At 58.9% G+C, this 65,181-nt stretch overlaps 1 protein-coding gene across 19 annotated transcripts; it reads left to right on the top strand.

Annotated features, from left to right (window-relative positions):
• The first annotated feature begins 14,452 nt into the window (after positions 1-14,452).
• Positions 14,453-42,126, top strand: TPCN2 (two pore segment channel 2). 19 transcript variants are annotated; one of them, XM_078057667.1, is made up of 26 exons: positions 14,461-14,632; positions 18,452-18,516; positions 19,237-19,313; positions 19,688-19,865; positions 21,474-21,590; positions 25,268-25,374; positions 25,902-25,974; positions 27,172-27,271; positions 28,255-28,320; positions 29,308-29,372; positions 29,835-29,935; positions 30,554-30,635; positions 30,858-30,944; positions 31,756-31,875; positions 32,025-32,084; positions 33,742-33,870; positions 34,649-34,698; positions 36,041-36,140; positions 36,814-36,867; positions 37,834-37,905; positions 39,209-39,282; positions 39,777-39,858; positions 39,948-40,030; positions 40,464-40,545; positions 40,894-40,988; positions 41,528-42,126. In XM_078057667.1, the coding sequence occupies exons 1-26, from the start codon at positions 14,521-14,523 to the stop codon at positions 41,604-41,606; spliced, it is 2,310 nt and encodes a 769-aa protein (XP_077913793.1). In that variant the 5' UTR covers positions 14,461-14,520; the 3' UTR covers positions 41,607-42,126. The 19 variants fall into 19 exon arrangements, 17 of the variants coding, with proteins under 17 accessions (XP_077913795.1, XP_077913798.1, XP_077913803.1 ...); XM_078057666.1 differs by having other exon boundaries at positions 27,169-27,271; XM_078057668.1 differs by lacking the exon at positions 40,894-40,988 and having other exon boundaries at positions 14,458-14,632; positions 27,169-27,271.
• Positions 42,127-65,181: the final 23,055 nt, after the last annotated feature.

Genomic DNA, 65,181 nt, shown 5'->3' with positions numbered 1-65,181 from the left:
GTAGACCCATATCTCTGGCCATCTTTCCTTCCAAGTAAAATGAAAAGCCAGGGGTGCTGTTGGAAATTCTGTCCTTAGCCACTTCAGGACCACCTCCGGCCACCTCCCTGGAGCTACAGAGCTGCAGCTGTCTACTTTCTTTTGGGTCACTCGGCCCCAGCCATGGAGAAGCTGGTACTGCAGCCTGGATGAACCGCAGAGTCTTCTCTTGCTCCGGACCCCACTCAGACCTGGGAGAGCACATGGCATGAGATGCATGTTGCATCCCAAATCTAAAGAGGCCCCTTAGGCATTGTGCTGTTTGCTTCGTAGTAGGAGTGGTCTGGCGTAGCAATTGGTACTTCCTCTTGGAGGGGACATCGCAACGTGCCCCAGACAACTGTAGCGCTAGCCATGTCACTGAGATCATAGGCCCCTGCATTTTGTGGGATTCACTTCCCACCTTCTGATATGCACGTGTCTCACCAAGATTTCTAGAGTATTTATGCCTCTTGCTCATCAGGTCCGAGCTACACAGTGTCATCACTACCGTGAATCAGTGTGTTGTCCTGTGGAACAGCGAGGTCCCCAAGTCCCAGAGCACTAGGTTATGATGCAGGGCTGGAGATTTGATGGGCCTAAGGGAAGATGGGGCAGGGGCACTGTTGTCACTGTCCAGTGAAAAAGAACTTCCCATTTGCCTGTGTTTTATAAATAATGAGTATAGGGGAAAAATGATTTGTTGAGTGTTGGGAGCCATGTTGATTTGCTCTGGTAGACAGCCCCACACCTGGAAGAGCATGTGGAACTGAACTCACCACCGACTGAGTTTATAATATTCCTTTTGGTTTTCTATTTTGGGAGAGAGAGAGAGAGAGAGGCAGTTCTGGGGGGTTCTACTCGGCCATCTCTGCTACCATCGCCCTCCCCCAGCCAGCCAGGGAACCTCCACCTGCTAAGACTGTCTATCCTACCCTGCTTTCCAGAATAAGGGGGATGACTGCAGGGGGACTTGGAGGGCCCACGGAGCTTGGTGTGAGATGGATCAGTCTCAAAACCCCGTTAACTGCTTGACATTCATAAGGAGGACCACAGGGGAGATGTGAGCTTCCCAGAATTCACATCAGCTCAGACCCAGGGTCCTATGCTCCCGTCTCCACGCATCTGGATCCTTCCTTTTCTCCATTATAACCACCCAAGTAAATGGTCTCTTTGGAGGAAGGCAAGGAGGAGATCTGTACTTGAAACATTTTGGGTAGACGAGTAGGGTCCTTCCTCAAGGGGCTCTGGGTAAAATCTGGGGACTGGAAGAGGGGCCAGGACTCTCTATTGTGGTGATTCGGGCTAGGTCTATTGATCAGATCTAGAGGGTTTTTGCTTATTCCAACTGAGGAGGTTCTCGGTGGGCTGCTCATCTGTTTGTGAATCATGTTAAATTATAGTTGTTCAGGTACAAAATGGTTGAATATCATCAATTTTATGTGATTAAACCAAACATTTTGGTCTCAGGTACTTCACGATCAAGTAGCCATTGTCAAAGATCACCATGGGTCAAGCTCTTCTGGTTATTACTGTTCCTATTATGGTAACTATGCCCTCCTTGGCTCCCTGGCCTTGGGCCACGTGGGGGCTCTATCATCTCTGTTGATTTCAGGAAGTCCGCGTCGATGGTAGCATCTCCCATGGTCTTTCCTGGCAAGCCCCAACATCACATTTCTCCCACCTTGGTCCAACACCCTTGGGGTAGGGGCCCTTCCCATACATATTCCCGAAGTTTCTGCCAATGGGAACTGAAAACACTCCTCAATTCTTCATTGTGTATAGTATGTCTTCCTGGGTCAGATTTTGTTTCCATGCTCCCAGATTGTGCTGGAGTTTGAGTGTAGGTGCAGATCTAGAAGCAGGAGGAAGAGGTGGGCTCCTGAGGACGTATCTAGCTCAGGAGTGACCCTTATAGTTCCTTCAAGCTAATGCCCTTCGAGAGGGGACAAGGGCTGCTTCGACCAGCAAGAGAGGTTCCGTGGAATTTGGAGGTTCAACGTCTTCAGCTGTACTGGAGTCTTTTTAAATGGAATTCATTCCAGTGTTCAGGGTTCCCCTCTTCCTCAATCGATGCATTAATGTAATTGAGAAGGGCCACGTGGCCACAAGTTGAAATGGTCATGTCACGTATAGTTCAACCACCCCACAAGGTCAACGTTTGGGTTTGGATTTTCAGAAATTTCAACTCTGTGGCTATAAGAGATGTGGGCTTTTTTCAGGCAGTCATGGAAGTTTTCTGGTACTTTAACTTGGCCATGCACTGAATAGTTAAAGCCTTGAGCTCATTTTTTCCCCCTCTTAATTTTCCTGTGCCGTTAGAAGAGGCCCACCAACTCCATAGCATGTTCACTCTGCTGGGCGTGATTGTCACTGTCAAGGAAAAGCATGTGTCACTTGACCCTTTATGGTACATGCTGGAAGCCTGGTTTGGGCAAAGCACACCGTGAACGCCCCTGTTCATCACTGTCTTGAGAAATCACAGATCCCGTCCTCCCTCTAAATTCCCACCAAGCAGGATGTGTAGAAGAATGTATTATTCGGCCTTCAAGGTCAGGGGCTCCGGGGCTGGCCAATCCAGAGCATCTCCCTTGTAACGAAGAACATCGGGTGGCATGCCTTGATCTCAGAGCGCTGGCCACGCAAGGAGGGAGTGGCCACAGAGGGTTGCTTCAGTATAAAAGCTCGCTGCACGCAGGTTCCCGCAGAGGATGCTGCTGTGGATGATCTGTCCAGTCGGCCGTTCCCGGACGCCCTGTCCATAAGTCCCTCCAATAAACCTATGTCTCGATTGCTGTCTGCAGGCCTTTTCTTCAGTCTTGCTGGGTTATCACCCACCCTTGGCTTAAAGTCTGCTGGGTGCGGCTGCACAGCCTCCACGGGACTCATGGTGATTATTTAGGTAACCGTTTCGGCCCCCATGCGTGCGTGAACACCAGCGTCCCAGTCCCTGCTGGCAATAAGGTGCCTTTAAATGTAATCAGGCCAGAGACCACATTGCAGATTCTCATCTCCAGACCTCATTCCTGTTACAGAAAATGGTATCCATCTGAGCGTGATCAAGAAAACAGAGCCTCTCCAGGTATTCCAGAAATACAGGCCTTTAATATAGAAACCGGGGCTTCTCTGTTGGGGTAAAGGTCTGGAAATCCCAGAGGATCAGGGAAACAGTCACTGTTCACTTTGACCTGGAGCACCAGAGCGGAGGGGACACACAGGTCAGGGAGCGGTCCAGAGGCAACCACCTTTGGCCACCATGGGCGGGAGGTAGGAGCCCGGGAGCGGTGTTCAGATCACTGCTCATGCCTACCCAGGGCCAAATGGAAGCTCCCAGAGACATCCGTGAAGCTGTTGTATCTGGTTGGCACATTGTCTAGAGAATTCTGCTTTACAGATACCTTACATATCTTTTGAAAATTCCTCTTATTGGTAAACTCTTACCAGGAACCGTTCAGAGAAGGGGATTCTGGGACATGCTGTTCTCAGCTTTAGAAGGAGGGGCAGTGGCCCGTGGTGGGCATCAGACAACCCGTGTGTCAGCCAGGGCTGCCATGACCAAACCCCACAGGCTGGGGGGCTCGAACACATGGTTCCGGAGGCTGGGGAGTCCAAGAGCAAGGTTGACAGTGCTTGGGTTCTGGTGAGAGGTTTTCTCCTGGCCTTTGGACTGCTGCCTTCTTGCTGTGCCCTCACGCAGCTGACGGAGAGCCACCAAGCTCTCCAGCGTCTCTCTTAGAAGGGCACTGATCCCTTCACGGGGGCCCCACCCACACGACCCCATGTAACCCTCACCACCCCCAAAGGCCCATCTCCAAATACCACGTGGTGGGGGTTAAGGTTTCAACATGGGAATTTGGGGGGGGCACAAAAATTCAGTCCACCACACTAGCACACCCTCTATGTCTCTTTTTTTATTTTAGTGCATAGTTTTGGTATTTAGGACCTTCGTTTTTGTGGTTGCATTCATGACCTTATATAACATCCGCAGTCCCTCATGTTTTTGGCCTTGGTCAATTGGTTTTCTACTCTGGGTGGCGTGCTCTTCTATTATGTTATTAAAATTTTATTTAATTTCTTGAATTATAATTTTTGAGACTTGTTCTGTTCTTTGCTTTATTTTCCTTGTGGCATTCCTCTTACGCATCTCTTGGATCTTCTTTGCCCATTTTCCTCGTCTGTAATTTTGTCTCAAGGTTTCATTTTGATTCGTAAAGTTTCCTGCTTTCCTTAAAGCCTCATTTGCGCTACTTCTTGGCTCTTCTTGGTTCCTTTCTGGTTCAGCTCTCATTTCTTAGATTCCTCTCTTGTTTTAAATCTTTTCGGTTCTGCCACCTCCTTTCAAATTTTCCTTTTTTTCCACTTGCTTCACTTCCGCATCTCTTCTAATTCTTGCTCAGGCTATCTGGTCACAATATTTCTTACTATCTAAAATAACAGATATTATCCAGCCATAAAAAAAAAAAAGAAGAAGAAGGGAATCCTGCCAGTTACAACAGTGTGGATGGACCTGAGGGACATCATGCTGAGTGATATCAGTCAGACTGAGAGAGACAAATATGGTGTGATCTCACCTACTTGCAGCATCTAAGAAAAACAAAGTCACAGAAACAGAACAGATTGGTGTTTGCCAGAGGTGGGGGGAAGGAGAGTGGGGGACATGGCGGAAGGGGGTTTAAAGTACAGACTTCCAGTGAAAAGATAAAATAAGCTCTGGGAATGTAAAACGTTTGAAATGTCAAATGTACAGCTTTCATCCGTTTGGAGAGCACGTCTTTGCGACTTGTCTTCCCGGGCTGTGGAGGGTTGTCGCTGTTCCTCATCCTTTCTTTTGTACAGTGTCTTTCTGTGTGTGTGTGTGTGTTTTAAAGATTTTATTTACTTATTTGAGAGAGAGGGTGAGAGAGAGAGAGAGAGAGCACAGTAGGAGAGGGAGAAGCAGGCTCCCCTCTGAACAGGGAGCCCGACACGGGGCTCGATCTCAGGACCCCGAGATCATGACCTGAGCCGAAGGCAGATGCTTCACCGACTGAGCCACCCAGGTGCCCCTGTGTGAGTTTTGACTACAGTTCTTTTCTGCTGCTCAAGTTTCTCCCAGGGAGATGAGTTTTTATGAATATTCAGAAGGAGAGGTGGGCTATAAACTGTCCCTCTTTTATCTGGACCTCTGTTTCACTCTCCCTCTGTCCCTGTCCATCGGAGGCTTTCCCTGGCAGTGTCTTCTTGGTGTGGGGCTTTGTCCTGGAAGGAGGTTTCACTTCGTTAGCCCCCGGGTTCATGGGGCCCAGACTGCTCTAGCCCCAGGCGCCTGCTCCTACCTCCTTGCGCTCACTGCAAATAGAAGCCTGCGTGTCCCCCTCTAGTTATTAACTCCTGCTTTGCTGCCATCCAGTGGGGCCACCAAGCTCGCCGGTGAGCATCCGTCAGGGACCCGGAGGCGCCCCACTTCTCAGGCCTGGCAGGCCCGGCTGACCCCCGACCCTGTCCTCTCCTGCCGTGGCTGGTGGCACATGGGGTTGCGGCCCTTGGCGGTCCATCCCCACCCGCTCGCACGCTCTGGGTGCCTATCCTCCTAGGTTCACTGTGGCTGTTATCCGTGAGTTTTGAGTTTTGCTATCCTCGCTCTGTCCATTTTTAATGGGGAATTTTAGGAGATCAAAAAACTATAGCATCACCATTCCTTCTCCCCCAAACTGCCTTCAGGCCCCACTGATTAAGCAGCAGCAGAAACATCTGCTCTGAAGTCCAACGGTTGATGACAGCTTGCAGCCAACCATTCTTCAGTACAAACAAGCAGCACCAAAGAACGGAGCACGAAATGCTTGGGGATCTGGGTCTTTCTAGGCCGCTATTGCCAGACTGCGGAGACCCTGGGAAGAGAGCAACAAAGAGGGCCACCATGTACTGTTGCTGGTTTGTGCACTGCTCCCCTGTTTGATGCAGCATGAGTGTCTCCAGGGTGGCACAAGCAACCAGCTCTGAGCCACTGCCTGGGTCCCGCTGCCAGGATGTTGCTGGCTTTCTGAGGGGCTTGCATGGTCCATTGGTCACCTGAGATGGGTGGGGGCTTCTCCTCCACCCCACAAAGCAAATCTTGACCATGAGCCTCCAGGCCCCTAGCCTGGCTTAGATTCTTGCAGGTCAAGGCAGGACCAGCCCTCTCCAGCCTGGATGACTGCAAGTGCCTCCTTGGCCTTGAGTCCAAGGACCTCCCCTTCCAGACCCCAAGCATTGGGTTTCCTGGTTCTGGTCTCTGTCCCTTGGTCCTGGGACCAGCTGAGGAGCCCTGGGAAGCTCGTCTGGCAGCTGTTTTCCGGGTGGTTGAGGGGTCTGCCTCCACGCCTGCCCCGCTGGCTCTTGCTCATCCACTCTTCCCTTCCCTGCAGCCTTGAGAAGGTCCTCCTGCGGAGCTCCCTTTCTGTGTTGTGGCGCCCCCAAACTTCTCTCTCCCTCCTAGGATTCATCATCTGAGGGCAGGGATGCAAATGGCCACACCGGAGCAGGGAGTCCCACCCACAGCCCTCTTAAGGCACAGGAGTGAGGACACGTTTGTTCCAGGTAGCCCCCAGCACTAGTCCCAAGTGATTCCCAGGAGGCATCTGGTCTCCGGGGGGGGGTCTCCCCCCTGCTCCCTCTAATCCACCACCCCAGGCCACCACCCTTCAAAACCCCATCGTGTCTCTCTCCCCTGCCTAGATCCTCCAGCAGCCAGCCTTGCTTTCAGAGTGAGATCTGTACCCCTCAGTATGGAGGCCTGGCCATGTGGGTCTGCTGCTACCCCCTCACTTTGCCTCAGCCCTCTCCCCTCAAGGTCACTGTCCTTAGTCCGCTGTCACTCCCCCTATGTGCCACGCCTCCTCCTGCCCCACTCTGTGGCCAACTCCTCCTCATCCTTCAGACTGCAACGAAAATGTCACCTCCTCCCAGAAGCCCTCCCTGATCACCTCATCTAAAGATGGCCCCACTATGTGTGTGCTCTTTAGAATGGAGATATAATTCACCTACCATAAAATTTACCCTTTTATTTCTTTCTTTTAAGAGAGAGAGAGAGAGCGAGAGTAGGGGGAGGGTTGCAGAGGGAGAGAGAGGGAGAGAGAGAATCTCAAGTGCGGGGTTTGATCTCATGATCCTGAAACCATGACCAGAGCTGAAACCAAGAGTCGGACGCTTAACTGATTGAGCCACCCAGGCGCCCCTAAAATTTACCCTTTTAAGGCGTACAGTTCAGCACTTTTTAGTATATTCACGTGGTTGTGCAGACGCCAGAGCTGTGTGGTTCCAGAACGCTTCCATCACCCCAGAAGAAACCTGGGGCCCATCAGCAGCCAGTGCCCACTCTCCCTCCCCCAGGCCCTGACTCCCCTAACTGCCTCTGTCTCTGTGCACTTACCTGTTCTGGACATTTCACGCAAGTGAATCTGCCTTCTTCCACTGAGCAGACGCGCACCTCACCCCTTTTCATGGCTGAATACCATCCCATTGCACTGCACGCCCCATTTGGTTCATCCATCCTTCGCCCCTTTGTGCAGAATGCCCTGAGTGCTCCTGGTATCCCCGAGTGCTCCCCTCATTTCCCATTTCCTTGATGGGACACCACCTCCGAGAGGGGCCTGGACTGTGTGCTCCTGGCTGCGCCCCGGTGCCGGCACACGGGGGTGCTCGGCGAGCAGGGGTGTGCGCGCCGGTCACAGCGGCTGCCGCCGGCACCCGGCGCTCGCTCACTGTGCCAGGCTGGTGGAGCCTTCTGTGCCGGGAGGACCGCGCCCTCCCAGCGGCCCCAGCCAATGGCCACTGTTGCGGGGCAGTTGGGGGGACACCGGCTTCCTCGCCCCTCGAGGTCCCCACTGGGACTGAGCCCGTTCCTTCTGTGGCTTCCTCCCCTTCCCTGACCTGCTTCTCCGCTCCCCATCCAAACAAACTACTCCAACCCCGTGTCAGGGTCTGCACCCCGGGCTCCCAGCCTAGGAAGACAGGCCTGTGCTTGGGCCTGACCTGCCAAGGCCCCAGAGTCCGCCCCAGCCGCCCGCCTCTCCAGGCCTTCGCCCAGGGCTCCCCACCGGCCTTCTCCCCAGAGCTGCACCGCAACCCTGCGGGCCTCCGGGCCTCCAGCCCCGCGCTCTCCCGCCCCTGCCCTGCTGACCCGCCCCCTCCGCCCCTCCCTTGGCTGCCACCCCAGGCAGCTCAGTTCCCAACACGACGAATGATCTGGGTCTCCCCGGATTCTTGTTGCTGTGTCACGTGTGAGAGAACTGAAAATAGCAAGTGCAGCCTGGCCTGGGAAGTATTTGGTTTTTCCAGGGGGGCTTGTCCCAGGGCGCTGCCGCGGGGTTAGCTCACCAGCGCCCCTGCAGGCGGCCCCAGGCTCAGCGGTGGCCGCTGTGTCCCCCGCCCACCGTGTGACCGCGGACGGAGCACGTGGCCTCTCTGAGCCTCAGTTTCCCCAAGCACACCAGTGAGATAGTTGCCGCTCTGTTCTCAGCAGTAGTTTCGAGACTGAAGTGTGACAGGGGATTTGGGGATCACCCCGTGACCTCAAACGCTGTTGTTTCTCACAGACGTGTTGTATGAGGAAGTGGGGGGAAGAGCGGAACAGGGACTGAGGCCCTGTCGTGTGTCCTTTCTCCCTGAGCACCTGGGATCTGCACTGTCGTTAACGCCACGTTGTGGCCGCGGAAACCGAGGCCCAGGGAGGCGCCAGGGCGCCCGAGCTCACCAGGGACACTGGCTCAGACCCGAGGAAGCCAGCGAGCACCTTCTGTGCTACCGGGTGGTGCTCGAGCCGGTCCTGCGTGCAGTCGGTGCTCGGTGGGAGGGATGGGTGAAGGGACGGATGGATAAAACCACAAAGCCTCCTTTAGAAAGGCGGACGTGGGCGCATGCTCACTGCCCGTGCAGCTAACGCAGAACCCAGCCCCATGGTGGGCGGTGGGCCTGAGGTCCCCAGGAAAGCAAGGACTAGGACCCAGAAGCATCTAGAGCAGGCCCAGGGAGCCTGACCTGTGACGGTGGGTGTCTCCAGGCTGCAGGCACATTTGGGCCCCTCTTGGGATCTCCCGTACGCCCCACACCCCTGCAGCCTCACCAGGAAGTTCCCATTAATCCCCCTGTGAAGTCGGGAGCCAAATACAGAGGTGGTTGGCGCCTTGCCCAAAGTCACAGAGCCCCCCCCCCCCCCCCCCGTACGTGTTTGGGAACTGAGGGGGCATTTCTGAAATTCAAACCAAGTTTCAAGCCACCCCTGGGTGGGTATCTTGGGAGAAAAACCTCCCTGTTGATGGTGAAGCCTCCAACAGTGGCCCTGGTGTGACATGAAGCCATCCTCAGGCTGAGCCCGAGTCAGTGTCCCCACCAAGAGGGCGCCTTTCTCCACTGCAGCTTCCGGGGGACAGTGGCAAGAAAGCAACATTGGAAACACAGCTGCGTGGTGGTGGGTGGGCTCTTCATTTCTGTGCGAGGAGGGGGAGGTGGGAGAGAGGAGGCCCCTGTCCCCTGGTGAATCTCAGGTTTGTTTTCTTGCCTGGAGTCGGGCCAAGCCCTCCCCTTCTCATCTACTCCGCACACTGCCAGCTCTGACTTTGCCCCGGTGCCTCGTCTGGGTTGGCCTCGTTTTGCAATCCCAGCCGTGCCAGGGCCCAGCCTGGCCCTGCCCTGGCCCGATGTGCTGTGGCCTGCCCGCCTGGGGCGCCTTCCACTCCCTCCTGGGGGTCCTGTGCTAGGGGACTGAGTCGATGGCCGGCCAGGGCTGTGTTCAGACTTGGTGCTGCTAGCCCACTGGGCGACGTGACCTTGGGAGGAATGCCCCTGAGCCCCCCCAACTCGCCTAGCCTCTTCCCTTGTCTGCCGGCGGGGAGAGTGACAGCCGTCCTGGCTCACAGGACGGACGTGAGAACAGATAACTGTGGTGTGGGAGATGACCTTATGGGCACAGGAATTAACATTAAAACAAAGCCTTGTCACCTATTGTGGCAGGTGATGTCAATCATCCTTAATTTTAGAGAGAGAGCGCGAGAGTGAGGGGAGGGGCTGAGGGAGAGGGAGAGAATCCCCAAGCCGGCTCTGCGCTGAGCCAGAGCCCAATGTGGGGCTTGCTCCCGGGACCCCAAGACCACAACCCGAGCCGAAATCAAGAACCGGTTGCCTAACTGACTGAGTCACCCAGGTGCCCTGGCGGGCATCCGTCTAAGATGACCCCCACAGGGCCCCTCCCCTTGAAGGTGGGCTGAACTTGGTGACTCACCTCTCACCAATGGGACACAGCAAGAGTGAAGGGATTGGGTTAGACAGGATATGACTTCTACCTTGTTAGTCCTCTCTCTCTCTCTCTGGCTTTTCTCTCTTGACCGCTCTGATGAAGCCGGCTGCCCTGTCGTGAGTGCCCTAGGGAGAGGCCCACATGGTGGGGGAATGGAGGCCCTCGGTCCAACAGCCCGCGAGGAACTGAATCCAGCCAACAGCTGCTGAGTGAGCCTTGAGCCTCGAGATGGCTGCGGCCTTGGCGGACCCCTGGACTGCAGCCTGCGAGAGACTTGGAGCCAGATGCCCCCAGCCAACCTGCATTCAGATTCCAGTCTAAGAAAAACTGAGATAACAGATGTTCTTTTTTTTTTTAAGATTTTATTTATTTATTTGAGAGAGAGAGAGAGAGTACAAGGAGAGGAGGGGCAGAGGCAGAGGGAGAAGCAGACTCCCCGCTGAGCAGGGAGTCCGATGCTGGCCTCGATCCCAGGACCCCGAGATCATGACCTGAGCCGAAGGCAGACACTCAACCAACTGAGCCACCCAGGTGCCCCAACTGATGTCCTTTTAAGCCATGAGGTTTTGGGGTTATTTGTTACGGAGCAGTAGATAACCAATACACATACTTATTTTAATGTGTCTTAGAAAAAAACATAAGTAGCACATCGTTTGGATTTGCAGACATTTATTGATTGATTGCAGTGAAACTCGGGGAAATGAGTTCATTTAAATCAACTGTAAGAGAACTGTAAATAAATAAAAGAATAAAAATAATAGATAAATAAAAGAATGAATGGAGGGGGATGGAGAATGACCAAAGTTTGATAAGAATTAAGATATTGATGAGACAGGGCGCCTGGGTGGCTCAGATGGTTAAGCTTCTGTCTTTGGCTCAGGTCATGATCTCAGGGTCCTGGGATCGAGTCCCGCATCGGGCTCCCCGCTCAGTGGGGAGCCTGCTTCTCCCTCTGCCTCTCTCTCTCTCTAAATAAAATAAAATAAAATAAAATAAAATAATGATGATATTAAAAAAAGATATTGATGGGACAGTAATTTCGAAGCCACGGCAGGTGTATTCAATATTAGAAATAATTAAGGTTAAATTGGGGGCAGCCGTCTACGGGGGTGTGGGCAGGATTCCTCTGGTTCCCTGGCTCCTCCTTGAACCACAGCCTGAATGTGTGCAGTCCGCATCAGGGGAGGGGCAGCTTTGTGTCCTGATTCCTGCAGCCCCATGCCCAGTGGGCATCTGGGAACCGCGCTTCTAGGGCAGCGTCTGACTGTGGCAGTTACCTCCCTTCTTTGGCCTGAGGAAGGGGGACAGCAGAGGTTGGGGTACAAGAGGAAGGAGAGAGGAAGACAGGGGTAGAGGGTATCAAATGAGGTCAAGGTCACGCCTTGGCTCCCCTGCAGAATTGCCTCCCAGTCTGGGGCACCAGAAAGACCCGTGGACCAAGCAGGTAGGAGGACTGACTTCTTCCAGGCTCAGCTGCACACAGGGGGAGAGCTCGGCAGAGGACTTCTCCCCTCTGGCCTGGGAAGTGCTGTCACCGTGACCTCTTTCCCAGTCCTGTCTCCTCCACTGGACCAGATGGACAAGGAGCTCTGAGGGTGGGCTGGTGGGTGGGGCCGAGCACTCAGACTGTTCCCGCAGGAAGGGCACCCTGCTCCCCGAGCGCCTCCCATCCGCCTGGCTCTTGACAGGTGTCACCTTGCTTAAACCCTCTTAACAACCATGTGAGGCTGGTGTAATTTTCTTCCCACTTTACAGATGGGGAAACCAAGACAGAGAGGGGTGGGATGTGCCCAGGGTCTCAGAGCTGGGTCTGCCGGAGAGCAGACGCTTAACCGACTGAACCACCAAGGCACCCCCTCCCCACTTCATTTTAAATAATTAATTTAATTAATTTTCACCAAATGCTTTTACTGCCTTGCGTTCCACTTGAGCCTCCTTGAGTTTGTGCCCAAACCTAAAGGGAATTCTTTAATTGCAATAAAGATAAATCCTTGATGGATGGGCCAGTTTTTACAAAGTTCTCCATGCATCTATTGCTTTCTTTTTCCAGAATAAAAGTATCTTAATTTTTTCAGGTTGTAAAATGCATGCTTCTTGTTTAAAAAAAAAAAAAATCAAACCCATGAACAAATTCTATGATTTCTCTCTACTCTCCTGGGATAACCATATTCTTGCACTCCAGCCCTTTTAAATATTTGCCAACTGATTCACTCAATGATTGTTATTGTTATTTTAATTTGCATGTCTTTGTATTCTAATGAGGTGAAGCTTTGTTTCAAGCATTCTACATGGATAATTCCTCTTTTGTGAACTTCTGGTTCAAGTCCTTTGTTCCTTTCCCACCTAAGGAGAATTGAATCTTTTTCTTACAGACGGATTTTTAAGAGCTCTGTGGGAGGCAGAATTTTGGTTCCTGGTATCTTCATCTCCCACCATCACACCGGTGGTTAAGATAGGATAGCTGGCAAAAGGGATTTGCAGACGTAATTAAAGTTACTAATCAGCTGATCTTAAGATTATCCTGGGTTATCTGAGGCACCCAGTGTACTTATAGGAGCCCTTAAAAGGAAAGAGATGTAGCAGAGGGAAGAAGTTGGAGAGACTGGAAGCATCTTGCTGCATTTTGAAGCATCTCATTCGAAGCATGAGAGACTCAGTGCACTCTTGCCGGCTTTGATAATGGAAGGGGCCTTGAGGGAAGGAATGTGGTGGTCTCTAGGAGCTGAGAATGACCCCTGGTCGACATCCAGCAAGAAACAGGGACCGCAGTCCTAGCCAGCCCGGTGAGTGAGCCTGGCCCTGACACCTTGACTTTGGCCTTGTGAGGCTCCGATGATGCAGTTTTGGAATATAGGTGAGGTTCCGTGGGGTGGAGTCTGGAGCCGACGACCAAGAAAGAATTCTTGAGGCGTCTTTGGTGCAAAATGGTGGTTTATTAAAGCACGGGGACAGGACCTGTGGGCAGAAAGAGCTGCTGCCCTGTGGTCTTGAGGAGTGGCTGATTATATACTCAGGAGTTGGGGAGGTGAGGACAAAGGGGTTGTCCAGAAGGACTGTCATATGCTAAAGACTCTCAGGATACTGGAGGCCTGGTTATTGTCAAGCCAAGGTTGTTTTTCACTCTAATGAGGCACTAACATGAAGACAATTGGGAGTTTCCTGGAGGAATGTTACATTCCTCCTCTCACATGTCCTTGTCAATGGGCTTCAGGTTCAAAAGAAAATCAGTTTTATTTACATTTCCTTCTGCCTCAGCCTCCCTCAGTTTCATGTAGGGGAGGGTGATGTTAGGGCTTCAGGAAACTGAGTTACAGGTCTCTGGAAGTTAGGTTATTGATAAGAAAGCTTCTTCCTTGTAAATCACTAGGACATTTGTAAACTGAGGGAGACTCCTGTCCTGCAGGACTGTGATCTCCATCAGTTAACCATTGGTTTTTCCTTTAGGGTAGCCAGGAGTGCCTGAGGAATGTCACATATATCCCAAAGTGGGGGGGGGAGGGGGTTGTAGGGTCCAGCTTCGGCTTTGTCCTCCGCTCGCCTTCTGTTCCCTCATCACCAACACGAGGACCCAGCCCAGCTCCTGGACTTCTGACCTCCGGGACTAAGAGATGATAAATGGCAGAGGTTTTTGGTAAATTTGCGGAAATGTGTCACAGCAGCAATGGAAAACAGCTGTTTATGGGTTAATGTTGGAAACACTTCATGTATATGTTGTAAATATTTTTTTCAAGTGTGTCAGTTGTCTTTTTAAACCTTACTCTTAATTATATTCAATCTTACTAATTTCATTACCAGAGGGTAAACTCAAGTCCCGTTTTGGGGGGATGTCCTTTGGTCGTGACCCCTACGTACCCAACACTCACAAGCAAAACCCAGATTCCTGGGCCCTGCCCGGAGTTTCGGATTCAGCAGTTCGGGGAGGGCCCAGGAATCTGCCTTTCAAACCGGTGCCCAGGAGCTGCTGACACCGCTCTTCGGGAAGGTATTCCTCCCAGCCCTAAAGGGTCCCTAGAGCCCCGCCCTGCGGGTAGGAAGCTGAGCCCCACCCCCTGAGAAGCAGGGCCCTGGAAAGCCCCGCCTCCACGCGAACCCTCCATTCTTATTGGCTGGTAGCGAAGGGGCATACCCCAACGTCACAGTGCCGTCAGCTCCTCCTCCCGACCTCCAGGGGCGGGGACGCCACGCCTGCGCGGTAGAGCTCGCGCTCGGCGTCCTGCGCTCCTGGTAGGGTCCCGGCGGCGCGCGGCGGCTGCATGGCGGACCTCCGGCCGGAGTCGGAGCCGCTTTTGAGTGGGGCCCGGGGCGGCAGCGGCCGAGACTGCCCGGCGGACTCAGCCGCTTGCCGCAGCGTCCGCGGCGGCCCTGGTGAGCGGCGGCCCAGGGAGGGGAGCGGGCCGCGGGGGTGGTGCGTGCGGTCCTGCCGGCTCCGCGCCGTCCGCTGTCGCCGCTGCGGGCGCGTCCCACGGGCCGGGGTGTGAGCGGGCGCGGGGAGCGAGGGGAGCCGCCCTCCGGAGGGCGGGGGGCTGCACCCTGCGGAGGAGCGGGCGCCAGGGTCGGCCACGCTCTGCAGGGTCGCGCCCTGCCTCCGACCAGCCGCCCGAGAGGCGTCGCCTAGCCGGCCGCCCGCGCCCCCCAGTCCCGTGCAGCCCCCTCGATGGACCTCGGGTGGACCCAGGGCTCGCGGATCGCCTTGGTGGCCCCTAGGAGGCAGCACTTCCGTTTTCCTCCCGGTTATGATGGGGGAAACTGAGGCACAGAGAGGGGCGTTCCCCTACCCAAGGGCACACAGCCGGGAAGTGGCTGGGGTGGGGTTCGAGCCCAGCTGGGAGCAGACTTAGGAGTCCTTTCAGTCTACTCTCTCAGTCTCGGTGCTGGAGTCTCCCCAGAGGCTGGTCCCCCTTCAGTTTGGGGTTGGGCAGGCCTCCCCAGAGCAGGGCAGCTTCCTCCCTTTGCCCTCTGCAGCTCCCTCCTGCCCTTCCTGTTTACCAGCAGAGAAGTTGCTGATCCCGAGGAGGGCCGGAGGGTGGAGTCCATCTGTCTGCGGCAGACGGCAAGGGGGTTGGGTAGTGGGTTAGGGATGGAAGGGCTTCAGCCTCATTTTACAGAGGAGAAAACCGGGGCCCACAGAGTCTCCGGGACCTGTCCAGGATCAGCCCTGGGGTCTGGTGCGGCTGCGGCCAGTGTCATGCTGGGTGTTCCTTCCAGGAGCACTTTCGCTTTCTGGGCTTGCTTGCTTCCTCTGTCTGGGAGGTGCCCGTGGTGTGTGCCCATCCATGGACTATGGGGGTGGCGGGTTCCTGACAGGAGACGGGATAATTAGAGGCGGGGGCAGCCACCTGCCTGCGCATCTCAGAGGCTGTCCCCAGGAAAGTTCTCCATCCAGCCCATGCCAGACCCCATGGGTCCCTGGGGAAGGGACATAGGGCATGCAGACTTGGAGTCTGGAGGTGAGAGTGCCTTTCTGGTGCCGCCCCTTCTGGCTGTGTGACCTTGGCAGGTTGCCTGACCTTTCTGAGCTTTAATAAAAGGGAGGTAGTCAGAGGGGCTGCCTTGAGGGGTGTTGTGAGGATTCGGAGAGAATGCTGGGAATGCCCTCGGTGCAGGACCCGGCCAGTGGCAGAGCTGGTGCAGTTGGTGCTGAGGGCCGTTCTGGGCAGCGCACCGTGATTGTCACAGGTCCCGGTCCTGGCCGAGTGGACGGTGGGCACGTGAGACCTGCACGGTAAGGTAGGAGCCAGGGCCAGGCAGTGTGGATGGTGAGCAAGGGCTCCTTGTCCGGACGCCATGGCCTCCATGAGGGCTCCTGAGAATGTGAGGGGACACCCTGTGTTCTGAGTGTCCCTGGCTAGGCTGCTTGGCCCCGGGGGCGGTGGGGACTGAGAACGGCTGGTCTGCCCTCAAGCTCCTGTGGGGGCTCCCAGGTGGGGTCTCTGTGCACCGAGTTTGCGTGTCTTGCAGCCGGATCCTCCTACTGATGGGTGGGGCGACTGTGTTGCTGGGTGCCCTGCAGACCCTGCAGTCAGGTCCTTCTGACCCAGCCTCCCCTCATCGGCCACAGAGCGAGGGTAGCTGTGTCCTCTTCTTGTTCCTGGTTAGGGAGTCATCCTCTTTCTGGTTATGGAAAAGTCAGAGGACGCGGGAGCACCATACTATGGAAGGGGCTTCTAGAATAAAAGCAGCAGATAGCTACAGCATCCCATTCAGTCTGCACATCCGTCCCGTCGTGTATGACTGGTGAGGGGTACTGAGGTACAGAGGTGAAGGGGCCTGCCCAGGGTCATCAGGGAGCTGGTCGGGGCCCCAGGCGGGTCGTGCAGGGTGGGGCCTGGAACAGGAAGGAGAGGAGGCTGCTGTGGGACGCGGTGTTTGTGCCCCTGTTGTCCTCTGCTCTCTGCGGCAGACGTTCTACCCTGATGCTCCGACCTGGTGTGCCCGCTGATTGCCACCCGGGGTGGGGGACGACCACGTTGGGAGACAGTGCTCCTGTTAGGGCCAACAGCCTGGGTAAGGGCTTGGAGTCTTGGGAGAACTTGGCTCTGCCAAGTTCAGGATGAGCGGCGTGGAGGGCATAGGGAGGGGGAAGCAGCAGAACGGGTGGTGAGTGGGTGAGGTGGGCACCGTAGTGCCAGGTGGGGACAGTGTGGACTCTGTCCAGGAGCACTGGGGACTCGTGGGAAGCTGTGACATGCTCACAACCGAGGGTTTGTGACAAGGTGCCCCTGGCTGCTGGTGTCAGGGGGGCTGCAAAGCAGGTGGGGTGGCCTTCCTGAGGTTCGTGCCCCGAGGCCCAGGCCAGAGGTCTGATGTGTGCTGGGCGGTTCCCGGGGTGCCTGACACCCCTGGCCTGTGATGGCTTGCCTGGGCGTGAGCTGCACCCCGCATCTGGGCCTAGAACGAGCCCACAGGCTCTTCTTGTCTCAGAAGCTTGTATCCTTAGATCTCTCCAGGTGGCGATCTCATCTCTTACCCCGGGGTTGGGTAACATGGGGCCCCTTGTGGGCCCTCAGACCACCCTGCTCCGCAGCCTCCCCTCAGGGCTGTTCACTCACTCCATAAAGAAGCTTTGAGGACACTGTGCTGAGCCCTGCACGGTCCTGGGCTCTGTGGGTCCAGCAGGGAGTGGACCAGAGTGTTGTCTGATCACAGTTCCCAGGATGCCGTCAGGGGAAGCAGGCAGTCACCATCCTCACAGCCTCCCTGGGAGAACTTTTAGGGCTCCTCAGGGCGAGCATGGAGGTTGTACATGGGGGGAAGCTGAGGCCCAGATAGAGGTGGGCGCTTGCCCTGGGTGACACAGCAATGTGATGACAGAGCCAGGCTGGAGTCTTGCCTCCTACCTCTGTCCAGGGTCCCCCATGTCCCTGATTGGCCCCCGGGGCCCTGCGGCAGGAGCCCTGAGGACAGGGGCTGCTGCTTCCCTGGGGGCGGTGGGCACAGTAGACAGCCGCCCACCGCCCGCCCACACCGCCTCGGGCTTCCCTACCTCTGCTCTGGAGGCAGGCACGTAGCAGCGTTCTCTCCGTACGAGCTGAACTGCTGCTGGCATGAAAGGACCACAGCTGAAAGTAGAATCTTCAGCAGAGACAGCTGCCCCCTCGTTTCTAAGCCCTGGGCTGGGGGGTGCTGGGGGCTGCGTGCCGGTCTGCTTCCCGCCCGGGGCCCGGGCTGCCTGGGCTGCACCCTCTCGCATGGACCTCGGGCCGTGGGGTTCCTCTGTTGCTGAGAGCCACGTCTCCTCATGCCTTTCTTCTCCCTTTGGGTCAAGCAGTGGTCGGAACCCAAGGCTGCAGGGACTGACCTGGCATGCAGCTTAGGGCTCCTCCGTGGGCAGGGGGCGGGGGTGCTGGGATGAGGCTTCCAGCCGCCTGACGTGTCCTGAAGGCCCCGCATAGTCGGGAGGCCCACCAGGGGCCCCATCCGTCCTTCTGCGCCCTGACAGCCCCGGGTGCTGGTGTGTGAAGGCGGCAGGAGGGGGCCGCAGCTGCCCGCTTATGGAGCGCGCTCCCGGCACCGGGCCAGGCCTGGGGCGCTGTCCTGGGCGGACTTGCTGCGGGGCGAAAGGCATCTCATTGCAGAGCCTTGGAGAAGAATGCCTCCAGGTTCTTTCCTTGATCTCAGTGGTCCTGTAGCTGGTGAGTGTCATGTGATCCGCCTTGTCCCCCGACGTGCTCTCTCTGCCTGCAGGCGCTCGGTCCAGGCGGGATCTCTGCTTTGACCAGGCTGCTGTCTTCATCGAAGATGCGATCCAGGTGGGCAGCACCTACTCCCAGTGGCTGGGCCTGGGCTCCTCTTCACGTTTTGTGGGGGCTGGGTGATGGCTGCCCTGCTGGTCCCCTCCTTGCTGTCCTGGGGCCGGCGCCTCGGTGGCTGGCCCGTGTGGTCATCATAAAGTGATGATGGGGCCTGTGGGCACGGCTCGCCTGGAGTCCTCCCTAAAGCAGGTGGGTGCTGGGTGCTCTTCCCTTGAGTCCTAGAATCAGTGACTGGTTTCGTTGAGTTACCACCTACTGAGGGCCTGTCGTGTGCCTGCCTGTCCCAGGTCCTCTGAGAGATGCCCAAAGATGGTCAGACCGTCCCCTGCTGGAAAATGACACCCAGGCTCAATTCGGGAAATAGGATATGGAAGGGAGCAACGTGCCATATGGGGGGCTAGGCTGGGGGGCGGCCTGGAGAGTGAGAGTGGTGGGGGCCTTGTATAGCAGAGGGGGGAGCCTCACAGGCAGGCAGCGGGCACAGCTGTACGTTTGGAAGTGGGTGTCCATGCAGGGCCGTGGAGGCTTTGGGTGCCCCGCAGGGTCACGAGAGAGCCCTTTGTCCACGTGTGCCGTGGAAGTGGACTCTGGTCCACGGCCCGTCTCCCTGCCTGGGGCCTGTCGTGGGGTCAGTGGGTGCCCGGCCTGTGGCTGGCCATGCTGTGCGGCTCCGAGGGGACCCCCACTCACGCTCCCCTGTGTGGTGTTCACTTTCAGTACCGCTCCATTAACCACCGCATGGACGCCAGGTCGATGGGGCTTTACCGCTTGTATTACTCAAACACGAGCCAATGGTGAGAAGGCGCAGGCGTGCAGCGGGGGGTCCCTGCGGCCTGGCTGGGTGGGGGGAGGCCGGCCTCAGGGTCCAGGCAGGTTTCCCCTCCCCAAGGTGGAGAAGGAGCCGCTTTCCCCTCCTTCCTGGAAAGGAGCCCAGCCCGAGGAAAGAGGGGCTCTTCCGGTGAAGAGGTTCAGCCGTGGCCATCGAGCTTTGACCTGAGTACCGCTATCTGACCACTCGAGAGCGGGCACAAAGCAGGAGGCATGGCGTCCTTTTGAAACCATGGAGTCTGTCCTGCTGTCGTCCCAGGCATCCTGCCTGCAGATCTAGTTTTGGGCCCAGAGCCCTGCTGGTTCGTGCATTTTCATTAGTTTTTGTTCTTTTTTTCAGGATACTGAGCTTCACCATTTTCTTGATCCTGTTTTTGGCTTTTATCGAGACCCCTTCCTCGCTCACTAGCACCGCAGACGTCCGCTACCGCTCGGCCCCCTGGGACCCACCCTGTGGCCTGACCGAGAGCGTCGAGGTGCTCTGCCTGCTGGTCTTTGCGGCTGACGTCTCTGTGAAGGTCAGGTGGGCGCCGTCAGGTGCCCAAGCCCACGGGCCAGTGCTCTCCCGGCCTGTCTGCTGCTTTCCTGATTAATTTTTATTCTCCCGGAGCCAGCTGCCTTTTTCTCTGACTGTGCCCTCTGACCCTCCGAGCAGAGGCCTTGGTTGGTGAAGCTCTCTGCCCTCTTCAGACCAAACTGAGCCTCAGTTCGGCCCTGCCAGGTGCACAGCCTTGTGGGATCTCTGCGGCTGGCCGAGGGTCTGGCCGTGCCCCTGTGAGGAGAGACCCCAGTAGAATAAGGCAGGACCAGTGGTCTCTCTCACGGCCCAGCCTCCCACCCCCACGAGAAGAGGAACACAGGAGGAGGTGGGCGTGGGGCGGAAAGGGGCCTCTTGCCACGTGCTGTGTGTCCGACTCTAGATTCTGTCTGACCCGAGTCCTTCCAGAAGCTGGAGGTGGGCCCTGCCTTGCTCATTTGAGCTTCTGGGCCGTGTTGGAGGTTCAGAGCCTTAATGGCTTCCCAGTGAGACGCTGAGGGGCCGAGAGGCCGAGCCTGGCTGCGGGTCACGCATGGTTCCTTTTGTCAGACAGGAGTGATTCCAGCGTTGGGCCCTCGGGACACGGCTGGCCACAGTGCAGCGGGCTGTCCCCAGAGTCAGGGGTGCCTTTGCCCGGCCCCTGCTGGGCTGTCCTGACGCTGAGGGCCTGCTGGGCTGTCCTGACGCTGAGGGCCGTGGGCGAGGGCCCTGGGCAGCTTTGCATTGTTTCTTCTTCAGCCCAGGATACATTTAGGAGGTTTGGGGGTTTTTAAACTGGAACTGAAACTGATGAGAAGTTTTCATTAGTAGTTTTTGAATGGTTGGTGCATTTGGGAAGTCTCACAAGTTAGAGTGAGTGTACATTTTTATCTGCACGCAATGACCTCTGGATTCCCCTGCTGTCTGTGGGGCTCGTGACGACTGGCCAGTTGGCCACAGAGGAAGACCTTGGACCTGGTTGATTTTTTTTTTTTTTTTTTTAAGATTTTACTTATTTGAGAGAGAGCGCACACAAACGGGGAGGAGCAGAGAGAGAAGCAGACTCCCCGCTGAGCAGGAAGCTTGGTGCAGGGCTCGATCCCAGGACCCTCGGATCATGACCCGAGCCGAAGGCAGATGCTTAACTGACTGAGCCACCCAGGCGCCCCTCAGGCCTGGTTTATAGACGGTTCTGGGTGTGGGCCAGCCCTAACCAGAAGTGGAGCATGTGTGGTGTTAGAGCTTCAATTGGCAAAGCCTCTTTTCCAGAATGGCTTTTTCTAGAATGGTTCCTGGGCATAAGCTAAACTGGTGGTTGGGATGGGCAGGACGGCTCAGACCCTGTTACCGATGTGGAAGCAGGCCGGAGTGGTTAAGTGCTGAGCCCAAGGTCACTGGCTGTCCGAGGTCACCAGCAGGCTGGGTGGGGAGCTCAGCCTCTTGCTCCCCAAGTCACGGGGAGACCACACCGCTCGCCGAAGCGCTCTCTGCTCTGGCTGCCCCAGCCTCAGCCAGGCGTGTTGACGGCCTCGGGTTGGCTATGGGGCTGGTGCTGCTGCGGGGCTGCCCGCTCACCCGCTCGCTCCCTCACCCCCCGCCTCTCTTGCAGAGCTACCTGGTTGGGTGGGCCCAGTTCCGGATGAACCTCTGGCTGCTGGCCTACCTTGCGGTGCTGGTCGTGTCTCTCATGGACTGGATCGTGTCGCTGAGTCTGGTTTGCCAGGAGGTAGGTAGTGCGGCGGCTTGGAGGTGGGAGCAGGAAGCTCTGGGTGGCCTGCCCCCTGCCCCCTGCCCACCCTCCTAGCGTTTCAGTCAGCCATTGGCCATGGGGCCTTGTCCCATTTTGCAGAAGGAGTCAGTGAGGCCTGGGGAGGGCACGAGGACTCCTGATCCCTGCCTCGCCACTTTCCAGCTCAGCTCCTCGACCGGCTGGGTCCCCTGCCGCCCTAGGGCCTTGCCCTGGCCACATGGCCGAAGCTCTGGGTGGGCTGCAGTGGGAAAAGCCCGTGTCAGCCCAGTGTCCCGTCCTGCCCCCCACCCAGACGCACTGCCCTGTGACTAGATAGGACAGAAGCGGGGAAAGAAAGTTGGTCCATCAAGGCCAGTCAGGGACACAAACCCGTCGGGCACTTTAGCCAAGAGAATTCACATAGAAGCTTAAACAGGTGTTGAGTAACCGCCAAAGCAGAACGGGGGCAGGGTGGGGGCGGCGGGGCGGGAAGCTGCAGGAAGCTCAGGGGCAGGGGCCCCCAGAGCCGGCGCCCCACCCTCCGGGCCCTGGAGGGGTGCAGATCCCCTGGGCCCCTCCAGAGACTGCTTGGTTCTGGCAGCACTGAAGGAAGAGGAGGCTGGCAGCCCCTGGCGTGGGTACCGCCCTGGGGCCAGCAAGGGGACGGCAGGGAGCAGTCGCGTCTCCCCCTCCGGCCTCCCAGCCTGTCCCCGGTGCCGTCCCTGGCAGGAGTAAGCAGGCTGCTGAAGGGGAGCCGGTGGGGAGGATGGACGGCACAGTGCCCGCCTCCCACTTCCTCTCAGGAAAGAGCTTCGTGAACGGGTACAAACCCGCGTCTGTGCAATAGGCAAGGAAAGCGGCCAGCAGCTCCTCAGACTTGCGTTGTTACTGGTTGCAGCCCTGACTGATCCTTCTAAGTTCCTCCTGCTCAGGGTCCCTGTGCCCTTGGCCTCAGCCGGCTCCCCGGCTCCTCTGGCTTCTTCACCTTGAATGGGGACCCAGACCTTCATTCCCGGCCAGTCCATGTCCTCGGGTCTCCTGCCTTTGTGATTCCCGGGGTTTTCTGTTAGTCTTTCATTCTGGATGAGCCTCAGGATCCCCGACCTGGGCCTCCCTGCCCCTCTGCGCAGCCGCACCCCAGTCTGTCCTTGGCAGTCGGAGCGGTGCGCGCCCACCAGCACCCCACCCTGCTTTTCATGAATCTTCCGGTGTGTCCCCGGTGGAGCACCCACCCCGGGGTGGACGTTTCCAGAGCGGCAGGGCACTGAATTCTGTGCTGGGAAAAGGAGGAGTTGCCGTTCGGTTCTGTCCTGGTGCTCAGAGCCCCTGGTGCACGTGCCTGCCTGTCCAGTGAGGGCAGATCAGCGCCCTGCCTGGGGACGGGGCCCATTGCAGTCACCCCCCAGCTGCCAGGGGGCCACATCGGGGTGGGTGAGCGGAGCTGAGCTCTGCTTCTAGAGGGCAGCCCATCCATGGTGGCCTTGGGGCCAAGGCTCGGACATTACTGGACATGATCTGTCTCGGTGTTCCTTCTGCCCGTCCACGCGCATGCTCCTTGGATCTTGTCCCCACTTGTCTGGCCTGTTCTTTCTGTGCCCTGATCGCCACGCGGGAAGTGTTAACCTTTCTCGGTACGGACAGGGTGGACCCTGGCCACCAAAATGCTTTCCTTTCAGCACCACCTCGGGTGGGGGGGGTTCCTGATGGAGGCCCAGCGCCGCACATGCTCCGCTTCTGGGTAGAACCGTCTCCAAACGAGGCCTGAGGTTCTGTGGCCAGCTGGCCAGTCATAAAGAACTCACACGGGCCCCGGGGGAGGGAGGGCGGGTGGGGCGGACCATGGGCCTCCCCCTGCTCTAGCCTAGTCTCTCTGTCTGTTTCTACCTTGTGGCCCAGAGGGTCCGATCATACATGGTCTACCGGTCACTGGGTAGGCCATGGTCACGACTCTGCTGTGGCTCTTTCTCCTGGGAGACAAGGTATCTGCAGGTTAGTTGGTGGGCTGTGATTCTGTGTGGGCCTCACCAGGGGCTGCTCATTGGTGTTGAGTCCTGTGGCGGTAGCTCCCCATCCTTCATAAAGGCCGCACGTCCCTGTGTCCATGACCCTGATGTGGCCCCAGCATGGGGAGGGCTCTTGGCAGGAGGTATGAGCTGCACCCTGCTCCATGTCTGATTACAGGTGAGGGTCCCGGACCCTGGGTGCGGGTGCCAGTAGGACCTTCAGCCGCTGCTTGGCCTAGAGGGGTGGGTAGGAAACTCGGGATATGGGCGCTGAGACAAGGTTCCATCCAAGGGCAGTGAGCGGATTATGGGTGAGCCGGGGACGCTGGTCCCTCAGCCCACGGGGGCAGGGGGGCGGGTGGGCGGGTGGGCAGAGCCCTGGGTGTCCATTTATTGCTGTTTTCTTGGGCTTTCTGGTCCTGTGCCGGGAGCTGGGCCCCCTTCTGAGAATGTGTGTGGCCAGGGAGGTTGACTCGGGCCTTGGGATCCCGTATCCTGTGGACAGCCTGGAGGGTCCGCTGTGAGCCAGTGCTGGTGGGCCCTCGTTCTGTTGTGAGAGAGCCCTCTAGAACACGGAAGCCCCAGATACGTCGTGGCGTCCCGTAGTGCCACGGGTGCCGTGCCAGAGGAGGTGGCATTTACGCCGGCATGGGAGGGACGGGGACAGCCCGCCTGCTGAGCAGAGGGGTGGGCTGAGGGCTGCAGCCGCAGGACGGTGGGTGGCAGCCCCTGGACGGGCCGGAGTGGGCCTCCAGGCAGTCCTTAGGCCTTGGGCAGGGAGGGGCCGTGATCAGCTGGCCTTCTAAGACAAGATGCCCAGTGGGGCGGGAGTCGAGTTGAGAGCTGGGATGGGCCATGGAGCATAAACATGACACAACCACGCGGCCCAGGACGGGGTGATTGCGAGAGAGAAGGTAGCTCTGCTTTTGTATAAAAGATATGAACCACCAAAAAAGAAAAAAACCGTGCGGCTTGACAAGTTCCCCAAGGCGAGAGGCCACACGGGAGAGGAAGGGGCTCTGGGCGTCAGCGCTCGGGGGTCAGGTACGGGGGAGATGGCGCAAGGCGCTGGGCAGACTCGGGCCCAGGGGTCACTGAGGCTGGGGCTAGCACCCCAGACAGGAGCACTGGCTGGGTCAGGGGCAGGGACGTGGGGGGCGGGTGGAGGGGCACGAGGGAAGCCCTTGAGGCTAGGTGGTCCTGCAGACTGGGGGTGGGAGGGCCTCTCTGGTTCTGACAGGAAGGAAGAGGGGAAGGAGGAAATGGGGGCCTGTGTGTGCACCCGTGTGTGTGTGTGCACGTGTAGGGCGTGCACACGGAGGGTGAGTGTGAGTGTGTTTGCAGGCGGGCGCTGCAAGGTGCAGAGTGCGGCCCCGGGCTGTGTGTGCGTGAGGGGTGGGGCTGCAGCTGGGAGGGGTGGGGGCGGGGGAGGAGCTTCGTAGGGAGGTGTGGAGCCCCTCCATGGCGCTGTGGCTGCAGGGCTGATGGGAGAGGGTGGCCGTTGGCAGGGGTGGGGGGAGGATGCGGAGCCGGAGTGGGGGAGTGTGGGGACAAGGAGGCCGGGGCTGTGAGCGGGTGGCCGGGAGGGGTCAGAGCGGGGCTTGGGGACTCTTCGGCACCCGTGGCCTCGGGCCTGGGTGGAACTGGAGAGCCCCTTGCTCTGTCTTGCAGCCCCTGCGGATTCGGAGGCTTTTGCGCCCCTTCTTCTTGATGCAGAATTCGTCCCTGATGAAGAAGACGCTCAAGTGTATCAGGTCTTCGCTGCCGGAAATGGCCAGGTGGGGGCTCGGAGCCAGGGCTCCCTGCGTGCCGTCGGGGGGCACCGGGACTGCGGCCTGGGGAAGCCAGTGAGCGGGTGTTTGGGGGCCTCCTGGCAGCCCCTTAGTGGCCTTGTACCCTCTGCTCGACAGCTGCAGAGCCCTGCGGATGCTCCCCTTCCGTCCCTGCTGTGGCTGGGACCACCTCCCCCACTCTCCGCCCAGCCCCCCCTGGCCTCCCTCTGCCTCCAGTCCCCTTCCCCCAGGGGCTCTCATGGTTGACCCCTCACCGTCCAGCCAGATGGATGGATGTGGCCTTTCTCCCTCTGAGAGTCCAGGGGTCCTTGGGGCCCCAGGAAATGCCCCTGGGGAACTGATTGTCCCTGCCAAGGAAAGAGGGCTCCCTAGGGCAGGACCAGTGCTGAGCGCAGGTCAGGCTCTGGGGCAGGGAGCTCCCTGAGTGCTCGGGCCGGCTGTCCCTAGACCCCCGTCCCATTTGGTGCGTGGGGCGTGTGTCCTGTGCTGAGCACCCACATCCCTCTCCCCAGTGTCCTGCTGCTGCTGCTGGTCCACCTGTGTGTCTTCACCATGTTCGGGATGCTGCTCTTCACAGGCAAGAAGGTACCGTGCTCTGCTCGGTCCCCAGTCTGGAGCCCAGGCCCTTGATGGACAGGTCGGCCCAGTCCTCCAGGTAGTTGTCGGGCCTGCGGCGGTGGAGGACCGGCTAGGCTGCCCCCCCAGCCTCGTCACCAGGGTCAGTGGTGGCCCACCTAGAGCCCAGGTGTCTCTTCGAGTGGCCAGTCTTCGTGTGCCTGTCCCTGGGGCCTCCCGGGCTCAGGGCTAGTCAGCCTGGCGGCCCCTCCCACTCTCCTTCCCTCCCTCCTTTCTTCTCGCCTTCCTGCCCTGTCACTGACCCAGCTTTCTCTACACCCCTGTTAGATGGAGGCGCCCTCAGACTGGCCTATGGGGCCATCGGGTAAACCGCACCACCGTCCGCCCCACAGTGCCTGCCTCCACGTCTTCTCCAGCTGGGGGCTTTTGCCCTCCCCCTGGGTCCCCTTCCCGCTCCTCCCTGCTTCTCGGCCCCCAGCGGCTTGTTGCTGTGTGGAGGTGTCGGCCACCTCTCATCCCGGTCCCCGTCCCCCCCCGCCCCCAAGCATCTGTGGTCCAGTGTCTCTCCTCATGTCCTGGCCGGGGTCACTGTCGTCCTCAGGGCTGGAGCCGTCCTGCATCTCTGTCCTGGAAATGTGGCGGGGGGTCAGCCAAGGCTGATGTCCATTGAGTTTGCGGCAGTACTGGGGGGCTCAGGCTGTCCTGTCCAGGAGGGAGAACTGGAGACTGTCCCTTCTGATTCCGGAAGAGCCGGAGCTCCCGTGTCTAATTCTCTTTCGAGGGGGTGTGTGTGTGTAATTGTGTGCGCTGGGCGTGTGTCTGTACATGGGTGTGCACTGTGTGTGTCTGTGAATGGCCGTGTGTATTTGTCTAAGTGGTTGTGTAATTAATCGCGTGTGCTTGTCTCTTTCTGGGTGTTTCTCAGCCAGGGCGGCTGAAGGCTTTTCCCCAGGGCTGAGCAGACCCGCCGCAGAGGCCGGCGTCCCTGTGGGTGTGGAGCCTCCCTGGACGCTGGCTCTTGGGCACAGAGGCCCTGAGTTAGGTCCCGTCTGGCCGGGAGTGCAGAGTCTGCTGGGAACTGATGGGGAGGTGCAGGCTAGGGGACGCTGACCCCACAGCGGATGGAGCTCTGGCAGCTTCAGGCCTTAGCTGGGGGGCGGCAGAGGCCCGGCGGCCCCTCACAGCTGCCATGTTTGCTCTCAGCAGGGCGATGGGCAGGACCGGGAGAGGCTGATGTACTTTCACAACCTGCCGGAGGCTCTGACCTCCCTCCTGGTGCTGCTGACCACCACTAACAACCCCGACGGTGTGTGAGGAGGGGGCACAGGGCCTGGGCACGGGTGTGGTTAACGCGGAGCCTCAGCACCTGGCTCTGGGAGGCAGGAGTGTGTAAGGCTTTTTTATCTCTGGGTGGAGCATGAAAAGGAGGACGTTGGGTTCTCTCCCTCGCTCCTTCCTTGTTTTTCTTTCCCTGTTTGTCCTTTCCCTTCTCTTTCCTGCCTCTTTGCTCTTTCTTCCATTTTCCTCCCACCTCACTCCTATGCTCGCTCCCTCCCTCCTTTTTCCTCTGTTCCCTTCGCCTGCTCTTTTCCTGTCTCCTGACTCCGAGAAGCTAAGAATGAGCAGGGTGACCAATGGCGTGGTTGGCAGGTTCCCTGGTGGCTTCCTCTTTGAGGCCCAGCCACTTTCCCTGTCACTACCCAGGCCCGGCTGTGCAGTGTGGCTCGGCCCTGAGGTGACAGGCCCTGGTCTTAGGTGGCTGAGGTGCTCACGTTTGGGGTTGCTGCTGGGGCCTCTCTGCGTGGGCCAGGGTGGTGGCCAGGATGGGGTTCTACGGGCCTCTAGGGCCTGGCTGTGGCCTGGCCACCCTGGCTCGTGACTTTCATCTTGGGCTCAGGGATGATCCCCCATGATAGAGACCTTCCCGGGAGGGCAGCGCCCAGCTTCCACAGCCAGGGAGAGCTGTGCAGTGCGACCCTGAGCATTGTCCCCACATGTCCTGTGAGTTGTAGGGACTCCTGCATCTCTGTCCTGAGGGAGAGCTGAGCTTTCGGTGTGTGGGGCGTTCATGGGAAGCAGGGTTCAGCTTAGTGTAAGGGAGGAGTCCCCCACTGCAAGCGTGTGGAAGCAGAGGTGTGAGGATTGGCGTTTGGACAGGAAGGCCTCCTAGGTCTCCCAACCAGAGCCCTTCTTCTGTTGAGAGGGCAAACGGGGTGGGGCCACGATGGGAATTAGATCAGAGCCTGAGGTGGTGAGCGGGTTTCAGTTTCTCCAATTTCTTTCTCTCAGTTATGACTCCTGCATATTCCAAGAACCGGGCCTATGCCATCTTTTTCATAGTCTTCACCCTGATAGGTGAGTTCCGACAGATCTGTAGGGGTCCCTTGGGACAAGATCCTGCCCCCGACGGCAAGATCACAAATGCTCAGATGTGAGTGTGCCCTCCCCAACCCCGTGTCTGCACCTCTGTGCATCCTCCCGACCCCGAGTCTTTACCTCCGTGTGTCTTCCCCGATCCCGTGACTTCACTTCGGCGTGTCCTCCCCGACCCCGTGACTTCATCTCAGTGTGTCCTCCCCGACCCCGTGTCTGCACCTCTGTGAGTCCTCCCAACCCGTGACTTCACCTCAGCGTGTCCTCCCCGACCCCGTATCTTCACCTCGGCGTGTCCTCCCCGACCCCGAGTCTTTACCTCTGTGTGTCTTCCCCGACCCTGTGACTTCACCTCGGCGTGTCCTCCCCGACCCTGTGACTTTATCTTGGCGTGTCCCCCCGACCCCGTGTCTTCACCTCGGTGTGTCCTCCCCGACCCTGTGACTTCACCTCGGCGTGTCCTCCCCGACCCTGTGACTTTATCTCGGCGTGTCCTCCCCGACCCCGTGTCTTCACCTCGGCGTGTCCTCCCCAACCCTGTGACTTCATGTCAGCATGTCCTCCCTCCTGACTTCGCTTCAGTGTGCCCTCCCGACCCCGTGACCTCATGTGCTCTCTGATCTTGTGACTTCTCAGTGTGGCCCCACCTCGTGGTTTGCAGTCTCTGACCACCGAAGGCCTCCGTGCTCAGTGCCCATGGCTGGGCAGGCCCGGTGGCAGCATATTCATTAGATGAGGACGGGGGGGCCTGCGTGTTGACCGGCGTGCCCCAGGCACCTGGCAGGAATGACGAGCTCTCCCTGCTCTGAGATCGTCCGGGCCCTTCTCACCTGTGGGTTTGCTGTGCCCGTGTCGGCCCTCTGGGCCCCTGGGTGCCGCCCCCCGCTGGGCCCCCGATGCTGCTTTCTCCTTGCAGACTGCCCCCTGTCTGTGGTGGTCCCCACTGACTCTGGCTTTCTCCACTCTAAGGAAGCTTGTTTCTGATGAACCTGCTGACGGCCATCATCTACAATCAGTTCCGGGGCTACCTGATGGTGAGCCAGTCTGCCGTTTCTGCCCGTCTGTGAGGAGCGGCCCCTGGAGGCCAAGTGGGGCACGACCGGCCGGGTGGCCGCAGCAGTGGGGGGGGGGGGGGGGTGCGGGGCGGGGGTGGTGGTCTCCCGTGGTCTCTGCACTGCCCTCTGGCGCCCTCCTGTGCCACATCGTCCCTCCCCAGGCGGCGCTGTCGCCACAGCCCCCCGGGTTCATGTCCTCTAGAGGGAGGCCATGAGGTCGCGGCTCCAGGGCAGGTGGCCCCGAGCCCACCGTGTGGGAGAACGGGGGACCCCAGATGTGCAGAGCAGAAACACACAGCAAATTCCATGGGCTGTGCAGAGTGAGGGCTGCTCCCCAGGTGCGGGTGGGCAGGCCGCCCCCCAGAGGCACTGGGCACGAGGCGGGGGGATGCGCGGCCTGGAGAGGCCCAACCCCAGCACTCAGAGCCGTTTTCCTTGCAGAAGTCTCTCCAGACCTCCCTGTTCCGGAGGCGGCTGGGAGCCCGGGCCGCCTATGAGGTCCTCTCCTCCATGAGAGCAGAGGGAGAAGCCCACTCTCAAGAGTGAGTGCCAGGGCTCCCGGGACCCCCTTCTCCCTGAGGGGGGAGGGAACCCCTCAGATGCTTCATAGAGTGTTTCCTGAGCAGCGACTGCGCTCCGCTGAGCTCCCTGCGGGCTGGCGCCTGATTTTAGCGCTGCCTCGGAATCACGAGGACGCCACATCCCTGGTGCTGCAGGGTTCCGTCGTGCTCTGAGTTGACTCCTTTGTCCTCATGACCCCTGCAGACCATGGGCTGGTGCGGGCCAAGTGGCTTTGGCCCTCTCCCCCGGCCTGCGCCCTTCCCGCGCCACTGGGCTTGGGCGGGAACCAGGGGGGCCTGGTCTGGAGATGGTGTCTGTGGAAGGTGCCCACGCAGACGGCTCGTGAGCCACCCTGTCGTATCTCTGTCGTACTGCGCGCCACTTCTGCGTGCCGGCATGCTCCTCTTGAAGGCGGGACAGTAGTGTCTGGGGATTTTACGTGACGGGATGACTGAAGTGTCACGGCTGGCTCCTGCACGGAGGCCCTCGTCATTGCCCAGAGCCACTCGCCGCATGCGGCACAGCTCCGGCCAGAGGTGTGGGCACCCCGGCGCGCTGAGCTAGTTGGGCTCACTGGGGTGTGGGTGTCTTTTCTCCAGAGTCGGGGTGAAGCCCCAGGACTTCCTGCGGGTGCTTCAGAAAGTCCAGCTGGACAGCTCCCACAAACAGGCCATCATGGAGGTATTGGGGTCCCCTCTTCCCCTTGCCCTCCCCAACCTGTGCTTCTGGGCTCCGCCTGGAGGTCCCCTCGGCACCAGCCCCTTTTCAGCAGGGGTGTCATTTCAGATCAGCCAGGGCTGGCCGAGGCCGGGTGGGGCTGGGGACGGTGCACCCTCCTGTCCTGGGCCCTTCCTCCCCTCGGCCCAGCTGACCCCGGCTGACCTGTGTTTCCCTCCTTTGCAGAAGGTGCGTTCCTACGGTGGCGACCTGTTATCAGCTGATGAGTTTCAGAAACTCTTCAATGAGTTTGACAAAAGGGTGATTAAAGAGGTAACTGGGGCCAGGCCACGTGGGGTGAGCTGGGAACGTTACGGTACCTGTCGGCATTGATCACCCGGGTGACTCTTAATGATCAGTGCCAGGACTCGCCTTCCTAGGGATTCCGGCCCCTAGGATGGTAAATGGGAACAGAGATGGCTTGGCTCTTGGAAGCTGGGGCGGTTTTGTCAACCTTGTGAAATTCATAGACCACAGGGACTGGCCTGGGCCAAGCCTGACCCAGAGGAACTTTCCAAAGGGTTTTCCCTGTCTCCACGACAGATTCTTATCTATTTCCGACAAACTCTTACCTACTTCCGTGTGTCCTTCCCCAGGAGGGCCCTCAGTTTGTCCAAAGCCTTTGTTTTTTGTCCTTAACACCAATTTGTAAAGCCACCAGATGGGCCTCGGCATCCAGCTCAGCACTGTGTCAACAAAGAGCCCTGTTCTGTGTTAAGCTTTCAGTTATTGGTGCGTAACTCTCACATATTTTTTCACAGAACGCTCTTTGTCTTGTGGTAAACACTTTGCGTATATTCAGGTGGCCGTCTCGTATTCCATCGCGGTTTACCTGAGCAGTCCGTGGCCATTTACGTTCTCTCTAGCCCTCTCTGGTGTTAAAAGATGACCGTGATGAACATGTTAGTGTGTGCGACTATTTCCATGTTTGGGATTATTTTGTTAGGCTGGACAGACTGGGATAAGAGAAGAGGTAGGAAAAAGTTGAATCCCAGAATAAGGGGGTCCGGGCACTGGTGGGCTCCCAACAGCCACGGCCTCCTGCAGGCTCAGGTTTTTGAGCCCGCGTGTGTTCCCTCCCCAGCCCCCACCGCGGCCCGAGTACCTGTCTCCCTTCCTGCGGAGTGCCCAGTTCCTTTTCAGCCACCGCTACTTTGACTACCTGGGGAACCTCATCGCCCTGGGGAACCTCCTGTCCATTTCTGTGAGTGCGGGCTCGCCCTCCTGTGGACGTGGGAGGCGCCCCATTGCCCGCCCCCTGGCCCCCTCCCCTCCTCCCGGCTCCCCGACCATGGCCTTGGCACCCGGGCGCTGGGCCGGGCTGGCGAGCTGCCTTCCGCTCTGGCTCGGCAGGTGTTCCTGGTGGTAGACGCAGACGTGCTGCCCGAGGACCGTGACGACTTCGTCCTCGGGGTGAGCTCTGGGGCCGCGCGGGTGACCCGGGAGGCAGTGGGAGCGAGAGGGCACAGCCTCCCCCTCCCTGGGGCCCTTCTGGTGCAGAGCCGCTCCTCGCATCGTGGGGTGCCCCCAGAGGACAGGGTGCCGGCCCGGGGGAGGCTGGTGTAGTGCGGGTGGGGCTGTCGGCGTCTTCCGGGCTCGTGTGGCCCTGGGCTGGAGCTTTCCCTTCTGGCTGCTTCTCAGCCGCTTCTCAGCCCTTTCTGCAACTGTGAACTCCCTTCTTAACTACAAGGTCTTGTTAAACTCCTTAGGAATTTAAAAACAATTTTTTCACCTTGGATTTTAAGGAAGTAGCAGCAATACTTCCACATTACTCAATGCTAGAACTCTGACAAAACAGGTATTTTAAAGTTTATTTTAATGAAAGATCTTGTGAACAATATTAAAATGGATGAAAGTGAATAAATGTTCTCTAATTACATAGGAAAAAGCTTGACTTGTCTGATTTAAAACTGACACAGTATGTCGTGCATATTCAACGTAGAGTAGATTTATTGTAGCATCAAAATGGAAAAAATGGTTTTCCTGACCTGATGCTTGAAATTCCTTTGTATTATTCTTCAAGAAAAGTCCTGTTCTCAGTTTTCTTATTTCCGTTGTACTTTTTTCCCGGATGACACCAGAAAGCTTCAGTCTCCTCCTCGTGAGTAACGCACTGTAGATGCGGCTGGTTTTTATTCCTGATGAAGTCAAGTTGGAATCAGTTGAGCTATATTTTATCTTTTTTTAACAGTAGTTGTTAAGCATGAGGGTCGGCGTGATGGTCTGTGAGAGACTTCTGGTCACCTGAGTGCCGCATGGGGGTTTTGGGGTTCTTGCAGAGTCCCATCCTTTTCTGCCCCTTGGTAATTGCTCATGATGCAGGGTCTGAAATGTTCTTCCTGCCTTAAGGGCGACCTCTTCACGTGTGTGAATGAGGCAGCCCTGACCAAGAATGTGGAATTTAGACTGGACACTGAGGTGGGGTGACTGCAGCGGTCATCTGACCCTGCGTGCCCCTCCCGTGGCCCTGTGCACGCCGGGGGGAGGGTGCTGTGAGGCCCCCATTAAGGGGAGAGCCCCTCTGTATTTTACTGACTGGCTTCAAAAAAGACAGTGACCCAGTAGCCTGTGGTGACCTTCAGTTCTAAGACCTCCTCCGACACCCCCCAGGGGCTGGGAGGATGCTGCTGAGAGCCAGGCGTGCCCACCGGGGAGGCCACTGCCCACGTGCGTTGTTAGAGGTCGGCCCGATGTTCCCATGGAGAATGGACTGGAGGGGTCGGGGCAGAGAACTGGGGGCGTGGGCTTGGGCGGCAGCCACGGGGAGGGAGAGATGTGGCAGAACAGGGGCCGGTGACCCAGGCCCTGCAGGCCCAGAAGGGATGTGGGGTCGGGAGATGGAGGGCCAGGTGAGTGTGGGCTGGGGTGCCGCCGTGCCGGTTATCCCCGAAGCCAGCGTGGGGTACCCGGTCACCTGAGGGGAGGGTATGGAGCAGGAAGGTGGGGTGCTGGAGACGCCCCGTGTGTGAGGGGAGGGGGCACGGGAAGAGCAGCCCCGAGAGCCCCGAGGGGCAGATGAGGGGAGGGCGGGTGATGTGGGGCTGAACGCTGGTATGTTTTCCTCTCTTAGATTCTCAACTGTGTCTTCATCCTGTACTACTTGCTGGAGTTGCTACTGAAGGTGTTCGCCCTGGGCCTGCCGGGGTACCTGGCCTCCTCCAGCAACGTGTTTGACGGGCTCCTCACCGTCGTCCTGCTGGTAAAGTCTGAGACGCCCGGGCTGCTGGTCTCTCCGGGTGGGCGGTGTGCTCTCTGCGTCTGGCTCTGCGCTGTGTTCCATCTCAGGCTGTCCCTCGGGAGCAGAGGGCCCGGGAATTTGGGCTCCTGCCTCCAGTGACAAAGGGCTGGCTTTCCCCCGCATGAGCTGCTTGGTGGGCGGCCAGTGGGGGCCGATAGGAGGCTGGGTTTCCACTGCATCGGAGCGTCGTGGGGGCAGGCTGCTCCTCCCGCCCCTGAGGGGGCCCGGAAGGAGGCCGCAATCCTCGCCGGCTAACCAGCGCCGGCCACAGACCTCGGGACAGTGGGACCTTGCCGCGGGTGGGGGGAGGGCAGGGGGGTCTCGGGCACCCTTTCCCCAGAACCCGTGGGAGTGGAGGGTCACGCGTGGTGTGGGTCACGGCAGCCACACTGGTGCACCGTGTATTCGTGTTTGCTAGGAGCTGTGGGCCCCTTGGGACAGGAGCAAAGACGGTCTGAGAGAAGGGCCTTCGGTCTGTCCTTGACCCGGGCCTCCGCAGCCTTGCAGGTGTCCCCGCCCCCCATACGTGCGGGCCGCTGGTTCCCAAGACCTCAGCGTCTTTCTCAGCCGCAGGAAGCCCCACGTTTGGAACCAACCCCTAGGGACAAGGACGGAGCTCTGACTTCTCCCCCAAACTCCCTTTGGGGGGAGAGCGTGTTACACACGAGCCTTAGAATTCGTTTGAAAGCCGCCTAGATTAGCGTTGCTGTAGCGATCTTCTCTTCTTTTGTAATTAAAGGTTTTGGAGATCTCAACTCTGGCTGTGTACCGATTCCCACACCCAGGCTGGTATGTGACTGCGGAGAGCCGAGGGAGGCTACAGCAGCCAGCGCCCCACTAGGCCCCGGGGGGGTGGCCCGCCTGCTCGGGCTGCTCGGCTCCAGGGCGAAGCGCCCGAGGGTTAGGAGAGCGGGCGGCTCGGAGCATGGCCGGCTGAGACCGTGGGAGCAGACCCCTCTCCTCGCTCTTGGGGACCGTGTCCTAACTTGCCGTCAGAACGATAGTGTTCCCAGAGTTGGGACCAGCCTCTAGAGGGCAGCGGGCTCAGCACCGGTACCAGGATGGGGCACGCGGCCGCCGGTGTCCTGGGGAGTGGAGGCGCCCTGCGCAGGGCTGGGGTGCCCCCCTGAGCACTGGAATAGGGCTGGAAGCCATGTGACGTTGGCTTGTCACCTCCCACTCCGGGCGTCGGTTTACCACCCTGTAAGATGGCAGGGGCTGGGGCTGCTGTTGGAGCTCCCCCACCCCCGCTTCTGGCCGTAGAGCAGTATAGATGTCTGGGCAGGGGGTCCCAGAGCGCCTCGAAGTGTGGCTCGTGGTGGCTGTCAGGTCGCGTTGCCCAGAACACGGCGGCCGGCCAGTGCGCGTGCTGGCCCTGGGCATCTTGGCCGCCCTGGTGTCTGGAGTCTCTGTGGCCTGCTTCTGTCCTAGTGGTGCAGCTGGAAGGTGCTGGAGGCGGGGAGTGGGGCTGAAAGACTTGCTTTGGGGTCAGCTGCCCCAGAGCCAGCCAGGAAGGTGTGGGGCAGACAGGTCGGGCTGGTGCTGTCCTTGGTGGTGCGTCGGGGCCTGGCGGCTGCAGGCCCAGCTTCCCTTGTTTCTAAAGTGCACTGAAGACCCACCGTGCACTTCTGTCTGAGAATCACAGGGGAGCATTGTGCGTGAGGGTGAGTTTCAACTGAAGTAGAAACGAGAGCAGAGTAAGCCCCCGAGGGACACCAAGAGGGGCCGGGATACAGGATGGGATCACAGGACAGGGGATGGGGTCAGGAGCCAGGGTCAGGTGATAGGCATGGGAGCTGAGACCAGAGACGGGGTGAAATAGGATCGTGGTTAGGGGTCAGGGGACGGGGGACTGGCTCGGGGACCAGGTCTCTTCTGCTGGGACCTGAGCTGGGTGTTCCAGCGTCTGGAACCTGAGTGGTGTCCCGTGTAAGATGAGGGGTATGATAGCCAGTGCTGTCCTGGGCTGGCAGGTGTGGCCGTCCACGCTCTGTCCTGTACCCGTGACGGCGCCCCCTCCCCGCCCTCCCCCCACTTGCTCTCTGCGTCTCGTCTGAACACGCCATCTCCTTACCTTCTTGTTGCCAGCATCTCGAGCCTCTGCCAACCCGTCTCCCGTGTGTCTCTCCAGGAAGCCAGAGATGCTGGGCCTGCTGTCGCTGTGGGACATGGCCCGGCTGGTGAACATGCTCATCGTGTTCCGGTTCCTGCGCATCATCCCCAGCATGAAGGTGCGTGGGTGTCTGACCCCCGGCTGTCCTCCCTCCATCCCGCTCCCACTGCCTCATTGCTCTAGAGAGTGGCCGAACCTGGGCAGGGAGGACCTGAGACCAGGACTGTCCCTCTGGCCACCTTGGTCCCCTTGGGCTGTGTCCCCAGCCCTGCACTGCAGCTGGGTGATGCTGGAGGGCAGTTGGGAGCTTGAGAGCAGCCCAGCCCTGCTTTTACGGACGAGGAGAGGGAGGGCCAGCGCAGGTGGACAGGGGTGGGCCACCTTGGCCAGCTGCAGGGGTAGCTCTGTGCTCTTTGGGACCATTGGCGTTTGTGAGGGGCAGGGGCCCGAGCCCTTGGAACCAGCATGTTCCCAGGTCTCCTGAGGTTTCCAAAAGGCCATTGGTGTAGGCCCTTGGTGGCTTCTAGTAATGAGGGGAAAGGCACGGTGGGCCAAGGCACTCACCTCAGGCCCCCCCGTACAGGAGTGGGGCATATGGTTGGCTGGGGCACCCGTCCGCAGGACTCCCAGGCCTGGTGGCTTGTGACCATCTACAGGCCTCATTTTCTCTTCATGTACCCACAGGGAGTGACACCAGCCTTAGGGGAGGGGAGCCGGGGGAGCAGGGCATTTAGGCCCAGCGCTCACCCAGCACAGAGGTAGAGTTCGCTTTTCCTGTCCATTTTCCTAAGAACTCTTCAGGAGAGAAGAAACCAAGGACATCAGAGCCCTCTCTGCGTGGCCAGGTCCTTCCCCTGTGCTCGTCTGTCCTTTCTAGCAAGCTGCGCCCCTGCGCTGTCCGGCGGATTCCCTGTTAGCTAGCGGACTTGCCCATCGGGAGGTGGCCTGTGGGCCCGGGGGGCAGGCATGTGATCACACGTAACCACACAGAAACACGCACGCCTGATCACGTTCCCGCGATCGTATGCACGTGTCACCACACGTACGTGATCACGCACCGGGGGCACACAGTCACAGACTCAAGTCACACGCATACACCGAACACACGTGCGCGAGCCACATGCACAGTCTCACGCGTGTACACACGACACGTAACTACACGTGCACTCCCCCCCACATGCTGTATGCACACGCGTGCACGTAACTACCCACACGCAGGGACGCGTGCGTACACGAGCGTGCCGTACGCTTGCACATAGTGGTGCACACGTGTGCACGGTGGTCCCTGTCTGTGAGCGCCCAGGGTTCCCATCTGACGTCTCAGGGGGGTAAACGGGCTAATCGGAGAGCTCTTCTCTGGGGCTCAGGTTCGCACGTCGGGGAGCAGCCCTCTAGCTGGGGTGCCTGGGTGGGCGTCTGAGCCCCTTTCTCAGGCCTGATCACTAGGGCTGAGCTGGGTGTCTCAGGTATGCGCTGCTTCGGAGCCTCCAGGCCCGAGGGGAGCTAACCCAGCCTTACTGGGCGCTGGGCAGTGAGAGCGGAGCTCCTGCCGCGGTGCTTCACTGACGGGACTTGGAATCGGCCACGTTTGCGTCTGGGTGGGTGGGGGTGCCTGCGTGTGTGGTGTACGTGAGAGTACGTGGTGTGCGTCTGCGTGTGTGTGTGAGTGCCTGTGGCGTGCGCGTATGGGTGTGCGCTGGTACTTCCCCGTCCTGTCGAGCCTTTCCAGGTCCGGGTCGGGGCAGTGGGCAGGGCGGTGTGACCTCAGTGGGACCAGGGAGAATAGGGCCCTGCTTTCTTTCTGTCCTCAGCTAATGGCCGTGGTGGCCAGTACCATCCTGGACCTGATCAGAAACATGCGGGCTTTCGGCGGGATCCTGGTGGTGAGTCTGGCTGGTGGGCTCTGGCCGTCGGGGAGGCGGGCACGCGAGTGGAGCTGGCTGTGGGTTCCGGGGAGTCTGAGCCCGAGGCTGGCTGGCTGCTCTGGAGGAAGGAGGGTCCTGGGTTAGGGGCGGCTGTCGGGCTGTGTGGGCCCCTGAGGCCAGCGAGCCCCCTGCCATTCCCGGGCGCGGACCCCGGGGCTGGTCTGCGGGAAGCGCTGCCCGACCACCCTCCCTTTCCGTGCCAGAGGTCCGTCGGTCACTTTTTATTCCTTCACATGTTTTGGATTACGGGCCATACTGATACACTGATCTTATTTTATTTATTTATTTTTTAAAGATTATTTATTTATTTATTTGAGATAGAGACTAAGCGACAGCACGAGTTGGGAGACAGAGGGAGGGGGAGAAGCAGGCTCCCCACTGAGCAGGGAGCCCGATGCGGGGCTCGATCCCAGGACCCCAAGATCATGATCTGAGCCAAAGGCGGACACTTAACCAACTGAGCCACCCAGGCATCCTGAGACACTGATTTTAAAAAGGGATCTCGGAAACCCACGTAGAACCCAGATGGAGTTTTGGTCAGCCCTCCTTGTGCAGAGGGATCCTCAGGAACTCCCAGCCGTGTGGGCCGAGAGAGAATCATGGCATCCCCCAGCCCCAGACCCAGCCTTGCCGTTGAGGTGCTGTTGGCTCTGCCCCGTCGCCCAGCCCAGGGGCACCCTGGTGCTGCTCTAGGCGTGAAGCCCTGCAGAGGAAGCGGAGGCCCAGAAGGGACTGGGTTAGCCCGGGGCCTGTGCCCCTTCCTTTTCCCCCTGGCATGTTGGGGAGAGGCGGGGACAGGTGGAGGGCCACGTAGCCTCTTCTGTCTGTGGCATGAGACTGCTGGGTGGTGCTCCTTGCACGTCACCTCCTGGAGAAGCCGGGCCAGTTCTTACCTGCCCCGCCCCTGGGACCCCCTTCCCCTGGGACCTCCTTCCCCTGGGACCGCCAGTAGGGGTCCTTCTCACCTCTCTTCATGCCACCCCTGTCCTGGAGAAGGGGCCAGTAGCCTCGCTTCCTTGGCCCCTGGGTCTTTCCCCTTGGCTCCCAGCTTCTCTCTGGCTCCCCTGGTGGTGGTGGCTCCCCTCCTTCCCTCCGGGGCAGGTTGGCCGCCAGGACGTGGTACTCGGGAGGAGAAGCCCCAGCGTTCCCTGCGGGAGGCCAGCAGTGCCCGTGGCTGGGGGCAGCGTCGAGGGCTGGCAGTGTGCCGCTCTGTGGGTCCGTCCGCCGGTGGTGCTGAGCAGGCCCGGCCCCGCCTCCCCAGGTGGTCTACTACATCTTCGCCATCATGGGCATCAACCTGTTCCGCGGTGTCATCGTGGCTCCTGGAAACGGCAGGTGAGGTGGGGCCTGAACGTGCCAAAGGGAGTGCCTCGGGGGGTGCGGAGGAGTGTGAGGCTGGGTGGTGGTGGGGGCGGGCTCCCCGGGGCGGGGGGCTCCTAGTCCCTCCTTTGTCTCCCCTCCCTCCCCGCCTTGCCAGATGCCCTCACCTAGAGTCTGTACCGACAGCGTTTCTGAAGCCTCCTCAGCGCCGCAGCCCCCACCCCCGCACCCCTTTTGGGACCTTCAGGCCTGGCCGCAGCGCTGGTGGCGTGTGCCCAGAGCCAGAGCTGGGTCCCGCAGTCTGGAAGCTCCGTTTCCCGTGTGTGTCTGGAGCTCTTGGCTCCTGGCTGCTCTCATAGCACCTCCGGAGATCGGGGGCCCTTCTTTCTTCCTCTGACTTCTCGGGGCCCAGAGGGGTCCAGCTGTGCAGGGGCCTGAGGCAGTGCTGGGGCGTCCCGGTGTCCACGTCCCGGTCCCCACTCCTGACCCAGCTCGCCATGTCCCCTCAGCCTGGCCCCTGACAACAGCTCGGCAACCTGCGGAAGCTTCGAGCAGTTGGAATACTGGGCCAACAACTTCGATGACTTTGCGGTGAGCCCTGCACCCCCTGCTCTTCGGGGCCCCCGCCCTCCCGTCGCACTCCCCCGGCCCTGCTGGACCCCGTGTCTGCCGCCCCGCAGGCCGCCCTCATCACTCTGTGGAACGTGATGGTGGTGAACAACTGGCAGGTGTTCCTGGATGCCTATCGGCGCTACTCGGGCCCGTGAGTGACCCGGCTGGCTGGTCCCCCCTGCCCCCCTCACGGTGCCGTGTGAGCCCAGACGGCCGTGCGAGTGCGCGTCCTGCGCCCTTGCCGGTGACTCTGGGTTTACCCCTTCTGGGGATTGCTGGGAGTGTGGCTTCTGGAGGATTCCCCGGTGCTGGGAGCCCTGGAGGCGGGCTGAGGGAAGGAGAGCCTGGAGCTTGGAGAGCGGATGGTCCTGGGTTCGAATCCCACTGCACCTCTCACTGGCCATGCTACCTTGGCCACTCACTGACCGCTTCTGAAAGCCTTGGTCGGGTCACCTCGAAAACGGGAGTGGGGGGTCACAGAGTTGCTGGGTGGACTCGCGGAACACTCCTGCTGCGTGCGTCATCGTGGTGTCCCATCTCGCACCGCTCACGGCGGGCCACGGCTGTCCTTCCTGCCTCCACAGGTGGTCGAAGATCTACTTCGTGTTGTGGTGGCTGGTGTCGTCTGTCATCTGGGTCAACCTGTTTCTGGCTCTGATTCTGGAGGTATCCGAGACCCCTGCCCGGGCTGCCTCGGGTGGTTTCTAACTTGCGGAGGACCTGGACCGGCCGTGCTGGGTTCCGGCTTAGCGCTGCTCGCCCTGGCTGCTGGGAGCCTCTTCAAATGCCCTTGACATTTGACCTGTGGGGGTTCTCAGCCCCTGGGCGGGGCTGGGGGAGGCCCATCAGGCATCTGGCTCCTGCAGGAGCCCGCGGCCTTGCAGGGCCCTGGATCCCAGCATCCGGGAGGGCTCAGCTCCCTGCTGTGGGTTGCCTTGCTGACACCGGAGGGAAAAAGGCTGGTTCATGTGGGGCTCACACCCGCTGGCCACGCTTTCTCCTCCCGCTTGCCAGAATTTTCTTCACAAGTGGGACCGCCGCAGTCACCTGCAGTCCCTTGCTGGGGACCCGGACACCACCTATCAGGGCAGGGTAGAGCTCTTGTTTAGGTATGTGGACGAGGAAGGGGCTTCTGCTCTGGGGGGAGGAGGAAGGGTGGGTGGGCGTCCTCTGTGACAGCGACACTCCCTCCCACCAGCTCTGAGCCGGGATCAGGGTCTGGGCTTCCTGCTCCCGGGCTGTGAGCGCTGTCCTGCCTCCCGATGGGCATGTTTAAGACCGTGTTCTCAGGTTCCGTTAGTCTCCCGGGGATTCTGTTGGTGGAGGGAGGCAGCAGCCCCCACTTCGCCGTGGTGACTTTGAAAGCCCTTGCTCTGCTGGTGCAGGACAGTGGTGGTGGCCCAGAGAGCGGCGGCCGCCCCTTCCCTCTGTGCGCTGTGTGGTCCCAGCCCCTCTCTGCCCCGCCCCACTGGCCAGCATGGAGGGGCGCCCCTCCCCCCCCCGGGCTTTTAAGAACGCCGTGCACACATCCCAGAGATGGACCTGAGTCCCCGCGCTCACCTGTGCATGTGTCTGGTGATTTCTAAGTGGGGAGCAAGGCTGCACGCGCTCCCGGAGCTCCCTGCACATCTTCTCCCCGATTCCACAGGGACGTCCTGGAGGAGCCGGCGGAGGAGGAGCTGATGGAGAAGCTGAGCCATCACCCGCACCTGCCTCTGTGCAGGTGACGCCCAGGTGACGCCCAGGTGCCCCGTCCCGTGTGGCCTCGGCACCCACGCCCGTTGTGGGAGGAGGCGGCTGCAGCCCGGAAGGAGTGACGTCCCCCTGGACGGATGGACAGACGGATAGACGGACCTACTACAGCCGCCTGAGGCTGGGGCAGAGAGCGGGGGCCCTGGGTCGCCGCCGAGCCTAACCACTGACTACCACCAGCTTTTCTTTGCGGCGGGGGGCCCTGTGCTCTCCGTGGCATCTGCGCCACACCACTCTCTCTCTAAGCTGCTTCGGGGAGGCCTCTGAACTGGAAGAGCACGGCTCCACGGGGACCTGCAAGACTGCCGGAGAAGCAGGAAGCCGCGGCCTGCCTTTCGGGCCCTGTGATTTCCGTGGTGCCTTCACTGCTGGCGGCCTTCAGGGACCAGAGGCCCGCCCGGGGCCTGCATAGGCCAAGCGGCAGCTTTCCAGGGCATTAAGTGTGGGATCCTGGTGATTTTACATGAGGAGGATCTTAACTGTTCTATTATTTTATGGCTTGTGTGTGTGTGATTGCGTGTATTTCTTTATGGGTCAGAATGGCAATGATTTTTATCCTGAAGTCTTGCAAAGAATGAGGTCGTCATTCTTAGTGAGACACAACTCCGGCTTCTCTGGAGCAGGGTGACCAGGTAAGGTTGTTCAGGTTGTGCACTGCAAACCTGGCTGCACAGGCATGTCCAGCCACCGGGACGTCGCCCCAAGGTGAGGGCTGTCTTTTTCTATTTTGCATAAAGGCCCGTATGAGCTGGTGGTGGCTCTCCTCTATGTGTTCACGGGATGTGTGGCAGAGGAGTCTAGTAGGTCGGGGGGGAGGGAACGTGAGTAATGTGTGCCGGCCACATTGCCCCTTGAGCCACTGTGGGTCCAGATTAACGTGGTTTTCTCATTTCAAGGGCCAACTCGAGTGGTGGGTGGGAGCTCCTGGAGGTCTCTGTTGAGGACTGGAATCCTCATGGACAGCAATGCTGGGATTGATTAGTGATGTCTGCTGTGGGTACTGATTGGTGGGGGGTGGAGGGCAACGAGAGAATAGGTGCGGACTCCACTGTGGGAAGTGATGGCCTCCGTCTTCCCAGCTTGTCTGGGAGGTGGAATTAGAGGAAAGAAACCCCAGTGCTCAGGGTTATGTTTCATGTACCCACGTGCATTGTAGTTTCTGATCTTGGAGTTCGTCTGAGATCCTGGGCCTTGACATGCTGCCCCTCAGATTTGGGGTATCTTTGGTCATAGTGAGGACACTCCCAGACCTGTCCCCTCTGCAGGCTGCCTTCTGGAAAGGCTGGTTTTGGGCGGGGAGCCCCTTGTGGAGCAGTGGGTTAGAAGTTTGCGCCCAGCTTGCCTTGGGGACAAGGGTGAGGCCACCCTGGTCAGCTGCTGGGTGCCCCGCTATCCTGCCACCCCTTCAGCCCCTGCCCCCAAGGTCTGAGCGCCATCTGATGGCAGGATCGGATTCACGTTTAATGCAAGCTGGACCCCATGACCCTGAGGAGGAGCTCACTGCTTTTCCCAGGTCAGCTGGAGGTGGGGAGCCTGGCCTCACTGGGCCGCAGACTCGGCCACCTGCGTGAGCCTCGTTCCAGTGGGCACTTGCCAGTAGGATGTCACGTTCTCTGCCCTGCCTCGTGTACGTCCCTGAAGTCTTCTGCCTTCCCGTTTCCTGGCTTGTGTGCAGAGAAGCCCCCTCTGATTATTACCGTCACATGGCACAGAGTTCTGGATGACCCACGTTGGACTCTGGGAGACCGTGCTGTTCAGAGGCTGGTTCTGCCCTCGGGATGGGGTGACCAAAGCTGGGGTCATCGAGCTGGTGTCTTCTGACCACAAGCTGATGTCCCTTGGATGCCCTGGGGGGCACTGACTGTCCCCTCTTTCAGTTTCAAATAGTATTGGCTTCCAAGCCTTTGTCTCCGTGAGAAACAGGCTGAATTCACGGTTGAGTTGGGGCTCAGGTTTTGGTTAAGGGGAGCAGGGCTGCTGGGGGTCTTCTGATCTGCAGTGCTCCCGGTGCTTCCCATCCTGTTCCTCCCCATCCCAGCCGGGTCCTGCACTGGGTTAGACCCATTTGACAAAGAACACGTGCTCACGTCTCAGATAAACCCTTGCAGCTCTGGTGGGGCTCATGTTTTCTGTGGCTGTGGGGGCTTTGGTCACCCCTCTGCACTCTGGCTGGGCATGGGGTGCAGGGGCCTCAGCCCTGCTGGACCCTGGAGTCCCCCAGGGCTGTACAGGAGTCTGGGACACCTGGAGTGGTCTCACTGCCCCCGGGGAGGTGGGAGGAGGCTACTTTGCTCAGGGGAGCCCTGTGGCTTGGGTCAGGCTCCGAGGAGGGGCCTGTGCGTCCACAGGCCGGGGAGCCCTGGCCTGGGTATCAGCGAGAAGCTGAATGGAGGCAGCTGGTCTGGAGGAGGGGGGCAGGCCCAGGGGGAGAAGGAAGTGGGGTGCCCACTGGGGAGGGGCTGAGGGTGGGGCAGGGTGGGCCACACCAAATAGCAGGGCCCTGGCTTCTAGTCTTTGATGGCCCTGGAGTGTGGGCGAGGCAGGGACCTGGGTGGGCACCCAAGCCCCAGCCTGGGAGGCCTGAGGCCTGCCCAGCTAGCACTAGCAGCCTCCACGTTGGGGGGGTCTCACTTGCCCCCTGCCCAGCTCAGGGCCATCAGCCGCCCTGGGCCTCTGAAGGTGAGCTCCTCCCAGGTCCTTTACTGACCAGGAGGGGCGGTGAATGGGCGGGGCCGCCTCCTCTCCCATTGAGCTTCCCCGTGGAGCCCCCTGCCCCCACTGGGGAGCCCCTAGAAGGACACAGTTGCCATTTCTGGGGCTGGGGGGCAGGGAGGGCAGGAGTTGGCTCATGTTTAACAACAGCATGGAAGCAGCTGCAGACTTCGGGAAAAGTTGCAAGATTCTTCCGGAATCAGTGGAGGGGAAGTTTTGGTTCCAGGGCTCTTTGCCCTCCGTGCTTTAGGGAGGGCCTGCAATAGACAGCACACTGGGATGGGGTCACCACGGGTTCCTGCTAGCTGGCGCTCACCGCGTTCACGGCCATTCTGAGCCTCCAGTTAGGTCCCTCGGGCCACGTAACCGTGGCACTCTTGAAGGTCAGCCCGTGACTGTGTAGGAAGGTCCCTGGGTTGGGTTTATGTGAGGTGTCCTCATGAGCTTGATTCTGCGGTTTTTGTAGGAATAGCCCAGAAGTGCATCCTGGTGGGTGGTGTGAAATTTCGCTGGTGCCCACCCTGTCGCTTGGTTGGCGGCGGCTGCCGGGCTGCCCAGCGTAAAGTTGCTCCTTCTCCCTTTGTGATGAAGGGGGTGCTTTGAAGCTATGTGCGCACCCACCTCACCAAACTTCCTTCAGCTTCTTCTCCCTCCTGCGTTCGTCTGCGCACACCATGCTTCCTTCCATTCGGTGGGTCATGTGTAGGCTGTTGCTGTATTTTATATCATGCTCCAATTCTCCCTTGGCTAGTGGGAACAGCTTCATCTAGCTTTTGTGTCCCTTTGCTAGGTACCTGCCATCTTTTGAATGCTTCTTTGCTTTCTGGTATGCAGATGTTCTGGGCTCATGTTGCACCTTCTCTGCTCCAGCCCTGGAAGCAGCCGTTGCTCCAAGGGCCCCTGCTCCTTTAAGCAAGAATAGCATCTAGGAACCAAGGTATAGGTATGAGGTGTGCTTATTGCTATTGGGGTGTTGGTGTACCCAGGTTCTCTTGGTGGATAGAGCTAGGGAATATATGCATGCATATGTGACCGTCTGTCCGTCTATCCATCCATTGGCTTGTTCATCCATCTGTCCATTGGTCCATCTGTCCATCCCTCTGTTGGTCCATCCATCCGTCCATCTATCCATTGGTCTGTCCGTCCATCCATCTGTCCATCTGTCCAACCATCCATCCATCTGTCCGTTCATTTGTCCGTTGATCTGTTCATCCGTCTGTTGGTCCATTCATCCATCGTTCTGCCCATCCATCCATCCATCCATCCATCCCCCATCTGTCCATCCATTCATCTATCCTTTGGTCTGTCTGTCCATCCTTCCATCCATCTGTCCATTCATCCAGCTGTTCATCTGTCCATTGATCTGTCCATCCATAAGTCTGTCTGTCCATCCATCCATCTGTCCGTTGGCCCGTCCATCCACCCATCCAATCTATTGACAACTATGAGATCACAGTACTACCTCCATTTTCAAACCACCACAGGGCACATCTGGTTTTCTGCGTGGTTGTAAGCCCTTTTTTTCTGAATGTTTCCCATTCCCCTTCATCTGTGCTCTCACTTGATTAGTTTTCCTGTAAATACTGCTCTCCCATCGCCGTTGCCACCCCCTCCCCACGGAGATGCCCTCCTCACCCTGCAAGGGCGCCCTTTGGATGCCCTCTAACCACAAACCTCCAGGAAAGAGCTTTCTAGATGGAGAGATGGTACTGTCAGCCCTTTAAAATTAGGAACAGCAAAATTAGAACCTGGCCAGCTCATTACAACCAAATAAGTTAAAAAAGTAAACATTAGAAGAAATGTTTCTCTTTATTCACAAATAACATGATTGTCCATATAGAAAGCCTAAAATTATTAAACAGTAATGAATTACTGTTTAAATGGTTTGGTATAAGATTAATACACTGAAATCAATCGCTTTTCTAAACATGAGCAACAAACTGATGTTTCTTTTAAAGGATACCAAAAAAAGTACTATTTATATGAGAGTAAAATCTTCAAGGTCCTTAAAGATACATTGAACAAGAGATGTTCAAGGCCAATATGCAGAAAACTAAAATGTCATTAAAGTCCAGGACTGTGGACTTGAGGGGAGCATGCTGGGTATCCAGTTACCGCATGGTGGCCTCGGACACTCCGTGATTACCTGCTCGTGGCTCTGTAGGCCGGGCTTCGCTGGACCCTCTTCACGGCGGGGCTGGGGCTGTGCTCCACCTGGGTTCTCTGGGAAGACACCTTGCCTATGCTCATTCACGTCATCAGCCGAATTCTGTTTCCGAGGCAAGAGGGTTGAGGCTGTAGGTAATAGGACTTGACGTGACCCCATGTCCTTGTTGGCTGTCCACGGAGGGTGGCTCTTAGGAACTGGAGGCCACCTGCGTTCCCTGCCACGCAGCCCCCAATCCTCAGTCAGCAACAGAGGACCTGCTGCGGATCCCCAGGAAGAGCCCTGACCCTTTACGGACTCACCTGATTAGGTCAGGCCCACCAGGATACTCACCCTTTCCTGAAGTCAGCTGTCGTAGATTGGCACCCAACCCCAGAAGTGACTGGCATCATAGTCACGGGTCCACCCCCCGCCCGGCGGGAGGAGCGTATACAAGGGTGAGGGTCACTGGGGGTCATCAGAATTCTGCCTACCACGGTTGTGCTGGTCATGGCCAGAAAGTTGATGGTGTAAACATGTCCGTCTTCTCCCAATTAATCCATAGATCTGTTAAAATGCTAAACAGTGCTAATTTCTTTGACAAAGTTTGATCAGCTGATTGAAAAATTTACATGAAACTTAACATGCAAAGATAGCCGTGTCACTTCTGTAGGACAGCATGGTTGAGGACAGCGTTCTGGACTCACGGTGAAGCTACGGTGACCAGGACGGGCTGACCCCGGTGCAGGGGCCAATGGAGGGATGGAATGAAGAGCGCAGAAATGCCAGCAGCGAGGGGCTGGGGCAGCTGGGAGGCCCCGTGCACCCCCGGGGGCCAGAGTGGCCTCGGTCAGCATCCGTGTGGGCTTTCTGCCGGGCGCCCGGCAGGTGCAGAGCCGTGGTGGCCGTGGCCGAGCTGGCAGCTGGATGGGGTCCAGGACCTGGGTCGGGTCTGTCGCTGGGACCTGGGAGTGGGGTCTCAGCGAGCGGTTTGGGGCCTTTCATGTGGTCTCGTCCGCTCGGCACAGCAGGGAGGAATCTTGTCTTTCACCTAAACAGCTGGGTTTTGGTTTTCTGCCTCAGAGATAATTGGTGGTTCTTACTATTAAAAGGTTAGAACAATTCATTGTTTTTCTAAAAAAAAAAAAAAAAAAGTGGAAAGCAGGCGCACCGCGCTGCTCTTAAAAATCGAAGAAGGGGGTGTGGGGCTCCACAATGCCCCTCACATCAAAGTGGCCAGCAGACGCCACGGGCAGGGTGCGGGCAGCCCAACCCCAGCCCGCTGATCGCACCGGGGGCCCCAGCCATTCTGGTAACGCAATTGGAGCCGCACCAGGGCGGCGGGCCCACACCTGCAGGGACCTGTGCAGCCCGGCTGTGGCCCCGGCTTTGACAGCAGTTGGCTAATCCGCGTCTGGGCCCCGGCAACACCTGTCGCCAGGTGAGCCAGACCTGCCTTACCCGCCTCCCTGGCCTTTCCTTTTCCCTCTCAGCTAACGGGCAGGTGGACGGGGGCCCACTAGCACCGGACTCGGTGGCGGAAGAGACCATCCCGTAGCCGGAGGCATGGGGCCAGCAGCTCTCAGAATCCCCTGGAGGAGGCTTGTTCCAATAGCGTGGGACACCGCCCAGGCGATCTGATTTGGGTGACCTGGGGTGGGGGGGCTAGGAACCTGCCGTTCTGTTACGTTCCTAGGGGATGCCGCTGTGGGTCCAGAGACCAGGGCTGGAGAACAGATGGCTCGGGCAGAGTTAGCTTTTCTCCTTCCTTGTTTGCTTGCTTTCCCCATTGTTGCTGTTGGTGAATTATACAATACTTCGTGGGGGCAATTATAGAAAGGACCCCTTTCTGAGTGGTCCCCTCTGTGCAGAGGAGTCAGGAAAGGTGCTGGCTTCTCTCTGGGCGGGCAGAGTCCAGGCAGCACGTTGTCCTCCCTGCCGTCCCACCCCCTTTTCTGTTGCATGGATTCTGGGTCTGTGCGCAAACTGCACAACTGGACATGGAGAACCTGGCTGGACCCCAAGCCAGATGAGAGCCCTGCCCAGGGTTGGGGGAGTGGGTGTGGCGGGCAGGGACACCAACAAGGGCCTGGTCCTGCCTCCATGGGGGTCCCACCACGCTCCCCTAGCGACATGATCCTACGCTCGCTCTCCTTGCTGTTCCCTCGCCTGGTGGGGCAGTGGATGTTTTCATTCCTTCCTCTGTCTGCCAGGCCCGGATGTAAAGTGAGATGAAAACAGAGAAGGCTGGGGCCAGGAGCAGGAGGGAGAGGCTGCACGTACGCCCGGGGAGGACCCATTCCTGCTGCAGGCCAGTGCGGGGCTCCCCGGCAGCCTTTGGGACAAAGGGAACAGGTTTCTGCCAGAGGAGGCCCCGGGCTGCTGGTTGGTGGGATGCCCGGCAGGGGTGGAGGCATGCTGGGTGGGGCTGGGACCCACAGCCTCGCTGTTGTCATCTTGTTTCCAGGTCTCGTTGTGGGGGCCCCACGATTGCAAAGGAGGTGGGGGGCTGCTGGCCCTGAGGGAGCTGATGTGCTGACCCCAGTGCCTTTTCGAACTTCAGACTTGTGGTTCCATCTTGGAGCTCCTTGTAGGTGGGGAAACTGAGGCACAAGATGATTTTTTTTTTTTTTCTTTTCTTTCTTCTTTTAGGAGCCTGTGCCGACAGGTGGCAAGGCGGAGTGTGCACCCAAAGCTGTTATGAAGGCAGGTTCCCTCAGCCCCGAGGAGCCCCGTGCCAGGCTCGACAGAACCTTGGTTTTTATCTGACAGGCGCTGACGTGCGTCTTGCCCAGCACACAGCACGCAGTCCGTTCTGGCTCCCTGGCTTTCACGGCTGCCCCAGTTCGGAACATGGAAGCACAGTGTGCTCCGCTGGTCAGTCTGGAAGTCCTCACCCGTGTCCCACCACTCCCATGCAGGGGAGGAAGGAAGATGTGTGAGGGCAGCCCAAGGGCCTTCGGGTCGAGGTGGCAGGTGGTGTCCCCGGATGGTGTGCAGAACCGAGCGGGGTGGGAGGAGGAGGGCGGTCTCAGCGAGGGATGGCGCCCTGCGGGGTCCTGGTGGCACCTCGGGGTTGCAGTCACGCCCCCCCAGGCCTCTTGCTTCCCGTCCAGCCCACCGGGGCCCGGCCCCCACAGCGGGACCCCGGGAGAGGAGATCTGGGGCAAAAGGCGCAGTTTCCCAGGAGGGGACCACGTTCAGAGCCGACTCCGGGTTCTCTCTGGGTTTTTTGGCCGCTCGTCTGCTGGCCCCCCCCCACTGGGCCAGCACCTCCAGTGACAGGGGCTGTGCCCATCTGCGGGTATGACCCTTGCTGCTGGAGACCCTTCGGACCGGTCTCCACATGGCTCCATCACAGTGTCCTCTCGCCCCCGACGTGACCCGCCTCTGGTCCCGGGAAGCCTCCGGTAGTCCTTGCCCCATGGCTGGAGGCTGGGGTTGCTGCCCTGCTGTGCTGGCCTCGGTCACTGTCCCCAGCAGCCCTCGAGGTGACCCCGAGCCCGGCACGGCACGTCGTGTTGGCAGCTGGGGGGTGCGCCACGGTGGCGAAAGCCCTACCCCTTTCCCCTCTGGGCACTTTCCATCTCCTGGGAGCGAGAGGGCTTCCGAGCGGGGGGCAGGTTTTTATCCATTTCCTTGGTCACTTCTGTTCACGTCGGAAGGGCTTCGTCTTGGGATGTCACGCCTCTTGTGTCCAGCCGGAAGGTCACTGATAGCATCCCGCTGCCGTGTGTTTGCTCGAACCTGTTGATCTTTCCTCTCGATGGCGCCAACGTGGGTGGCTTGTCCCTTTGACTGGGTTGCAGTATTTCAGACTCTCCTGCAATGACTTCTACACTGAGAAAGGTGTTTAAGGGAAGGACAGGACGTCTACCATGCACCCCCATGCCCTGGCGGGAAGTGGAAAAAGTCGGCACGAGCTGCTTTAAGTTCTTGATTGGACAGACGGTTGACATTTGTCACCCTGTGGTGCCCTCGGGCAGCTGCCGAATCCGTGGCCCCTTCTTAGAGAAAGGTCTTCGAGCTGTAACCTAAAACATGTGGAAATACAAGGAAAATAATTATATTGAAAAACTGCTAACACAATATTAATAAATCCAAATGTGGGACAGAGGAGATCCACAACCTGCCCCCAGTTTAAAACAACATTTTGAGACGTGGGCACGGGTGGCCACGTGATAGGAAGGCAGCTGTGATTTCTGCTCGGGAAGGGCAGGAGGTCTCATTCATCCCTGGTTCGTGGCCTGGTCCATGCTGTGGTTTGCTTTTCCCACCCGAGTCCCCAGGTCCCCGGAACCACGGAGGTCCCTGTTGATTTCCTGCTGGGACTCCCCCCCTCCCATCTTCCCTGAGTCATGGGGGCACACGTAACTTAGTTCTGATTTCGGCCAAGGCTGGGGGCGGCGGCCCCACCCCGCTGCTAGGAGGCCTCCCTGGCGCCCCCATCAGAATGAACCCCCTCCTGCTCCCACCACGTTTTCTGTCTGTTCCAGCACTGACCCGACCCATGTCACAAGTGGCTGGGGGCCTGTGAGCACCCAGGGTCCTTGAGGGTCTCAAGTCTCCTCCATCCCAATAAATGAAATAAATCCCAACGAACGTGACACCCGATCCAACCCAAACTGAGACTGTAGCGCGAATGGATCTGTGAGTCAAGAAGGGACGTTTTGTGGTTTCATTTCAGTGGCTTCCAAACGTGGGCTGCATCAGAACCCCCGGGAGGCTTGTGGAACCCAGATCACTGGGCTCCACTGGAGGGTCTGATACAGCAAGCCTGGGGAAGCCAGCCTGGGAATGTGCATTTGTAGCCTGTTCCCAGGTGATGCTCACACTGCTGGCTAGGGGCCGGTACTCACTGGGGGTGCCCCTCCCCCATACCAGGGGATCAGTGGAAGCCCCCCAAAGTCCAAGTCCAACCCCCGTGCCTGTGAATGTGAGCTTACATGGAAAGAGGGTTTGGCAGGTGTAATTATGTTAAGGATCGTGAGATGAGATCCTACTGTCTTTAGAGTGGGCTCTAGATAGAATGACAGGCGTCCGTGTAAGGAGAGAGCACAGATGTGGGAGGGCCCGCATGACCACGGAGGCAGTGGTGGGAGGGATGGGGCCACAAGTCCAGGGACACCTGGAGGCTCCAGATGCTGGGGCAGGAGGGACCCTGCCCCAAAGCCTCCAGAGACAGCGCCCTGCCCACACTTTGATTTCTGACTTCTGGCCAGAAGTGGGGGGGAATCCATTTGTTGTTTGCAGTCATTTGTCACAGCAGCCCCAGGACACTCGCACAGCCCCTGACGAGTGCTAATTAGTGGGGGCGCTTGTTTTTGCTGAGCTCCACGAGGCCTCAGGTGACGAGCTCCAGACCCGTCCAAGGGGACCAGCGCTCACGGGAAGAAGCAACGTGAGCCATGTCCTGCTCCGGCTTCCTGCTCTTCTCCAGGAGGAGACCCAGAGCAACTTTGAGAACACAGCTAGGCCAGCACTGCCCGGGTCCGGGGCTCTCGTTAGGGCTTCGGTCCAGGGACTGCCAGAGAGGGCATCTCCTTGGGCTTGTTTGGAAGTGGAGGCTCCAAGCGAGGCCTGGCTGGGGAGGCCAGCGGGGCGGGGGCTGTGCTGTAGTGACTTTCCTCGGGGCCATGGCACGATCCTAACAGTCCAAGGCGGGGCTCCGTGGGGAGGCATGCGGCCACATGGTGGGGAGTGATCCAGCCACCCAAGGGGCCACCAGCCATCTCGGAGTGGCCACCCGTAAGCCAGTGTCCTGGGGGGGCGCTCCACACTGACAGGTGTTCTGATCGACAGCAGAGCGTAGGTGGGCTTGGAGGTCACAGGGCTTGGCCCCAGCTCTGCGGAAACCCGCTCTGTGGCGGCCCCTTCTCTCCTCTGCCCTTAGTGTCATTAGTAGGACCCGAGGTGGAAGTAGCCTCGAGGGGCTGTGGGCCTCAGAGAGCGCGGGGCAAGGAGAAGGAGGGAAGCCCCTAGACGGGGCCAAGCAGCACCCCCCCCCCCTGGAGGAGGTGTGCACAGAGAGGCAGCACCTATGTGCAGACCCATCACCCGAGGATGGGCTTCGATGCCCCAGCTGGGGAAGGGCTTCCTGTGGTCCTGGCTGTCAATCCCCCGGACACCTGCGAGCCAGTTTCAGTGACAGGAAATGCAGGTTCTTCATGCTGCCCCTGCTGGCAGTGGGCTGGGGGCCCCAGAGGTGATTTGCATACAGGTGAGGGCCCAGGACCGAGGCCCTGGGTGCCCAAAGGCAGGGCCAGGTAGGACGCACACACCTGGAGGGAGGCCGCCGGGTGCACACGCAGTACCGGGTCTGGCCAGCGGGGGGCAGCAGAGCTCCAGCAGCCGGTGTCCCCTCGGGCTGGGCCGGGCCTGGCCCGACCCTCCCTCCCTAACTCCAACCCCAGGCCAGGGGCACAGGGGCACTTACCCCGTCTGGAACTGCCCTCCCTTCTCTGCAAAGGCGTGTCCTCCTCCCACAGACCTCCTCGACCCCCCAGGCCCGTGCTGGGGACGTCCTCCGGCTGCCCCAGCCTCGGCTGCCTCCGCAGGGTGCTCTCATCACTATTTTAAGTGGCCTAAGGGACGTGTGGGACCCGTGTGCGGCAGTGTCCTGGGCCTGCTGAGTCTGCACAGACATTTGCCGATCTCTGGGTTCCGGCATGGAGGGCCACCTGGCTTGTTGTCAACTGGGCCTGGGGCTCAAGCACCGTCACGCCTGGTTAGCAGAGGGACGGGGCTGAGCGGTGAGTGTGGCTACTCTGGTCCCCGAGGTGCCAGACAACAGGCGGTCCAGGAGACCCTGGGGGGGCCTGACGATAGTCCGGCTGGCTCAGCTCCTGTGGGTGGGAGGGGGCGCACCCAGGCTCTGGAGGAGTGGGCTCAGGGGTACCTAAGACGTAGCTAGGATGACAGGCCCTGAGGAAACAAGGGGACAGATCCCTCTCTTTTCCGTCCAGAGCCGGCCCCTCCTGCGGCCAGGGGCTGTGGGGACAATGACAAGGAGGGGAGTGGAGGGGGCCTAGAGCCACATCCTTGGAAAAAATGACCAAGTAAGCCTCTGGGTGCTGGGCCGGCCTCAGAGCAGACCCTGAGGGACCCCTGGCTTCCGCTCCCTCTGGGGGGCAGTACGCCATGCACGTCCATGCATTCTCATCTCTGCTTCACAGGGGGCAACTGAGGCTCAGAACATTCTGGAATAGCCCCTCCTGCCCCGGCCCCCATGCATGTCTGGGCTGCCTGCTTCCAGAAACCCAAGTGCTGGCTGCTGTAAAGGACCAAAGGAATTACAGTTATTTCAGGATCTGCCCGGGTCTAAGAGCCATCCCAGTGAGGACAGGGAGACCAGTATTAGCTCAGAACCGGGGGCATCTTGTCACCATCGGAGTGTCTGAAGGCGGCGTGTGGCGATGGGCTTGTGGAAAACGGGCGGATTCTCATTCCAGAGCCCCAGGCGGGCTGGCCGCAGGCCGGGGACCGGCCGACATGAGGCCAGCTCTCGGGCTCGAGGAAGGCCTTGCAGGCCCCTGCTCTGGGAAACAATCTCACTCTGATCAGATGCCTTTGGCATTTTTTTGAGATGCAAAGAATGTGTTTGGGGGCACTGGGGACCCGATGGTCTTGCTTTCCACCGGGCACATAGTTTTGCCGCATAACTGAAAGGCAGTGACTCGGCTTGACCACACGGCAGTGAAGGTGTGCAGGACGGGCTGGCTCTCTGCTCCGAGCCTGGCGGCGGCGGTGGCAGCCAGCAGAGGGGAACTCCAGGCCGGACACGGGGGGGTGCAGGAGGAGAGAAGGGTCCTCCTGGCGGGAGGGCCACGCTCGGCTGGCTGCGAGCAGGGAGCACGCCCCAGAGCGGCCATCCTTCAAGGCTCCAGGATCTGTGCTCCTCGGTGGAGCCTTCTGGCACCCATTTTTCTCTTTTTTCCCCCCGGAACAAAATTCAGCCACATCCCCGGTTTACAGATAATGTGGCAGGAACAGGATGTACACGTGTTGGGGCAGGGGAATGACCGGCATGGCCCCTGCCCCAGACACAGGGGGCTGGGGTGTCGTACTAACTTCCTGGGGCGGCCGTGACCAGGTGCCACCGACGGGGTGACTTCAAACAACAGAGATTCGGTCTCCCCCAGTCTGGAGGCCAGAGAGAAATCTGAGATCTCGGTGTCAGTAGGGCCTCTGGAGGCTCTAGGGGAGGGTTCTTCCTGCCTCTTCCAGCTTTGGGGGGCCCTGTCCCCACAACCCCCACCTCCGTGGCCACATGGCCCCCTCCCCTGCGTGTGTCTTTCTTCTTATAAGAACACCGGTTATTGGATTAAGGGCCCACCCTCCTCCAGTGTGAAGACCCTACTTCCACAGAAGTTCACACTCAGGTTCCAGGTGGACGTGAATCTGGGGGGACATAATTCAACCCCGCAGAGGGGTTTTCTCTCGGATGAGCATGCACCAGCAGCAGCTCTTCTCCTGGCTTCTCATGGTGGGCGCCTCAACCCAGCCATGTCTCCAGTGGCCCCGTCCCGGACATTAGGAGGACAGAGAGCAGAAAGGGTGCAGGAACCAGGGGACAGCAGCAAGGGTGCACTGTGGTGACCCGTTTGGGTTCCAATCCTGGTCTTGCCAGTTGGTAGCTGGCCTCAGGTGAGTTACTGAACCCACTTGGGCCTCGGGGTCTGCGTCTGTGAAATGGGTCTGTTGCTCCTCCCCACCGGACTGGTGTCACTTGCCGATTCTCTGAAGCAAATGGGAAGGACAGAAGAGATCCTTTGCGTGAGACCGGGAGCAGGGTCTTTGGGAACAGCTGAGGGTCCCAGTGCTGCCGCCCACTGGCTGCATAAACCCGACATAAAACCTTGGTTGCTTTCTCTGCAGAAGGGGGTCGTCCCTACCTGGCCGGCATGCAGAGAGGAAAGGTGAGAGGCGAGCACGGGGCTAACCGTCCGCACAGCTCAGCCCCGCCTGGTGTGTGACCCTGGGCCCCCCTTGGAGATGGTCAAGGAGTGTCTTGCAGATTCTGTTCCCTCTGTCTGCCTGCCGACTTTGTCCCCAACACAGGTTTTGTTGGCATTGGTCGTGGCCAGTGCCATCTAGACAAACCTGGGGCACGATTCTGATTATCAGCCACATCTGGAGATGACATTGGCCATAGATGGGCTGTGGGTGAGTCTGGAGGCCGGACTCCGCGGCACGGGCAGCATCCCGTAGCCTTCCTCTTGGATGCTGGGCCGCGCGGCATCCACGGCCACAGAGCCACCAGCAGACTTGTCTGCAGTGTGACAGCCGGGCTGTCCTGCTTGCTCCGCACAGCGAAAAGCACCCACTTACTCGGGACAGTGCTCCTCGTTCCAGAAAGCGGGTCCCAGGGAGGGGGATTAACTTCTCGTCTTTTCACTTGTAGCTTCACTTTTCCATGGGAACCCCTCGTACCCCACGGGCCAGATTTCCTTCTAGATGCCGACGCCATGTCAGCTGACAGGGCCTCCGGTCCCCCTGGCTCTACACGTCCTTGGGCTGGCCTCTCTGTCAAACAGCTAATGATCCCTGAACAAACATCAGTGTCCTGGGGGAGCTCCTGTTGGAAGGGGCCCACCACGGATCCTTTGTGATGAGGGGCTCAGCGGGGCATGCCTGTGGTCGGCCCCCCACCGCCGGGCCGTCGTCTGGGTGAGCAGCCCCGGCCTCACCCAGCCGCCGGGGCCCCCGCGGTGCGCTCACCTGGCTCACAGAAGCAAGGGTAACCAGGAGAGGGACTTTTGATCTCGGGAGGGGTGGCACTTTTGCCAAGAGCCCCCAGATGTCCCTGCCTGGCTCAAGCCCAAGCCAGCTTTGCGAAGGGCAGCTCCTTCCAGAGAAGCTTTTGGGAAACACCTTTGACAAATGGCTTCATGTGGCGGCCCGGAGTGCCGGGGACCCAGCCACAGGGCTCCTCCTTGGCTACCAGCCTGGGTCCCAGGACGCAGGGCCATATGGCAGGTTCAGAACGTGAGCCAGGCCCCGACATTCCTGCGTGGCGGCCCGGAGGCCCCCCGCGGCCACAGCCCACTCCCCATCTCTGCCAGCCCGGTGCACTTGCGGTGGGAGGGGGTGGGAGGGGGTGGGAGGGCTCCCACACTCGGAGGCGTGCGCAAGCAGTCACGGCTGCGCAAAGTGCCGCGGGGCCCTCCCGGACCCGATGCTCCACCGGCCTCTGATGCGGCTCTCGGAGTCGGGGACACGGCCGGGGCCTGAAGTCATCTTCGTCCTGCTCAGCCAGGCCGATGGTCTTTAATAAGGCCATCGCGAACATTTCCTTGTAAGCTCGTTTTAAGGAAATGTTTGCGCACTGAGCACTTTCCCACAGCTGTGGGACAATGTGCTGTCCCTTGCCAAGGATCACTTTTGCCATCCTCGTCTTTCCTGTAGTTGGAGGTGGGCCTGGAGACCCGCCAGGCCCGCACTGCCAAGCCGCCTCCATTGATCATTATCAGGATGCGTTTGATTAATATCTGACGTAGCAAGAGGCCTGTTCTTGGCTGGCGGGGGCTTCCCGCTGCCGAGGGCCCGGCGGTCAGAGGCCCTGCTCTGCGTGCGGGGTCTGGGGGGCTGTGGCTGGTGGCGGGGCGGGTGCCCGGGCCTTGGGGGGGTGGGTGGTGTGGGCGACTGTGCTGGGCTTGGCCACGGCCGTGTGAAAGGGCAGCCCGGCCGTGCGCCCGGCTCTTTGAAACACTTCCAGTTTGCCCAGCTCGGTACGCCCAGTGCAGACCTTGGCGTTTCCAGTTCATCCAGATCCACGAAGCAAAACCAACTGCCCAGTTCCCCTGGGGCCTGCTGGCCCTGCCTCCCGGGCCTGTCTGCCTAGGGGGGCGTTTGTGGGACGGCGCCCCTGGGCGATTCTCTGAGTCTGTCATAGCTTCCGGCCCGCAGTGGGGACCGGCCTCCTTCTCACCATCTTCCCGCTTGGGGACACTAGGAGGCCACGGCCCTTGGGCCAGCCCTCTGCCGAGTTGTCAGGGTGGGGACCTGGCCATAGAACAGGGACAGCAAATGGCAGCTTTGGGGTTTTCAGGGATCACAACCTCAGGGTGGAAGAAGGGGGGTCTGGAGCATGGATGTCCAGGCGGAGAAGAAGAAGGGGGTCTGGTGTGTGTGTGGCTGGGGTGGTGACGTGGAGAGGGGGTGGTGGGCTGATGCCTGGGGAGGGGTGGGCAGGCCCAGAGCACCTGCTGTCCAGTGAGCGAATGAACAAGTGAGTAAGGCGTCGAGCAGGTATGTTCTAGATGGGAAGTTCCTCATGTTTTTGGAAATGGAGAACTTTACACAGGAAGGGCCTGTGGAGGCCTTTACATCGGACCCCCTTGTCTTGGGGAAGCTAAGACCCATCAAGGAAGGAGCAGCCTAGGCTATACCGGGAGTGGCCCCCTGGGCCCATTTGGGGAGGGTCCTCAGATCTCTCACGGAGCATACCTCAGGGCCTGGGGTACTGTTTTTGTGCTGAGGAACACTGAGGAAGGCCCTACCATTTATGCCACTGTGTTTGCTGAGCACCTCACTGGCCCAGGGATGTGTGGTGAGCATGGCGGGTGCCGCCCCTGTCTGAATGCTGCCCCAGGTCACTCAGCCTCTTCCATCTCAGCCCACGTCTGTGAGGTGGGGTACCTATGGCCCACCCTCAGGGCTGTGGGATGCTTATACCTGGACACACCCACCTTCCTCATCGGGGCTTTGCCCAGGACATTGGTCGTGGCTCCAAAAAGATCTGTCCAAGTCCCAAACCCCAGAACCTGTGAATGTGACCTTATTTAGGAAAGAGGGTCTTTGCAGATGTAATCAAGTTAAAGGATTGCAAGATGTGACCATCTTCGAAGATCTGTGTGGGCCCTAAGTCCAGTGACCAGTGTCCTTATAAGATACAGAGAGGAGGAGCCACGTGACCATGGAGGTGGGGGCTGGAGGGCTGCGTCCAGACGCCCGGGGATGCTGTAGCCCCAGGAGCTGGAAGAGCAGGAAGGACCCTCCCCCGGCGCCTCCAGGGAGAGTGTGGCCCTGCCCACACCTGGATTTCGGACTTCTGGCCTCCACACTGGGAGAGACTACATTTCTGTTGTTTTGAGTCGCCCAACCTGTGGTCATTTGTTACCGCTGCCCCAGGACGTTTGCACACATTCTTTCTGCCTGACACACTCCCCACCCTCTTGCATCTTTCAGGTGGCAGCTCAGCTTCCTCAGAGGAGCCCCTAATGCCCATCAGAGCATCTGCTCCTGTCCCTTTAGGAGCCCCACTGCAACCCACAACCATGCACTTATTGATCCTTTAATGATCAATGTGTAGTCACTTATTGGTCACTATGATTACTGTTAATTATTATTATTACTATTAAGTGAATGGATACCTCCTCATCCATCCATCCATCCATCCGTCTGTCCATCCATCCTTCGATCATCCATCCATCCATCCTTCCGTCCATCCATCCATCATCCGTCCATCCCTCATCCATCCATCCATCCATCCTTCCGTCCATCCATCATCCATCATCCATCTTCCATCCATCCATCCAACCATCCATCATCCATCCATCCATCATCCATCCATCCATCCATCCGTCTGTCCATCCATCCTTCCATCATCTATCCATCCATCCATCCTTCCATCCACCCATCATCTATCCATCCATCCATCCTTCTGTCCATCCATCCATCATCCGTCCATCCATCATTCATCCATCCATCCATCCTTCCGTCCATCCATCCATCATCCGTCCATCCATCATCCATCCATCCATCCATCCATTATCCATCCATCTTATCCATCCATCCATCCATCCATCATCCATCCATCTTATCCATCCATCCATTCAATCACCACTAACTGAGCACCCACTGGGTGCCAAGAATAAGAGAACAGAGCCCAGTTGGGGGAAGTGGTGATAACCAGGGAGCGTCTGCTGTGCGGGATGGTGGCGGTGTGCAGTGGGGGGTTCGGGTTGGGCCAGGGGTGCTGCCCTATTTCTGGTGGGTCAGGGAAAGCCTATTGGATGAAGGGCCATTTCCTACAGCAGAGACCTGTAGGAAGCAAGGGATGGGGAAGCCATGTGGCAATCTGGGGAAAATGCCTTCTGGGCAGAACGAGAAGCTTGTGCAAAGGCCCTAAGGAGAGCCTGGTCCAGGTGCTGAGGCTTGCACAGGAGGCCGCACCATGGAGCAAGGTGCTCTGGGCAGGGGGGCACGTGGCCAGGCCCTCTGGGCCTCATAAACCAGTGTAGGGACTTCGCTTGTGTGTGAATGAGTTGAACCCCTGCAGGCTTGAGCAGAGGCAGGATGAAAGAAGATGCGCATTACTAAGGCCCATTACTAAGGCTCACCCTGATGGCTGTGACATCCATGGCCTTTGAGCTGGACAGTCTGGAAATGAGCACTCCCAGGAGCCACTCCTGGCCTTGGGCTCCAAAATGTTTCCGAGTTTGCAGGAATTTCTGGGAGATACCAGGAAACAGGCTCGGAGAGGAAAGTCCTGCCTCTGGCTCCCTGTGCTGGGAAGTGGCAAAGCCTGGAACCTGGGCCCGCATGTGCCCAAGGGCAGAGCTGCGGCCTGTCTCTGCCCACCTCCTCCCCGTTCAGTGCACCTGACGCGGAAGGGAAGGATGAGAGGCCGGGGCACCCCAGCCTCTGCTCCGGGGGTGGGGGTGGAGATTAGGGTCCCTGGGCAAGAGGGCTTTAAGCTGGAGGTGGGGTTTGGATGTGGGAAATGGAGGTATAGGCCTTCTAAGGGGGGAGTTTTGTGAGCAATGCCCAGTGGTGGAAAATGGAGGCCAAGAGGGTGGTCTGCTGGGAGCCTCCAAGGCGAGGAGAGGGAGGCAGGGCCTAGCAGGGCCAGCTGAACTGAGGTACTTGCTTGGCTCTAGAAAATGCAAATTATTCTACCAAGACAATTGTCTTTTTGGAGGATAACCAGTGTTACCCATCCATCTATCCATCCACCCACTCATCCACCCAAGCTCTCATCCTTCCTCTGTCCCCTCCTTCCTTTTCCTCTCTCTTCATCCAAACATCCATCTACTTACCCATCCATCCTCTATCATCCCTCCCTCTCTCCCTCCATCCATCCTTCCATCCTCATCTATCATCCATCCATTCATTCTTTTTTTTTTAAGATTTTATTTATTTATTTGAGAGAGAGAGACAGAAATAGCAACAGAGATAGTGAGAGAGAGCACGAGTGGGGAGGAGAGGGAGAAGCAGGCTCCCCGCTGAGCAGGGAGCCCGAAGTGGGACTCGATCCTAGAACCCTGGGATCATGACCTGAGCCAAAGGCAGATGCTTCACCGACTGAGCCACCCAGGCGCCCCTTATCCATCCATTCATCCATCCTTCTATCCATTCATCCATCATCTATCCACCCTTCTGTCCATCATCTATCATCCATTCTCCCATCCATCATCTATTCATCCATCCATCCATCCTTCCATCATCCATCCATCCATCCTTCTATCCATCCAACATCCTTCTACCCATCATCTTTCCTTCCATCTATCCATCCATCCATCCATCCATCCAAATATCCCTCTCTCCTTCCATGTGTCCTCCATCCCTGCATTCTGAGGCAAGCATTCTTTTAGACTGGGGATACAGGATAGACCTGGTCTCTGTTCTCACCATTGAATGGTAGCCACAGACACTGAACAAAGCATTATACAGCTAATTCCACTAGAATTGTGAGGAGCACCAAGAAGGAAAATGCGGTGCCCACCGGGTGGGTGGATAGCTGGGGTCTCGCCTCATCGGATGGTCATGGTGGGCTTCTCTCACCTGAGATGAGTTGGTGTAACCTGGTCAAGGGAGTGGAGGAGAGCGATCCTGGCAGAGGGAACAGAATGTGCACAGGCCTCTGAAGCAGGAAGGTCTTGGTGAGGTGGGAGGAACATCCAGAAAACCGGTGTGTTTGTGGGGACAGTGGGGGGCCATGAGGAGGCTGTCCGGAAGTCCGGGGGCCTAGGTCTTCGGTCAGGGGACAATCTTCTGATGATGCTGACATCGTCCGAGTCAGTCAATCACTCTGGGGGCTCGGTGTGGACCCCTCCACTTTCTTCTGCACGGTTTGCTTTCTCCAGAAGGTTACTCTGAAAGGAGACCTCAAGGTCAAGATGGGCACTTGGAGGCTTTAGATGCCGAAGCAGTTTTACTTTGACCAAGTCAGCTGAAGGAGCACGTGGGCCTAAAATTAGGCGAGTGTGTGTGCTGGAAGCGAGTTCACACGCTCAGAACTCCTGTGGGCAGGATCTGCGCGGCTTTTCCCTGTCTGTTAATGGTACAATCTGTTCGGACCTTTGGAACATTCCTCAGCTTTTATTTAATGTAGGAAGAATCATTTCTGGAATTAGCATATAAATTGGCAAAAGTCAGCAGCTCTGGAGAAGGCGCTTTCCGTGGGTGTCAGGGCAGGATGGAGGGAGTGGGTGGTGGTGGTAGGGGGGGCGTGAGGATGAATCGGCTGCTCCTCCTGTTCTCCTTCAAGGGGCAAAGATAAGCTCTGTTTAAAAACCTCTAGGCTCGCTCCCGGAATATGCAACTGGGGAAGGTGTATGTGACCCCTCAGCGATGGCCGCCAGGGGAGAGGGGGCTTGGCCGGGAGGCAGGAGGTGTGACCAAGTGTGTGGGAATCTTTTCCAGAGAGATGGCTTGCTGAGGGAAACTTCTCCCACGGGCCTGCCTTGTAGAACAAGGTTATCGAAAGGGGAAACCCAGAAATGTTCCCTCCCTGGTTGTCATGTCTGGTCTGGTCGGGGGCAGATATTTGACACATTTTATAGCGCTATTAGTCCTCGGGCTTTTGGATAGGGGTGGCCAGTTGATCATTAACTGTTTGCTACGTGTGGCATTCCAAATTCTGGCCCAAGAGAGCTCCGTGCAGCGTGCCGAGTCCGCATACCCACTGGGCCACGGCTGGGCGGGCTTGCTTCCCGCGGCGGGCGGGGCGCTCCCCCGAGGCCAGGGGCTGGGGCCCGGCAGGGACGCTTACCCATCCTCTCGGTGGCCCTGCGCCCCTCGAGCCCCCGTCCCCACGGTCCCCCCGGGGCCGTGCACACAGGTCCGGGCCATCCTCGCTCCCACGTGCCATGAGCTGAGCAACCCCTGGGCTGGGCCCCCTCTCCTCCGCGGCCTTCCCTGCGGCCAGGGTTTTAGCTTTCTCTCCCTATGGAAGATTCCTGCCCAAGTGCAGCTTTTGGCCAGGTTGAAAGTCTCCCCAACTCGCACACCAGAGTCGGGCCCTTTGGCCGAGGTGGGATTTAGGAGGCCACACTTGCAACGAGACGCTCATTTTTTGCATTCATTGCATTTTCTACCAAGCTTCCAGAAATGTCCTTTTCTTGCAGAATCCAAAGGCAATTGCAAGGTATTAAAAAAACGTGCTCCCCGGACCATTCCCGGCTTGGTCCTCTACCCCTACTTCCGAAAGACAAGCGCCTCTCTGGCCCATGGCCCCTCGCTCAGCTCAATACTCTGCCTCCCTGCCTGGCCTCAGATCCCCTCGCCCCCCACCTCCGATCCTTCCCAGGCGCTGTGGTCTCCAGGGGAAACTTCCAGATGGCAAATCTGATTCCTCACCAGGGGCTTAGAACTTTCTATGGCTCCTCAAGATGAAAATCCAAGAGAAAAGCTCCAATCCCTGGTTTGATCCTCAAAGGTCCTACACAGCCTGCCCCCTCCTTTCCCCACCTCCATGTCGAGGTGGCTCCGAGGACACCCCCCGGGCATGGCGTCACCATCCCTGGTCTGCACCTGCTGTTCCTACTGGCTGGCGCAGCCCGGACACCCCCTCTTCGGGAAGCCTGCTCTGACGATGGGTCCTCACGCATCCCTCTCTTCCCAGGGACCTGTCTTCCCTGTCACATGGGCGCTCCCGGGTGTCCTTCCACTTGTGTATGGCTCTGGACGCTGCAGTTGAGGATGAATGGGAGGGCATGCGCATGGCGGTGTGCGGACACTCCCACTCAGGCTCACACGTGCCACGTCCCATGGGAAGATGGATCTGAAGGCGGCCTGCACCGGGACCCAAGGGTGCTCGGGCAGAGGCATGAGAGCAAGGCCGGGGGAGCAGCCAGACCTGGGCCTGGGCCTGCGCCACCAGCTGTGTGACCTTGAGCAAGTTACCTAACCTCTCTGAACCTGACTTCCTAGTCATGGAAACAGGAGATGCGATAGCATTTGCAGAGGGCCCGGCAAGCCGCTGGCCCGCCCCCACCTGGCGAGTGCTCAGTGACTAAGTTTTCAATATGGTGGCCGGGGGTTGGCGGGTGGGGCCCAGAACCCAGGTTGGGAATAAAAAGACAAACCTGGCGCCAGGATGGGTGTTGTGGGGAGATGCTGTTTCGTTCCTCTTCAGCCCTCACACAGGATGGGAGGGAGGGCTGAGTCAGGCACTGTATTCCCGTTCAGCTCTGCCCCCCTCTTGCTGGGTGACTCGGGGGCAGAAACTGGCCTCTCTGGGCCTCTATCTTCACTTTTCAAATAGGGAACTGCTTCCATTCCCTTGGGGGCTCCCTCAGAGCTGCCCGTGGTGATACGGTGGGGTCCTCTGGGGTCTCGGCCACTTTGTGACCCCCAGCTCCTCTGGAACGCTGGCCCCATTTCAGAAGCCCCTCAGCCTGGTGTCAAGACAGCCCTGAAGAAGCATGATTTCCTTCCACTGGCAGCAGACTTGGGGTAGGAGAGAAAGTGCTAGAAACAAAAGGGTCCCAAGGCAGGATTGCTCCACGGTGAATGAACGAAGCTGCCCTTCCTTCCCCGGACCCCGACTCTGTGAGGGCCCACCTCCACGTGACGCGGGCGGAGGCTGTGACCAGCTCAGTTTGACTGGGCCGTGGGGTCGCTGGGCACACAGCCACGGTTCGGAGAAGACTGGAGAGCTGGGGCTTGCTTATCGAGGCTTTATCCCGGGAGACCCGAGCCAAGAACAGTCTTATCTAAGTAGAGCCTGCCCGAAAGTCCCGGCGACACCCACCATCCCGGCGTCACTGTTAGCTGTCCCCCTGAAAAGTGAACAAACAGAGTGTCCCTATTTAGATGAGGAGGGACACGGTTTCCTTGTGTGCAAGCCTCGGCAGAGCCCTGCGGAACATTCCCATTTTGTGGATGAGCAGTCTGAGGCTTGGAGGAGGAGTGCTTGCCCCAGGTCAGCAGCTGATGGCTAGGGGTGGGACCTGAGGCCGGCTGGGCTGACTCTCCAGCCAGCCCGTGCCCCTGACCCTCACACTTGCCCAGCCAGGGGATGCCTCCGAGAGTGCTCGTGGTTTCAGGGAGTGCTTGGGCAACGCCGGGGGGACAGGGGTCCCTGCAGAGGCCCCCCAGGTCCCAGGATCCCTCCCCGGCAGCCAGCAGCCAGGGTCCCAGGAGGAATTCTGCCTAGAGAGAGCTTTTTCCCCTTGAAGGAATCAAAAGCACACACACACACACATTCCTCCGAATCAGAGGTGTGCCAAGTGGGGAGGGAGGGCAGGGCCCCTGGACCGGCCGGCCGCCAGCCGCGCCGGCACATGACAGCCCTGAAAACTGCCAGCAGGAACTCAGGCCGGGTGTTTGCAGCGGGCGGCGGTGCCAGGGGCGGGGGTGGGGGCCTTTCACCAGCTTGGCACCTTGGACATGTGATGGTTGGGGCAGCCCGAGGGGCGCCCGAGTCTGCTGAACCTCCCGGGCCTGGCCTCTGGGCCCACACT

This window comes from Halichoerus grypus, chromosome 11, assembly GCF_964656455.1.
Source record: "Halichoerus grypus chromosome 11, mHalGry1.hap1.1, whole genome shotgun sequence".
In the NCBI taxonomy this organism is placed as follows: domain Eukaryota; kingdom Metazoa; phylum Chordata; class Mammalia; order Carnivora; family Phocidae; genus Halichoerus; species Halichoerus grypus.
Note: the sequence above shows the minus strand (reverse complement) of the source record. Positions and strands in the feature narration are given on the sequence as shown.

What these genes read in the sequence shown, in the direction of transcription:
- TPCN2 (XM_078057666.1), top strand. Translation starts at nt 14,521, where the DNA reads ATGGCGGACCTCCGGCCGGAGTCGGAGCCGCTTTTGAGTGGGGCCCGG. An exon ending in TCATCGAAGATGCGATCCAG is followed by an intron (nt 18,517 to 19,236) that starts GTGGGCAGCACC and finishes GTTCACTTTCAG; the next exon opens with TACCGCTCCATTAACCACCG. An exon ending in TTCTGGCTCTGATTCTGGAG is followed by an intron (nt 40,546 to 40,893) that starts GTATCCGAGACC and finishes CCCGCTTGCCAG; the next exon opens with AATTTTCTTCACAAGTGGGA.